The 63,196-nt window shown below is 38.7% G+C and overlaps 1 protein-coding gene across 1 annotated transcript; it reads right to left on the bottom strand.

The window, feature by feature from the left end:
* Positions 1 to 7,383: 7,383 nt before the first annotated feature.
* On the bottom strand, positions 7,384 to 39,376 carry LOC127207673 (uncharacterized). The gene is made up of 16 exons (XM_051167097.1): positions 39,162 to 39,376; positions 31,683 to 31,716; positions 31,244 to 31,370; positions 28,764 to 28,977; positions 27,813 to 27,984; positions 27,285 to 27,355; positions 26,739 to 26,856; positions 25,080 to 25,264; positions 24,168 to 24,387; positions 23,676 to 23,791; positions 20,074 to 20,197; positions 14,936 to 15,029; positions 14,521 to 14,858; positions 12,057 to 12,271; positions 10,585 to 10,810; positions 7,384 to 7,505 (listed from the first exon to the last, which is right to left on the bottom strand). Exons 1-16 carry the CDS (start codon positions 39,374 to 39,376, stop codon positions 7,473 to 7,475), a joined length of 2,502 nt encoding a protein of 833 aa, XP_051023054.1. The 3' UTR covers positions 7,384 to 7,472.
* Positions 39,377 to 63,196: the final 23,820 nt, after the last annotated feature.

Below are 63,196 nucleotides of genomic sequence, written 5' to 3'. Positions count from 1 at the left end.
AGGGTGGGCTCCGTTCTGACAAGATAGCCAGCCTTCCCAGGCAAAGCTTAGTGAATGATTAGCTTCAGGCAGTCTGTTCTGGACCCTCCTGCTGTTCCAAGGACCTATCGTAGAGCAAGGGAATAGACCTAGGTCAATGATTTATCTCTGTGCCTTCAGGAATAGTAAAGGAGACAAGAGCACATGCCATATGCTATTTTTAAAAAATTGACTTAGTGTTGCCTGTACATGTATGTGTGTAGGACAGTCAGCCATAGCCTCTTAGTGTCTCTCTCCAAGCAACTATAAATTGGCAATAGCTCTGATTGTTTCCCTCAAGGTTTATGACCTCTTGAACTATGAAATCAGGCTTACTGAACTAATTATGAACTAATTATGTGAGTGAGTCTTGACACCAATTAGAAACTAGTTGGGTTCCTTCATGCTGATATTATATCAGTGGGCTTGTTATGCCTGGTAAATCAGTACTGTAAGCTGTAAGTAAGGCCCAAGGCTGAATAAGAAGACCACTGATACATTTTCTTTCCAGAGCTGCATAGCACTTTCTGACACTGTGTAGGCTAGCCAGCAGGGAGGAACTCAGTCAGTTACAACTTCATTTCTCCGTACTCTGCAGTCAAAGCGTGTGGTGTCTTCATCCATGGGCCTTCCTATCTAGTTCTGACAGGTAACCATGAGCCTTGGAAATAGCCCATGGTGGTTTGGGCATCTCTGAGTCCACCGGGACCAATAACTCATAAGTATGTATCCCATACCTGGCACTGTGATTTCCACTTAACACGTCTTCTCAAAGAACCATTAACGACCAGTGCAGGCAGGGTATCTCCAGTCAAGTTCCTTTTCATAAAGTTTTTTCATACATTATTAGTTTTGATTAAACTATCGCTGCCCCCTACCATCCCCCATACTCCTCTCTCCCACATTATGTATCACATGCTTACCCTTTAAGTACCAGTATTCTACACTATTTTATACCTCATATGTTTTACTACTTCCTCCAATTACATTTTAATTGTGCATTTTTCAGTTTTTAATTGCAGGATAGGTTTCTTTACTATTTTTTCATACGTCCTTTATTTTGCCTAGTCTTTCCCTGCCCCAAATGTTCCCCACTACTGCACCCCCTTTCTTGCTTAAACCTAACAAAAATGTCAGGGCCATTTTTCACAGGCATGGAAGACACAGTCTCAGAATTTAAATGGAAGCACACAAGATCAAGAGTAGCCAAATCAACTCTGAAGAAAAAGAATTCTCTGGGAGATTTCACATCCAAATTTGAAATTATACTATAGAGCAATGAATAAGAAAACCAGCATGGAACTGACATGCATCAAACACACATATGAGTGGAGTAGAATAGAGGAGCCAGGTATAAGTCCGTACAGCTTCCTCATTTTTGACAGAGATACCAAAAATATATATTGGAGAAAAAGCAACGCTTGATTTCAGCATGCACAAGAATGAGTCTTGAGGCTTGGCTCTCACCCTGCACAAAACTCAACATTACAAGAATGGAGTTCTAAAACTCTGAAAATGCTGAAGGAAAGCAGAGAGTAAACTTCAATAGGTACAGCAAGGAGCTTTCTGAATAGGACCCTGCTGCAAGTAAGATCGTACAAAATGGCAAAGATTCTATATAGAAAAGGAAACTATCAACCCAGTAAAGGGGCAGTAAAAAGAATGGGGGGGGGGTGAGAATCTTTGCCATCTACACATCTGTCAAAGGCTCAGTGTCTAGAATGTATAAAGAACATACACACAAAATAACACCAAGAAAATTAGTGGCCTAATTAAAAATGCGGCAATGGAACAGAACTGAAAGTCCTCACAAGGACTACAAACAGCCGGTAAACACCTTTAAAAAGCATCCAACACCATTAGCTTTCAAGAAAATGAAGATCAAACTGCTTTAGTGTTCCATCTCACACCACTGAGAATCCCCACTAGCAAAACAAAGGACAACAAATGCCAGCATGGATGTAGGGAAATGAGAGGTCTCATTCACTGTTGGTGGGAATGTAAACTAGTGCAGGCTTTTTGCAAATCAGTCTAGATGTTTCAACCAAAACCAAAAACCAAAACAAAAAACAAAAACAAAAAGATTTCTCCTAGAAATAAAACTACCATATGACCCAGCTACACCACCCCTAGATACATACCCTAAGGACTTTATGCCCTACACAAATACCTGCATGTCTATGTTCATTGCTACTCTGTTCACAAAAACTAGGACATGGAAATTAGCCTAGATGTCCCTTGACAGACTGATGAGTGGATAAGAACGTGTTTATAAACATGGTGGAATTTTATTCAGCTACAAAGAAAAATGAAATAATGGAAATGGAAGGTAAACGCATGAAACAGGAAACTGCTAGTTTTCAAACTTGGGACAAAGGACTAACTGAGGTGCCTATTAACATATCAGAGTGGTCTCTGGCTAGCCAGGGCCAGTCTCCCTCAGTCCCTACCTGTCTCAGGGTCCTCCTTGCTGGCATACCCTGCTCTCTACCCTAAACTTCTCCAGCCCAGAGTCTGCATTGCCCTTCCCCAGCTACTCTTCCCTATATAAAACCAAGCCATTTTGGTCACACACCCCATTTGGGGGCGGGGATTGCCTCTTGCCCTCTTGGCTGCTGCTCCTGCTTCTGCTCTCTCCCTCTTCCTTCCCTTCCCCTCTTCCTCACATGGCCTGGCTCAGTCTGCTGGCCCTGTCCACTGTAGACTCTCCAATGTCCCTGCCTGTGGATGTGCTCGCTCTCATATCTAAAAGAAGTCTCCTCCACTATAGAAGCCCCTCGGAGCAGTCACGTTTTCCATTTATTTATTTATTTATTTATTTATTTATTTATCATTCAGAAACACTCATACCAAACAAGGCAAATGATGCACGCTCTCATATGTGGAGCCCAGCTTTGAATCATTAGTTTCGTCTTAGGCTTGGAGTACATGTGGAAACCAGGTGAGAGGCCTATGGGAGAAGTGCATTAACGGAGGGGGTGGTGTCAGAATGTAAGAAAGGCTTATGTCTATTTTTAAAAGATACTATAGAGCTTTGAACTTTTGTCTCAATGAACTGAGTTTGAAATACTAATTATGAAAAACCTTTAGCGTTAAAGTCTTGGAACAGACACTAACAAGCCAAGCGGTTGTCTTTAAGGCCCGAGACAGGGATCTGGGGAGGCGATGATGATCTTCACATCTATCACACCGCCCCCCCCCCATCCCATCAGGATGATCAGTAAGTAGATGTCGTCACATGGAAAGCTGGTCCTTATTCTTGCACATTTCAGATCACCCCTGACCACCACCATAACGCTCAACTCCTTTTGCCTGAAGTTCATGGCCTGCTCTCTCTGCTCATGCTGCCCTGCTGGTGGCTCCCCGCGGGACTTCTGCATGTCATTCACCAGCGGAAATACCCTCTCTGTGTCAGATTCTTCCCCCGGTACATCCCTCAAAAGCTACTCCTACCCCTTCTCGATGCAGATTTTGCCATTCTGCGAGAATAATGCTGTTCCTCTTCCGAACTCCTCAAACATCGGGTCTCTCCTGCTCAGTCCTGACTTCAGCCCACCCAGCCTGCCTAGAAGCCCCTTGGTGCCCGGAGCATACAGTGTTCTCAAGAATTTGTTCTCTGAGCTTAGAAGACCAGAAATATAAAGTGGACCAGGCACTGAGTGCTGCGGGACAGGCTGAGGATGCAGTTTTGTCCTGGGAGGTCAGTCCTGTGTCACCAAAGGTAGGACTGGCCAACCACAGGCAACAAATGACATGGTAGCAGATCTCTGAAAGAGCAGCAGAGGGCAGCACAAGCATGAATTTGGTCCTGCCTCTCCCACTTGCCTGTGGGAGAACAGGACAACAGGGTGCTTACTAAGACACTGAGCCTCCTCCTAGGCCAGGAGGGACCTCCAGGTGGGTTTGGAATGAGGAAGACAAGGCTTGCTTGTTCTTCATATTCCCCGGAAAGATGCGCTTGCTAGAACTGGGAGGGGTCTTTTGCCGGGAGGCAGTGAGCCTGTTTGTCCTTAGAGCCCTGCAAGCTGCCCTGCTAACCTTTATTTCTGCAATTCTCTGAATGGCAGCATGGGGATCCAGGATAGACTGGCAACTGAGCATCTAGGCCAGCTTCCAGTCCCGTTAATCCTGTGCCCTGGCACTCTAGCCTTTAAATCCTACAGATGTACTCCAGGGCGTCTGTGCTTAGGTTTCCATCTCTGAATCTCATCCAGGGTCTCCCGTGGTTCCAAGGCTCCACAAGAACCTGGGTGCCAGAGGGGCATGCACCTAAGTAGCAGGACACCAGGGACTGCAGATGCCACAGTAACCATCTCTTTCTGGCTCAGGCTGTGCAGTAGCCTGGGTGCTGGGGCGTCTGGGACAGGAAAGCAGTGATGCTGGCATGGAAGGACCCCTGAGGGGCGTAGGTGGACCTGAGCCTTCTTGGGCTTCAGCACCAGGGCTAGGCTGAGCCACACCCTCTGGGAAAACTTCACTGTGGTTGCCATCAGAGCCAAGGGCTCCTTATGGGCTCTCAGGCCTGAATTGGGGCCTGGTGACTATCTCAGGAAGGAGCTTTTAGGGGCAGTGGGCCTTTTTCAATATGTAAACTCATATCCATCTGGAAAAAAAGAAGCTTCTGTGCTCATTTATAGAACATAATACAGAAACGGGTAATTGTGGTCCCTGTATTTACATCTCTACTCACTCAGATCTAAACTTCAAGCCAGTCTAAATCAAATCAAGGTATGAGGGGCTTGGAGAAGCTCTCTAGCAGATTGTGGGGCAATAATGGCAAGACAGAGGGACAGAGCTGTCTCGGACAGACAGTCCTGAGAACAACTGACCCAGGGCAACAGTGGCCAATGGCCTTGAGGATTGAGTATACTTTTATATGTGTAAATGCTAAAGCATGCATGTATATAAAACAAAACTATTGCTTAGCCTTAGCATATCACAATCTTACTACCATCATATCTGGTATTAAGCAGTGGCGGACACCTTGATCTTACTTGAGACTGGCCTATGACATTCTCAGAGGAGACAGTAAAAGCACACTGCTGGAGGAGAAAGGTCATCATCAGTATTATCTAGGTGCGAAACTTCTGGGTCACACTAACAAACGGCATGGCAACTTGTGTCCACTGTTGCAATAGTGGCAAAAGTGTTAAGGGAGCAACCAATCACTTTCTGATTGGACTTAAAGCCCAGCCCATAATATGGACGCCATGCCTGGTACTAGTAACTGAACCAGAACTATGGCTGGTTAGGTCCCAAGCTCCATGGAAGAGATTACTACTTTCATTCTGCTAAATGGGCATAGTAATAAAATGCCCACCCTAACACTTACTTTTAATTAAATTAGTTAATTTCTCAATCTTTATCACAGAAACTTACTTTTTGTAATAGATAGTAACACAGTGATTTATGACTGGTAACAGGCAGAGAATAAGGTATGGTGGTGTCTTCAAATCTAAATGGGACATCTGTATCACGGAGCCTCAGGAATCATTATAGAACAGGACGAAGAAAGATTGTAAGAGCCAGATGTAGTGGGTGATGGTTACGAAACAGTATTTGATGCACACAAATGTACAATTGCATAATGAACCAACAGTGGCTGTGACTACATGCACAAGATGCACAAAAGATCAAGAAAGCCCAAATCCCAGCATGAGTGGCAAGGCTCATGAAGTATCTTGTTAGCCCAAATCCTGTCCGAGGAGGTACTGGTAGCTCATTGCTACTGGGCTAGGAAGAGGAAGCTTTCTCTGGGGATGTAGTCCTTGACAGGCTACCAATGCTTCAGCATGGTCCTACACACTTGCACATACAGGCAACACCAGATGGACTCAGTGGGAATAAATTTGTTTAAAAGGTGAAAGAGCACATCAAGTTGTGGAGGAAGTTGTTTGTTGGGGTGGGGGAGGGGCATCAGGGATAAGGAAAGAATAAGGCTTGGGTTTGATCCAAACGTTGTATGCATGTATGACTTTTAAATACAATATATAGTAAAAAAAAAAAAAAAGATAAAAAATCAGCAGGTCTTTAACACATATGCTATAGTCCTTTATCATCTACATCCTGAACACATGTCACATACACATGAACCCCTCATCACCTCAGAAGACAATATAATAGACATTTCTATTGTGTCATTGTTCTTATGGTATCTCAAATCTAGATTTAACACAGGGATCTATGCTGCTTCAAAACTAGACATCGGAGTGTAACTCCAATAATAAAGTTTACAGCTTGTTTTCTGCTTACAAAGTAGGGGGAAATTGCTAATCCACATAACCATGTAAGAAAACAGCCTTCTTTATTTTGAAAGGACACTAGCTTCCCCCACATCCCCCCACCAAGGAACAGCAGCATTCTTGGAGCAACTCAGAATAAAATTAATTAACTTTATACTGCCCACTGTTCAAATCCAAGCAACAATTTTGTATTTTTTTTTCTATTTCAATTTCCTTTTCTTGGCTATACAAAAACATAAATTAACCTAATCCTTAAAGTCTTCAATTAGAAATGTCTTTAATCCAAATATAATTTCTAATAGAACCTAGCAATAGAACTGCTGTTTCCAAGTGACACTGAATAACTCCTACTGGGTGGGGTTTAATTCTATTTTCCTATTTCATTTACAGAACGTCGGCCCTTTACTCCATAAATGCCAGTTTCACAGGTTAGCAGAGTGCTGTAATTGTCCATAAGAAACCCGAGGGGGCAGGCAGTCATCATCCATCCTGCTCCAGTGTCTCATTTTCTACAGATTTCTCTATCTTCTAAGCCCTCTCAAGAGGCTGCTGGAGGTGCACGGCATACCTGGGGCCCAGGCCAGCCATTGCCCTTGCTCAGTGTGCTTCCTGCATGTTGGCTTTCTGGACAGGGAAGGGACTAGGCAGTCAGAAAGTGGGGGTCCAGGGTGAAGTGCTTGTCTCTCTCCCTCTGGGCCCCCGGGACCCTGCCTGCCCAGTGTTTTTTTAATTCCCTGGCATCTGCAGCAACCAGGAGTGGCCACTGTCTCTGTTGCTAGTCACCCTCAGGTCACATCTCTGTGGAGACTGCAGCATTCCTTTGCCTGCCCAGGAGCCCAGCAGTATGGAGAAACACTGCTCAGGGAGAATGGTGAACAGCTGGCTGCTGTTCTGGGGCTACATGGGTCGGGTTGGGGAAGAGAAGGACAATCTTGGCCTGTTTAGCCCTCCCTTTCTCTTTCTTTTGGCAGCACACCCCCTCACAAGTAATTAACCAAGAGGAGTGCAAAGGAACGCAGACTAGTAAATGAAGAATAATTAGAAACATTCATGTTTTCACATCTTTTATTTTATGTCAGCAGCCAAAATATTTAATGTAGAATTTATTAGTTGAATAAAGGGAACTGAAGCCATTTACTGTTTCTGATCACTTATCTCAGAAGTGACTAGGCTTAATTCATGCATTTCGGAAACACACCTCCTCTGTCTTCTCTAGTGGTGGTCGTTACACAATTCCTGCCATGTCTGCAAAAATTTAAATAATATTTATAAGGCTTCTGTTAAACAAGAAATACTACTACCTGAACGATGCTGAGAAAGTTGCTGTGGGTGGAAGGAAGAGATGGGTGGAAGGATGGAGGAGGCTGTCACAAGAAACACGTTATGCTTGAAAATGCTATATCGAGACCTAATGCTTTGCATGTTAATTAAAAAATACATCAAATTGGAAAAGGAAAATGTGACCTTTGGATAATCCTTTTAGGGACATCTTCTACTTGAAGAATGGTTTGAAAAGTCGTCACCTAAGTCGGATCAGATAAATGTAATTGTGCCTAGAGGAATAGATTATGTGTGTAATGTTAAGGTCACTTTGAGTAAAAGCTGCAATTAACTAACATCTGCCTACTTTTTGTACACCATATTGGGGATGTGGCTTCATTATTTCAGTACAAAGATTAATCAACTCAACTCTTCCTTTACTCCAAATGCATTACTTTATGATTCTTAGCAAAAATATGCCCTTAAAGAAAATATAATCTGATTTTTTTCACTTTAACAAAATTTTACTTTAGAGAGACATCCAATAGTTAATTATTTAACATCTTCTGTGTGGCCAGTTTTCAAAACATTAAACACACAAAAGAAGAAACTATAGTGGCATACAAAACTGTGCTTCTGGGAAAATATTTAACACATTACTCCATCTGTATGATGACTCACAGTTTCAGCAATAAGTTGACTTTGAATAGTAAGAGAAATATAGGCTAGAGTCACAGGTGAAACTAGAATTTTGTTGCTTTGGGACTTCCTCAGACGGGAAACAGTAAATAGTGCTTTAACAGGAACTTTGATATCTTCCCGCTACATTGATTACATTTATTCACTCAGTTACGAAATGTGTGATTTAAACCATGCTTTAAAAGAGAAGAGAAAGAGAAGTGGCCTTTCACACAGCCTTTCCCTACTATCTACTCTCAGTGCCAGATTCAGTAGCCTCAGAGTCCCAGTCTTGGCTAAGGTGGGACACTCTGTGTGGTCTTCCGTTCGCTCCGGCACCACTCTCTTCACAACTGTTGGCCTTTCTGCTTAATTAACAAACACATGCATTTGCTTGGGTCTGGCTTTGTGAGTAACCCTGAGCAGCAAGCCCTGGGCACTGGTTGGCTCCCTCAAGCTGCCCAGCCATCACCAAGTTTCTTTTCCTGGTGCTGCTTCCAAAACAATGGAGGAAAAAAATCAGCTACTTGGGATCTAATTGAAGTGTTAGAAAGTTTGTTTATTTTTCCCTTTTAAGATATTCAGTTGTAAAACTTATTAGGAAATTTTAGACATTTTTCTCCTCATTTTTAAAGATGATAGCTGGGTTGGAGAGAGAGAGTTGAGGCCCTAGTTAATATGTCAATGATATTTTCTGGCATTGAGAAGATCCTGAAAAATAGAGACCACTTTTGCTGATTGAAATGGTCATTTTAATAACAGTATATATAGAATAAAAGACTATTTTTAAAAAATATTTTCTTCTTACAATGAAAAATTGTCCCAATTGTTAGGATTCTATTTCCGTCTGCCTACCTGTGATGTCACTGCTTACCAGCCATGGGGGCGTGGCCCTGCCCTGGACCATATAAAAGACACCCTCCATGTGGCCCGCTCTCTACTCTCTCTCTACCTCTCTACTTCTCTACCTCTCCTCTCTACGTCTCTACTTTTCTACTTTTCTACCTCTCTACTTCCCTCTCCTCTCTACCTCTCCTCTTTCTCTCTCTGGGGTACCCCTTTTCCCCCCTTTCCTTCTCCCCCCATGTCCACTTAATAAACTCTGTATAACATAATATCTGCCTGGTACCTTGTATTCTATCATCTGCATTAATCTTTAATTTTTAATTTCTTATATATAGCACCAGTAGTAGATATTCATCTCGAACTGGCTCAAAACATTGTGTTTTCTTTCACTCTGTAAGTGACATTACTGTGGGATGGCTTCAACCATTTTTGATATACAGATAATGATGGTTACTGAAACTTTAATCAAATACATTCTAACAAATGTTAGATTCTACTAAGATAACTATTTCAATGTCTGCAGCAGTGAATAATTGGAAAAAGGAAATGCGTTAAGTTGTAATCTTTAAAAAAGCTTTCCATATATTTTTATGAAAATATTCTTACGACAACTCCATCGTATGGAGACAGCATGGAGTCACACATGAGACTGTGGCTAGAAGTAGAATGCATGTTTTTAAGGAAGTAGCAAGGGAAAGGTGCCATATACCTTAGTTTAGCTCTCAATCCCTCATGTGAGAGCAAGGTACAGCCGCTTAGTAAAGTGCACTTTGAAACATCATATTTGGATTAAGAAAATACCTTCATGATAATAAAGAATGTACAGCAATAGTCACATTGAACAAAAACTGAAATCAGCATGAGGTAATTAAAACAGAATTTAAAAGAATATTCTTAAATTCCTTTGATTTTGTAGGTATAGACCCTTCATAAAAAGTATTTCTCTCAGATTACATTAAATTTGAAGCATCCACCAGGGCGGTGGTGGTGCAGGCCTTTAATACTGGCACTTAGGAGGCAGAGACAGGTGGATCTCGGAGTTTGAGGCCAGCCTGGTCTGCAGAGTGAGTTTCAAGACAGCTAGGGCTATGCAGTTAAACTCTATCTGGAAAAACTAAACTAAACTAAACTAAACTGAAGGAATGAAGGAATGAACTTGTAGCATCCGCAGAAAAGGAAATGCTTAGATGGTGAGTGTGGGATGGTGGAGAGACACCCTTTAGACTACTCTGAACATGAACTAAAGCAAAGTTCCTTAGGAGCCAAGCCAACCCCTTCTAAGTCTGCCTGTGACCACAGACAAAACACTAGCTTATAAAATTAATTTTGCTATCGCCTTTAAAGAAAGTTTGGCATGTTTTAGAAGTTACACTTATTGACTCAGAGAAGAGGTTATTTGCTGAAAGTGAAAAACTTCAAGGATTTAGACATGTGTAAGATTGGGAGATCAGTTTAAGAAGAGTAAATTCTACCACCAAATTAAAAACAAGACTTATAACAGAGCCCTGAAACCATAATCAAAAAGTATAGGGCAGCTGACCCTGCATAGGTAGCAATCTAGACTCTCCACAAAGCGCCATGGCCTTAAGCTTGGCACCATCACAACTTCTCTCTGAATGAAGTTTCCTCTGGGTCCCAAACTGTTGGAGCTGTGTCCAGCAGCAAAGCCCAGTTCAGGACTTGCTGTGCATTTGCTTGGTACAGGACTATAAGGCTCTAATTTCTCAAAGCTCTTCCTCATGGCTTTGCCTTGCTGGTTCTGAGACCTGTGGAGATCATAAAGGAAAACATAAGCATCTCATTTGCCCATAAAGGACCACCTAAAAATCGCAAAAAAAAAAAAAAAAAAAAAAAGGTAAAGGAATTTCCTACCAAACATCGTCTGAATACTATAAATGTGTCAGATAAGCCATGTATACAGTTATGATTTAAAGTTGAACTGTGACTATTTATATTTCTGGATTAAAAACTAAAGAGGAAGTAACATAATGCAAGAAACAGAAAAAAATGACTTTCACTGATATGTAGCTTAGTGGCTTAAACTTGCTAGAATGCAACTTGCAAGATTCTTGACTGTGTTATTAGAAACACTTGTAGCTGGGTGCCGTGACACACGCCTGTATTCCCAGCACTTGGGAGACAGAAACAGACAGATCTCTGTGAATTCAAGGCCAGCCTGGTCTACAAAGCAAGTCCAAGGCATCCAAGGCTACATAGAGAAACCCTATCTCAGAAACAAAAAAACAAAACAAAAACAAACAAACAAGAAACACTTCTAACTGCCCAAAGAGCTCTGTAGATGATGTCTGGGGTAAGTTCTTTGATTATAATAAGAGCTAAAATGAACTAAAGGAGGCAGCTCATCCATGCTCACCAAGTCATCATGGACAGGGCCAGCCATTCTGTCTCCACACGTCCCTCCCAATGAACATGAAACAGTTTTAACCACTATTAAATTATGCTCTTCTTCACCTTGATGTTAACCTCCTCATGACGTCACACAGCACAGAGAACCTTAGAAAGACCATCTGTCCATGCAAACCCTCTAGTGGTGACACCAATCAACACAGTTGAAAGTCAATTAAAGTGCTGGAACCTGGGTCTGTCCCCCGGCTCCCCTCCCCCCCCCCAATCCCATGTAGCACTTCTACTATACTTGACCCCTAGGCTTAGGTAGTATACTCAAACAATAATTAAACGATTAACTTAAAAAAAATCCATGGGTATTCTGATCTTTACAATAGTGCAGCTATATACAAGATAGAGTATAGGGATATTGTGTATGTGGGGCAGGGGAGGAGTGCCATGCAACCCAAACTTGGAAAATAATAGAAGCTACTTTGGGCAAACATTTTAAAGAGTAGTTGTTTATAAACATTATTTTTCATTATTATATTCTCTAGCTTTATTTCACAGCATTCAATCTCATGAACATCTTTCACTGATAATTATTCTTCAGACACAAATTACTGGCACTAGTTTTCTTTCACTTCATTTATATATATTTCTTACCTTAGTTGTTCATAAGCTAATGAGCTCATCATTTCTACGCTTTCTAGGTAGTCACCCTCAGATTTTTCTGTTTCAGCTTCATATAAGGCTTGATGAGTTGATTCTGCTGGGTGTTTGGACTGCAGGTTTGTATGAGTGGATTCCTGTGGCTTTATGCGTGAGGCATTATGGTTTCCTATTATGTCATCAAAAGTTTCATGACTTTCTTCTCTGACCTAAAAGAGATTTGAAATATACATATTTAAATTTGTGATAACAATACGTGCAAGTGTTTGATTCCTCTATTTTCAAATCAACGATTTTGAGTAATTAGGGTGTGAAAAATATAGCCTTAATATATTTACCAACAATGTTGTCTACATTTGACCTGAATTAAGAACACAGCAAAAATTAATTGAGGCATACGTGTGTATATTTGTGTCTGTGCATGGTGTGGAGTGTGAAAACATGTCACATGTCACACATATAGACTCATGTGTCACTCTCATGTTATTGCTAGGGAATCAGATATTTTTGAAAAACATACAGAATAAATAAAAAACATGGAGTGAGAATAATTTAAATTAAAATTATTTTCAGAGTATGGTACTCTTTGGACCTAGAATGTAAAATCGCAAGTGCTTCAGAAAGGCTGACACGAAGGTAATAAAGGCCAATGGGGAAAAATAACACAAAAGCCTTAGGAAAGGGAACTGTTGTTACACAGAGGTACAAGAAAACCAGCAGAGGAAGGACTGAGAAAAATCACTTCTGGGACAACTGTTAACTGAGCCGTGATCAAAATGACCGGAAACATTTCCTTAGGGAGTGAGCTCCTTCCATCCTCACCAGGTCCCCACAGGTGTGATCTGCCCTCTGTGTCCCCCACACAGCCCTCCCTGTGAACAAGGAAGAGTCTTTGAATTTGTAAATTAAAATTGGCTTCATCCATAGTGACCAATTACTTGATAGGTGTTGAGTGAAATGAGAATAAACTTGTTATTTAAAATATTCCTTCCACAAATTGTGGCATATCGGAAAACCTTGAACTTGCTTCGAGTGAACAGAGTGTGGCAAAAGTGATGCCTTTTGACTTCCAACAGTAATTCAGAAAATGTTGCATATGACTCATCACCATGAAGTGAGTATATTAGTCTATATGTCAAGCTTACATGTTCCCACACCAAAATGAAGTTTCTGCCAGCATCTAGTAGCAACACTTAAAGCAATCAGACTTGTGAGGGATAACACTCCAGAGGATTCCGGCCTCCCATCCTTCCAACCAGTCCTAACCAAGTTTCAACAGGGAAGAAAGGATCTGTCTTTGTCAAGATTTTCTCCAACTGTAAATTACGAGAAAAATGTTTTTTTTTTAATTCACTAAACTTTGGATAATTGGAAAGTAAATAAATGATGGATGTGAAACAAGCCAGTGTAGAAAGCCTTCACAAAGTTAGAGTTTTAAAGGCCATAATAACCAAGAGTAGCTTATTAACGACAATGCTAGTGAGAAGCCGCAGACAACTACCACTCACAAGAGCTCTTGAGGAAAATTACTTCTTGACAAGAGTTTTCATAAATGGAGTCTTAGTAAGACTTTAATCAAAGTTCTTACAAGTGCTAAGTCCCCATGAATAAATATATCAGTTTTGCTTGTCACAATGAATATTGGAAAATGACACAAATAACTATTAATAAAAATGAATTGTGGTCCTAAAAGATTATGATTAGGTGGCAAGATTTGTCTTGGAATTCTAGAGGATGGGAGGAAACAGAATTCTTCTTCTCATGATAGTTATGATTTGAAGACTTTTTATGTTACCGCAATCTGAGCCATCATCCCTTCAGGTAAAAAGTTAGGAGAAAGACAAAAGTTACTCCATTTTGAAAATTGAAATATTTGATTGAGGAAATCAAGTTTATTGTAAGACTAATGTTAGACATCAGTAATCACGTTTGAACAAAAATTGAAGCTAACATGTGGTAAATAAAACAATAATTAAGGCCATTTTTATAATTTTATTGGTGTAGCAAGTATACAGACTTCAAAAAAATTATTCCTTTCAGATTCACTTAACTCTAGGCATCCGCATGAGATACAAAGTGACTGTCAAACCTGTGATGCTGGAGGAAGACTACTCCACCTGGAGACAAACCAAAATTGCTTAGAAGATGAGCTAACCCCTTGCCAAGTTTACCAACAACAGCAATGCTAGTTTTCCAAAATTTAGTTTCTGTACAGCCTGGAATGAAAATTAAATGCATTTGAGTAGCTGTATCTATTGGCTCGAATTAAGGAAAAGCTATCTGCTGAAAACGTAATCTGTAAGAGTTTCTAAAGGGGGTTTCCTTTCTCTATTAACATGCAATTGTGAGATATATTTGGAGCAAATTGGTTAAATAAACAACTGAATCAGCCACCAGTTTAAAAACTGGAATGATAGCAGCCATCTGAAACTAAGGCAACCTGTGTAGCACAACTTACCCTGTTTTGGAAGTTCTCCACACACTCAGCTAAGGGCTGAGGCCTCAAGCTTGGGACCAAGGGTTCTCTTTGCGCGTTGTGTCCCCCGTTGTCATAGAGACTCTCAGGAGCAGTGATGCCTGCAGCAGGGCTCACGGTGTGCATGTTGGGTGCGGACCTGTTTGCCTCCACTTTCTCAAAAGGCCCCCTCCTGGCCTCATCTTGCCTCTCCTTAGACCTGTGACGATCACAAAGGCAAGTACTAGGCACCTTGTTTTCCCATGAAGGATTCCTAAGTGACTGACCTCTAAATCTGGCAGTGAAGTAGATGAAGCCCCCCACCAAGCAACCTCTGAACGCTATAAATAAGCCAGACAAGCACTGAGTCATGCTTCAAAAGCGAGCAAGGAAATAATTGTCTTTCTAGATTCCGAACCCAAGTGAAGATCAAACAATGCAGGGAGCGGAGAAACGGCTGTCACTGATGTGTGGCTCAGCAGGTTCAACTGCTGCCCACCGAAATGGTTCTGCTGAAAGATTTTTGATTGTGTTATTAGAAACACTTTTATTTGCCAAGGAGCCGTGTGAGTTCCGCCCATCACATTTTCCTCAATGTAGTGGGAACCAAGACACACAAAGGCAGCGTCCAAACTTTAGAAGGACTGTCAGGGCTACTCCCCAAACCCACAGGCCCATCATGCATCACTCCAATCTCTCTAATAAAGAGGAAGTCCATAGAGAAGGAGAGAATGTTTCTCTGAGACTTATCAGATAGAGGATTATTATCTTGAACGTCAAAAACAAATGACCCATTCAAAAAAATGGGCCTGGGATCTGAATAGAGAATTCTGAAAAGAAAGAAAGAAAGAAAAACAAACAAACAAATAAACAAACAAACCAGGGCTAAACATATCTCAAGAAATATTCATGGTCCCTAACGATTAGGGAAATGCAGATCAAAACAACTTTAAGATTTCTTCCTACCGGAGTCAGAAAAGCAAAGATCAGCAAAACCGACAGCAAACGTTGGAGAGGATGCACAGAAAAGAGACCCCTCATTTACTCTTGGTAGGACTGCAAATGGGTACAGTCACTCTTTAAATCAGTATGATGAACCCTTGAACAAGCTATAAGGGAATCTATCACATGACCCAGCTAAACCCCTCATTGGTGCATGCCCAATGGGATGGACAGCTTACTCCATGCATACCCAGCTTCGTAATGCTCATTGCCATTCTAATCACAGCAGCTAGGGAAGGGAAACAACCTACAGATAAATGGACAGAGAAATGGTGGGACATACACAACCAAATACCATTCACATGTAAAGAGTAGTGAAATCTGCAGGCAAGGGGATGGAACTGGAAGATAGAGTGAGTGAGGTCACATGACATAAATTCTCTTTTTCCTCACCCTTCCTTGGCTTCACATTTTTCAGATGTGATTATATAATGTGAGCAAGAACAGACAACAAGAGAGTGAAAAAGGACCATGGGAGTGTAACAGTGGATGGGGGGATAGCAGGGTACATGAGATATGAATGAGGAAACGGGAAAGATGAAGGTATTTTTAGTTAGGGGGGAGAGGAGTTTTGTCAATACAGAAAAGTACAAACAGTAAGCCATAAGAAATCGTATTATCTGTTTTCCTAAAATTAGATACAATACATACAAAGCAGTGTATATCCATATAGCTTAAATGAAATTCTCCCACCTGTACTAACAAAGATCCCCTAAGTTTCATAGGCTGCTTAACAAAACCCCTAATGCCGGATATAAGAAGGCCCCTTTTGAATTATTGGTCAGGGCTGTCCAAGAGATTCTCAGAAGATTATAGGCTAATTGCTGTTGCCCTTGGTTGCCTCCCAAAGGTAAGTCAGTGTTTCTGGAGACACCACGCATTCTGGATACAGAATCTAGAGTTTCAGGACTGGGTCTGGCCTGAAACTTTCTTCCACGAGAGTTTATGAGTTTTCATAGTACTTGAAGGTGTCATGCAAAATTTCAAGGGAGGGAAACAACCAGTAGTGCCCCCAAGCTATGAAGCCTATTAACTTCAACAATTGTCCCCCAGAGGCTGAAGGTAAGTCTCTATTACAGAAGACACCAATAGTCCCTTAATTAAACCTAAAGTCCAAAGACAGGAATCCTGCCTCGTACTGGAAACCTAGCTAACTACCCTGAGTTAGGGATGTCATGTATCTTGGAGAAAAACCTACTGTCACATTACTAAAGCAACATAATTTCTAACTGCATCCTAAGTTTAGCTCAACCCCTTCATCAAAGTAACTTCTCCTTGTAACTGATGGGAACAATTGAAAGAAGCCACGTCTGGTCAGGCGGTACAACTAACAAACAAGTTCTGCAGTGAAGGCTAGGGGAACATCACAGAAGAGGGGACGGGAAAGACTGTGTGTGTGTGTGTGTGTGTGTGTGTGTGTGTGAGGGGGGGGGGAGGGAGGGAGGGAGGGAGGGAGGGAGAGAGGGAGGGAGGGAGAGAGAGAGAGAGAGAGAGAGAGAGAGAGAGAGAGAGAGAGAGAGAGAGAGAGAGAGAGAAAGAGAAAGTTTGCTGTGAGACTACATCTAGAAATGTCAGAGAAGTTACACATATAAGGTCTCCTCAAAATGGCTGCCAAAGACCTGAGAGAGGGTGACACTAACAGACATGATAACATGGAAGGCGGAAATACCACAAAGCCTCAGGCTATACCTGAACAGTGAGAGACTAAGGAAGGTTGAGAGCAGGAAAAACAGTCCTTCCTAAGGAAGAGTCCTCCAACGGGTTATCCAAAACCAAATAAATGATCATCCTGAAATCATATACATACATATCAGAAACATTATATGGACTGAAACGCACAAATTATATACCAGTAACTAAAGGAAACGAGGCCACAGCCATGAAATTGAGAGAGATCAAGGAATTCACATGTGAGGTGTTGGAGGTAGGGAGGGGAAGGCAGAAATGATATCTACATTTTTAAAGCAACTTTAACAAATTTTAGAGGACATTTCCCCCCATATAAACCCTCTAGTAATTACACCAGAAAACAAAGATGAAACCCAATTTCTAAAGTGTTAGGATGTGGTCCAGGTATAGCATTAATACGATTTGACCTGTCAGTTTACAGTATCGTATCCGAACAATGAGGAAAAGGAAGAGGAAGATGATGTAATTAGTTCAAAATTCATAAGAATTTTGATCTGTAATTCTATATAGAATATTTATCTGAAAAGGTACAACATTAGGATTTTGTGTGTATGGGTGGGGAGAATGCAGTGAGAACTAAAATGTGGGGGAAATATCAAAATTTTTTGGGTTAATGTAGTAAGAGAAAGTATTTTCCAGAATTATATTCTCTATGTCAATTTCCCACCATGCAACCCCATGAATGTCTTTAGTAGCAATTATTCTTCTGAGACAACTTACTAACATTTTCTCATGATATTTTTTACTTACTTTAGCTGTTTATGAGATGAGGAATTTGTCTTTTCTACTCTTTTTAGGCAGAGATCCTCATATTGACTTGGTTCACCTTTATATGACTCTTGATATGCTGTTTCTTCTGGCTGTGTAGTTTGCAAATTTCTGAATGAGAATTCCCATGTACTTATGTATGAGGCATTTTGGTTTCCTGGTGTGTTATCAAAAGTTTCTCCATTTTCTGTTCTTAACTTGAAAAAAAATTAAAGGATATTTTAAACATTTCTGATCATCACAGGTATTGCTTATTTGACTCCTTTAGTTGTGAGTCAATGAGTCTGAAAGCTGAAGTGTGTGAAAGGGGTAGTCTTAAAACATTCATCAACAGTATTGTGTGTATTTTTTTTTTCTGAATTCTAAAGGCCTGAAGCAGGCTTATGTGTATCTTTGTATTTGTATGTGCTGTTGAGTGTCATAGTAGGTTCTGGATAGTGGAGGTAATTCCTCGCTTACTGAACTACATACCCAGTCCTGAATCATCCTCATGTTAGGATCCAAGCAATTAGATAGATACTTTGGGGGAAAAATCAGAGTATCTTATAAGTATTGATGACAAATATTTAAATCACTTTCATAGTATGTTATACTCTGGACTGAGAATGTTAAGTCATAAGTGCATCAGAAAGGCTCCTAGCAGACAACTGGTGGCTGTTCAGGCACTGACCTACAGAAATCAAGGCCACTGAAAAGCTGACACAAAACCTGAGAGCTGTGTGGTTGTTATTACAGCACCTTCCCAGGAACAAGGAAGCATCTTTCAATTTGTGAATTAAAGTTGGCTTCCTCCATAATGACCAATTATTTGATAGGGTTGAGTGCAACAGAGCATAATTTTCAAATGGGAGAATAATATGTTTTGACCAAAGGACATAATGTAATAATTTGAGAACCTGTTACTCTTCAATATTTTTCCACAAATGATGGGATATGGAAAAAATCAAATTTGCTTCTAATGAACAGAATGTGGTAAGATTCATGCCCTGTGACTTCCAACAGTAGTTTGGAAAATGCTTTGTATCGATCTCATCACCATGTTGTGAGGACACTTGCCTACAAGGAAAGCCTAGGTGTTCCGCATGAGCGCTTCATCACCCTACTGCAAACAAAGCTCCTGCCAGCATCTGATGCCAGTATCCAAAGCAAGCAGACACATTAGGGAACAAGACTCTGGAAGACTCCAGCCTCCCTCCCTTTTAATGTGTCCCAAATAAACGTCATGGAAGAAAAAAGATCTGTCCTTCGCAAGATTTTCTCAATCTGTAGAGCTCGTAACAAAACGAATACCATTTAACCCACTAAGCTTTGGATAAGTGAAAAATAAATTGTCAAGTGATAACTATGAAATGAGCCAGACCTTCACTGAATTTAGTCTCCTTTTAAAAAGGCCATACTATTGAGGAGAGAAGTTTCCTGTCATGTCCTTTCAATTCAAGCTCTTTTAACTCTGTAAATGTTTCTAATTTTTAAAAAAAGAAAATTAGCAACTATAGGATATGGGAAACTGAGATAAATACAATTAGTTGAGAAATAACTGTATTTGGAGTTAGCTATCCACCACCTCCAATATCATCTCTTTCTGTCCAGTATTCACAAATGATCCCTAAGCAGCCTTTGGAGAAAGGGGTGAAGTGTATCTGTTCTATTTGGGGCTTCTTATTATTTTATTACTTTTTTATTATTTATAATAATAATAATAATAATAATAATAATAATAATAATAATAATAATAATAATAATAATAGTTGTTGTTGTTACTATAAGAGGCTATCGTCAGTATGGAATGTGGCTAGAAAGTATAATCACCATACATTTTATTTAGAAATGGTAAAATAACAGATATGGGAACTCTACTCTCTCACATTTACATATGGTAATTTTTACTCACTTAAATCATACCCTGAAATTAACTTCATATTTGTGATATGGAAACAGTCATACAATATTTGCCTGGTCTTTGAATAGAAAATTGACACCTTTTTCACTTGATATCAAGTTGGTAGCATTTTAAAAAGCATCTCACTTATCGTTAAAGCATTGAGAGGTTTAGTCAGCACACTGACTTTTTGGGTCTCCTAACTCATGGAAAAGTACCTCATGTTGTGCTTCAGTTGGAATAGCCATTTCAAATTGTGCGGTGTCCAAAACTTCAGAGAAACTGTGCTGTCCATTATCACTCACAGTTGATGGTTTTGTCAGTTTAAAACATTTTTTACTTCTACAAGAATGTAAAGACTAAATTAGTGACAACCTCAAAAGAGTAAACACAAAGCACATGCTATGTGTAAATACACAAATATCAATAAATTATGATTCTCACTTGTTTCTAACTAACTTTATTGGAAAGCATTTAAAATTGTAACTTCAAGTAAATAATATGAAGGAAACTATTAAGACAAACAGTATATAAATAGATCACATGAATCAGCAGATACAGGACTTTTTACATAAGTTTCATAACCTTATTTCAATCCCCAGAATCCACAAAGAGGGGAATATCAGAACTGGCATCATAACATTGTTTCCTGACCTTCACACACATCCACACATCTGCATGGTTATTACAAATACTTTTATACAATTCTATCTATCTATCTATCTATCTATCTATCTATCTATCTATCTATCTATCCACCTATCTACAGATCTATCATGTATCTATATCTCTCTCTATATTTATTTCTATCTTATCTCTATCTATACCTATATACTGTCAGCCTTCCTTATCTATAGATTTATATCCAAGGAATCAACCAAATCTCCTTGGAAATATTGGACCATATTGAATATGTACTGAGAAAGATCTTATTTCTACTCTTTATTCACTAAACAGTATGGCACAATGAGTTCTACTTAAAAGTTGAATTATATATGGCACTAAAACAAGGCTGTCTCACCAAACTGACAGAATGATTTCATCGCTGAAGTTAATACCCACCCAACGTGTTAAACATGGAGAGCTTGAGCCGATGCTTACATAGCAACGTCACCCCTGTGTTCTAGTGTTTTTGGTATGGAAGGTACTCTGCAGACTACCAAAAGAGACACCAACCCAGTCACAAAATCTTGGATCTACAATGCAGTGCTGCCCACTACATGTGCTAGAGCAATGGTGGCACAAAGTTTGTGATAGTAACTAGTCATATCTGATTTGACTTAAGGTTGGCTTCATGAGATGGGACCCATATCCAACAATACCAAGAGCCAGAAATTAGATAGCCCAGAGACCCAGGGTAAATCCAAATACTGTTGGTATTTTTAAAAATAGTAATAAAATGACTCTGTTGCAACAGATGAGAACAGATGCAGAGACCCACACCAAGACATTACACAAACAAAAGGGTGGGGGAGAGAAAGAGTGGGGAGAAAGGAGGGCATAGAAAAACACATACACACATGAAGAAGGAGATAGAGGTAGAGATAGGGATATGGATGGAGATAGAGATGAGAGAACTTAGAACACAGAGCTCTAAATGGGGTGTCTTTATCAAATACCTCCTCTCAGAGCTTAGGGAACCCTGTGGAAGAGGCGGCAGAAAGTATGTAATCCAGAGGGAGTGAAAGACAGCTAAAGAACAAGGCCCTGTAAATTAATTGAGCAAGGCTCATATGACCTCACATAGGCTGAGGAAACAAGCAGAGGGCCTGCACACAGGTCTGAACCAGGACCTCTGTGTATACGTTATAGCTTCCAGTTTAGTGTCTTTATGGGACTCCTGAGTGTGTGGACAAGTGGATCTCTGATTCTTGTACTTGCTCTTGGGATTCTTTCATTCTGTTGGTTTTCCTTGTCCAATTCGATATGATGGTTTTTGCTTTATCTTATTATGTTTTATTTTGCTGTTATCTCTTAGAAACCTGTTTTTTTTTTTCTAATGAGAGACAGAAATGGAGTGGATCCAGATGAGAGGGGATGGGGCGGGGCGGGGGGGGGGGAACTAAGTGGAGCAGAAGAAGGGGAAACTGTGATCAGGATATACATGTGAGAGAAGAATCTATTTTCAATTTTAAAGAGGAAGAAAAAAACCCAAAAAATATAATACTGAAAAGAAACTTTGTGAGGAACAAAAATTAACTTACAGATAATAAAGTTATTGGTAATTATGACCGTGCTATATGTAAGTAGTATGCTGTTTTGTATAAGGGACTTGGACATAGTGTTGTAGTTTGGAAGGTGATACCTGCCAGTAGATTTGAGAGTGAAGGCTTGATCCGTATCTGGTACTTCTGATTAAAGAGACTGTAGTCCATGTGAACATGGTGTTCAGCATGACATGTAAGTTCTTGGGGGATGTGTGACATGTGTGATATGGGTGATGCCTCTTTTGGGTCTTTCTGCTTCCTGGTCTGTAGAGACGTGAACAACACGGGCAAGCAAGCTAATGTTGCCACGGAAGGCACTACCCTCTACCATGACCTCTCCACCAAGGTCGGCACTACTCTTTCAGGTTACACTGTAGAATAAAATCTTCTTCCCTTGAGTTGCTTTTATCAGGCGTTTCAATGGGGACATGACAAAAAGTACAGTAGATGGGCTTGGGTTTCTCAACTCAGTCCCCTCCCCACATCAAGACATGAGTAAGCCCGAGTGGACATGAAAATTATTCCATATCTACCACAGTTGTTTTCTTCTGGGCAAAGTACACTTTTAAAATCAAGTGAGACTAACACAGAAAATTTAGTATTTGTAAAGTTAGGAGAGTTGTAAGGCCTTTGGTACTTCACTTCAGCCATGACTTCAAGGTGAAGGCAGAGACAGCCACAATGAAATCTGCATTTATGTCCCCAAACGAATGTGTCATAGAACAGTCGTGACCTTCTTTAACTTAGGCAGGTTAAGGTCTCTGGGATGTCCCAGAGCTGCTGCCTGCTTCCTTTGTACCCTGTGTGCTTGAGCCCCATTGGGGAAGATATTTGAATTGCTTCCATTTCTTCGTGAAGAGCTCTGAACAGCCTCCTACACGTTCTTCAAGGATAGCCAAATACTGTCTTATATCTCCAGGGAATTCTACGTGCAAAGTGGTTTTATGACTCCACCACGGTGCCATTTTTTTTTGTTCAGACAAAGAAAAAGCAGCACAGACTACAACTCCTTTATAACAATTGTATTTCACTTCACTGAGGAGAAAGATCCAGTACACACTAAAAGCCTTAGCTCACACCCCCGCCCTCAGGCAAACAAATTAACACAAACCTATGCAGACAAGCAGACAGAAAGACAGACAGACATGTGCACACTAGGTGCATATGGAAACACCTGGAAAATTGAATGTATCTGATTGGTTTATGCTGTTTTTCTTTTCTTTTCTTTTTTTTAAATCAGAGCAAGGAGATAAGAAAATCAAGGTACTTTGTGTGCCGAGTAGATATTTTCCATTAAAGTATTAGCTGGAGTGCTGAAGGGAAGGGTGAGACTAAAAGAAGAAAACATCTTCAGATCAAAAATGCAGGCCTGACGAAGAGCGTGGCTGAATATCCAGGACGTGACTATGCCGTTTCGACACCACTGAAGAGCAATGTGAGCAATGCACAACTGGTTTGTGGTTTTTGTTTTGCATTTCTGAGGTTAATTTTAAACTACCATAGCTTAGGTAAGAACATGCAAATACAGAGAGAGTTCTTACTTTGATTTTCATACAAATACCGTGAGAACAAAGAATGAATGCTTAAACAGATTTGAAATCGTAAAGTCTTACGGAGTTTTCTCTTTAACCAATTCCGTGTATTTCTTCTTTGTTTGATCCAGCTCAGACTGTGGAGACAGAACTAACTCGGTGAGGGCTTTATTGAAATCTTCATCGTTACCTGCAGCCTTTGAAAAGGGCGGATGTTAGTTTCTAAAGGACAGAACTTGTTCTTTCTGGGACCTGTTATTTCTCACAGGTTTGCACGAAGCGAACGAGGCCGATTCTCTTAAGTTGCATGCTGCCGAGTCCACTAGTAAAAGCGGAGGGCTTTTCCTAAAACAGCTCAGTTCTAAGCCTTAGGGTACATATGTTTAAAATGGACAATGGAGCTCCCCAAGTTGTCCTCTGGCTGCTACATGCTCGCTGTTCAACCCCCCCCCAAAAAAAACCCTAAATAATTTAAATTTTAAAATATTTTTAAAAACTAAACAATTCAGTTATTTGCACATCAAAATCTCAAATCCTTACTCAGAGGGGGAGAAAAGGAGTAACACCACTAACCACACCCAGGCTGGTTGCTATGCAGTGATTTGGAGATTGTGGGCCTGAAGTGGGAGTTGCCAGGTTTTCTTGGGTAAAGAGGCTTCCCGAAGTCCTGTGAATATTTGCGGAGCAGGGGCACGCAGAGCCAAGGACAGAACGCAGCATATTCAGTAATGACGCGCTGTGCTGAATCAGCATGACGTACAGGGCGGTGACCTCCTTCAGCTTAGCTTCAGTCCTGTGAAGAGCGGGAAGAGAAGCGTTAGTTACCTCATTTTCTGCTTATGGGTGCGCTAGACACAGAACTTGGGTTATCTGTTACCCATGGAGCATCGCATACCCAAGAAGGAATTATCTGAAAGCATCGTGAGAAATACTGCCTATTTCAGGCTGTGTTGATATTTGCCTATGTCGTGTGTGCACCTTTATGGAGACTACCAATGTCCAGAAGAGCTGTTTGTGCCTAGGCTTTCTCCACCGAACATGCGCAGGATCAGACTCCAGGCAAGATGTCTAGCGGAAAACTTGTATCCAGAGAAGAAGGCCCTGTTGTCCTTGACACTGTGAGTTTATGTTACAATATTCTAGAAAATATTCAAGGGGTCAAGATGTGTATGTCTGGAAATGTTGATAAGCAGATTTGTAGCAATATACAATATATTCTAATCAATATATTAGCAAATTTATTGAAAAAATCTAAGAAGCCAAGATAAATAGAATACTAAGACAGAACACAGTGTATATATATACCAACCAAAGCAAAATGCCTCTTTCTGGGCATCTTACAGTTCGTTTGTCACTATTGCTTTCCAAGACCATATTTCCTAGTTAGCTTTTAGATGAGTAATTTTATTTTGTTAAAATGCACTTTTGTGGTAGATGGCTAAGGAGATAAATTAATATCCTATATGATTCTTGGACTTGACTTACTCCCTCAGTTTATGTGATTGATGAAGTTTGATGTAGTTTTCCAGCACCATTGCATCATTACATGTTTGAATCTTCATTTCAGAGATTTTGCTTTCTAGATGCTGAATTCTGAGTTCCATCTGACTCATTACTGAAGTAATATAATTTTCTCTGAAATTATTAAAAAATTCCTGGCCTGCTTGTGTCTGAAAAAAAATTAAAAGGATTGAGAAGGTATACTTTCAAACAATCATAATATAAATAACAGTGCATTACATTTTTGTAGTTTTAGCCAGTAATTTAGCTGGAAATTAAAATGTGTGAAAAATGATGGACTGTAAAGCATTTACCATCCTTGTTTACTGATTTAATTTAAATTATTAAATAAATAGTTCATTATTGTTCGTATGCATGCGTCTAATATCAGTTGCTTAAGTCTGAAAGATATTTGAATATTCATTAATCAGTATATAATTACATATTCTCCTTTTCTTGGCAAGTAAATAAAATAGGAAGGTGAAATGATTTTCAGTACTGTTGGGATTGAACCAGAAGCCTGAGCAACTTGATACAACTCCCCTTTCTTTGTCTTACAACTTGGTTGCATAGGGAAAGCAGCCTGTCAAACCACAATGCTTTTACATACTACACAAGTTTCAGGTAAGATCCGGTGACTGTGTTCTAGTTAATGGAGCTTCTGCAGCCACCAGAAAGCTCAGTCAATGAAGGCCATACCTCAGCAGAGAGGAGACTGTTTAACAGCTGCAGGAACCCAGCTGGCGCCATGTAAGGGAGCCAACTCCTGGATGCAAAGACCCCACCCACCTCAGCTGCATGACCTTTTCACAATAGACTATTGTGCTGTGCACTCCCACAAATGCATGAATGGCTGAATCCTGCTCCTTTTCATAAATAGTTGTGTACCATTCATTAGCTGTTTATAAATTAGGATCCAAGATTTATATACATTAGTCCTTGGCAAGGTTGGACTCTAAAGCCCTTGAAAATATAGTAAATAAAAGTGAATTTAAACAAACAAAAAACGTTTTCTGAGCCTGTAACACTAGGAGAACCTGTTTTCTACTGTAGTACTACTTGACCTAACAGCCATTTCTCTGTTTTATCAGCTATTGATTCTGTTTTTAAGATTCCAAAGAGAAAAACACATTTCTTGAGGACAGTGGTGGATAATGGTTACTATCATTAAGTCTCCAAAGTTGTTACAGTTCTGCAGACTCACTGACAGCTTCAGATTCCAAGATAAACTCAGAAACGCACAGAATGTCAAATTTCTTGGAAGATTAAAAGACTTGTAAAATATAAAATAGTATTCAAACAGGTTTCGGTACACCAATTTCCAGGACAATTTTTGTCAGAATGGGAAAATGTAAAAATTAAAGTGCTTACTATTGAATGAACAGAGTGAATCATTGCATATTTAAATTTTCACTTTAAAACAACTGGGATCTTATCCATTAAATTTTACTGTCTACACAGTTAATTGTATGGATTTGGTCAATTTCTTTATAATCAAGAAGACAGGCTCCGATGATAACAATATGAACACAGCAAATATCTTTGTCTATCAGAATTCTATTATTGCCTACAATATTCCTATATCCAATGGCTACAGAAGGAACCCTTCCACTTCTGCTTGGTAGAAATTAATAAAAAGCTTACCAGATTGCCAGTTTTTGCCAGATTTTTATCTTCACTTGGTAATTTTTTCTCAAGCTGTTCTATAGTCTCTGTTTGTTTTCCGATGGCTTCTATTAAATTAAAAACGTCGTGTTCAACCCTAAGAGGTATGTTTCAATCAATCACTCTGAGATTAATTATCAAATTAGCAAAAACGCGAGAAACATCTGAGTCTGAATCTCATTGTATGCCTTTCTGATGGAATGTCTGAGAGGTTAGGTGGTTTGGTAAACGCATCTTATTTCCACCTGGGTTTTGTAGCTCGTGTGAAGAATGGAGAAGTATTTGAGCAGTTAGACATCTGTTCTTTCTTTGTTTTGCTTGACATTTAACCCCAGGCTGTCAAGGTCATGCCATTCACATCCTTCTAACTCTGAGCTGCTTCCAGGACCCTAAATGTATATTGCAAATAATGCACGGAAGACTTTTCTAGACTCTAAACAGACACACGTATCATGAAGGCTGTTTTTCCAGCATTACTTATATTGCGAACATTCAAGCACTTTTAAGTGCTACTTTAAATCATACTTTTGCAGGTGTTCCCTCGTCATCCTGTCACTGTCTTCAGTCTCTGCCTCTCGATGCCGTGCTTCTTGCAGCTAACAGAAAGAGAAGAAAACAGGGCATATTAATCTGCTCATCAACTGTCCGTGTGCAGAAATTCTACACGAAGGCACGTGGGTCTCACCATATCATTTGTACTACCATTATGCTCGTCCTCCAGGCTGAGGGAATCATTTGTTGCAACAGGGCTTCAGGGCTCACAAAGTTAGTCTCTCAAGCAAAAGTTTATTGATCCTGATCTTGGACTGAGACACATTATCCTTGCCATTCAATGTGAAATATTTTTTATTTTTCTGAGATAGTATCTCAGTACATAGTCAAAGCTGACCTTAAGGTCACAATTCTCCCTGTGCACCACCACTCTCTGGTCACCTATCATGTTCGTATCCTTAACCAAAACAGGACTCCATGCACTAAACTGAGTAAAGATTGTAAGTCACAGATTTTATACAAATTTAGGAGCAGGATTTTTTTTTTTACCAGTACATTTACCTTATTCATATCATCTCTGAGATGCCGCAATTCCGTATCTTGTGCTATAAGGTGCATTTCAAGTTGTTGTTTTTCTTTTTCATATTTTTCTTCTTTTTCAGTTAGCTGTTTCTTAATTTTTTCATAGAAATAATGAGAATTTCTTTGTTGTGCTTCTTGTTTTCCAGCTGACCTGAAAATTGAACAGGGTGCCATTAAAAATTCATTTTGGTAAAAGTAAGTTGATTTTATTATCCTACACTATTACGTATTTTTCCTTTGCAATGTCATCTCTACTTTCACAATTCAATCTCTCTAAAGGACATATAGACTGGAAAGATTATAATCAAATATTATTCAGAAAATTGGCCAGTGTCTTTTTACTAGCAATTCTGTGACTGTAGAAATGGATCTTTTACATTATTCAGTATCATGAAAAGTTGATGCTAAATTATTGCTTTTCTTAAATACTAATAATGAGCTATTAGAATCAACATAAAAATAAAGCTTCTCATTGCTGCTTAGGAAAAAATCAGCATGGATAAATAATCCAATTGTTTCTTCAAAGGCACCATGCACTATACAAATTAAAATCTCTCTCTCCTCTCTCTCTCTCTCTCTCTCTCTCTCTCTCTCTCTCTCTCTCTCACACACACACACACACACACACACACACACACACACACACACACACAGAGCAGTAAGACAAGGTAAGTTAAAGGGTTGAAAATAGGAAAGGAGGATGTCAAAATAACCATTTGCAAATGTTTATTAGTGATCCTATACTCCAACATGATTCTAAAATTAAATACTAACCTTGAAATCATTCAACCAACAAATGGGCCAATGAGCTTAATAGACATTTCTCAAAATGAGAACCGTAAAGAAGCCCATAAGCTAATGCAACACTGAAATTCTCCCCTGGGAACCAGTAGGCTGCCCGAGCTGTTCACACTTCCTAGACAGGCATACCCTGCATCGAGGAGATCCACTTGCGGCTCTTCAGTTTTGCATCTGAGCTGCGATTTCACTTTTCTTCTCTCTTGCGGCTTCTTTAGCACTTTACTAGCTTGGTTTTTCATATCCTTACTTTGCTCTACAGGTGACTCTGAGTGTCTTTGGTTATGTTCCAGTATCATTTTATACGAAGGAACTGCATCCTGGATTTCCAACAGTCTTCCAGAATCTACACCAGGAAAGAGTGGGTAAGAAGTAAATGCGTGAACACTTTCTGTATACAATGGTTGGTATATTTCCATACGCTGTAAGTCATGACAAACACATGTGGACTGGGTGGCTACAGTCTGGAATACATTATACTAAGAATCTCAAATAACATGGAGAAGTCAAGCTAATCCTGGCCTGGAATACTAATCCCTATAGTCTAGCTTTCACTGTGCTGGAAGATACCACACATGCTTCTAGAGTAGAAAAGCAATCATGAGCCTTACCCAGCTCTGTACCCCTAGAGCTACAAATAACCCTTGGATTAGTAAGATATACCCAGTGCTGCTAGTGGCACAAACACCAGGGGAGTAACCAGTAACTCTGGCCTTAAGCATGACTCCACAAGATGAAGCCCATATCGGTTACCATTTATGGGCTAAGAACCTGTAGCTGGAAAGTTCACAGTCCTTAGGGGAGAACGTACTAGTATTTTGCTAACTAGACTTCAAAGAACTTATCATTACAACTATAGATTAATATCTTTTCCAACTCTCCCTGTTTTGGACAGAATTATGATAATGGGTAGAAAGAGGACAGAAATATGGTGAAAAATGTGTTATCTGGTTTAAAGTTGCATATATTGTGGCTGTAGACAAATCAGCTACAGATAAACTGCAGCAATTTTCTTTTAAATTTAATTTTGGTTTTGTTTATTTGTTTGTTTCAAGACAGGGCTTCTCTTTGTAGCCCTGGCTGTCCTGGAACTCACTTTGTACACCAGGCTGGCCTCAAATTCAGAAACCTGCCTGCCTCTGCTTCCTGAGTGCCGGGATTAAAGGCATATGCTGCCACCACCTGTCAAAATGTGGCAATTACTTTTAAGGAATTAATTTTCTCATTGAAAAGATAGAAATTGAAGATATCAGAAGACAAAGGAAATGCTCATACTCACAAAATATTTGAATTAATATTACAAGAAAAATATATTTCTGAAAATGACTTAGAGTAGTCCAGTGTTTTCCAAAATCCCAATGAAAAAATTTCACATGATGAGAATAAAAAGACAGAATTCAGAAAGAACACAAGTATCCAAGGTAATGTGGAGGAGCAGCGTTAATGCTTCCTTCAGTTATGCTACAGAACTATAGTAACAAAAGCAGCACAATAGAAACACACAATAGAAACAATAGAAAATGGTCCCAGAAATGTCCCCAACCGGATATAGACTCCCTACTTCTGATGCAGTTTCCCAAAACATGACTTAGTGAACAGACAACATCTTCAAAAGTGTGCAGGAGAAGCACACAACAAGAAATTTTGCTCAACCATGTTCATAGCAGCCTTATTCATAATAGCCAAATCATGGAAACAGCCTAAGTGTCCCTCAGTAGAAGAATGGATAAAGAAACTGTGGTACATATACACTATGGAATACTACTCAGCTATTAAAAACAAGGAATTCCTGAAATTTGTGGACAAATGGATTGAGCTAGAAATGATCATAATGAGTGAGTTAACCCAGAAGCAGAAAGAATCAAATGGTATATACTCACTTATATCTGCATACTAGCCCAAGGGGCATGTCCCATGAAAGCCTTCACTTACCAGGAAACTGGGACAGAGGGGAGGACATCCTATTGGGACTCTAAATGAGAGAAGCATGGGAGAATAGCAAAGTAGAAGGATCCAGAGGGCCCTAGAAACCTACAAGTAGAACATTATGATAGGCAGACTTGGGCCCAGGAGCCCTCCTCAAACTATGGCACCAGCCAAGGACAATACAGGCCATAAACTTCAAACCCCTACCCAGATCTAGCCAATGGTCAGAACATTCTCCACAGTTGAGTGGAGAGTGGGGTATGACTTTCACATGTACTCTGGTGCCTCACATTTGACCATATCCCCTGGAGGGGGAGACCTGGTGGCACTCAGAGGAAGGATAGCAGGTTACCAAGAAGAGACTTGATACCCTATGAGCATATAAAAGGGGAGGAAGTCCCCCTCGGTCACAGTCATAGGGGAGGGGAGTAAGGGGAAAATGGGAGGGAGGGAAAAATGGGAGGATACAAGGGATGGGATAACCATTGAGATGTAGCAAGAATAAATTAATAAAAAATAAACTAAAAAAAGTGTGCAGGAGAAACAGTTTGTTAATCTGCTTCCCTCTATCTCATACTACACCCAAAATCCAAAGAGATAAATGTCCTCAATGGATAACCAAATTCTGAATTTGAAGATTGCCTCAGCACTATACTAAAAGCCTTAAGTTTATGCAGTGGTCCTACCTTTATAGTTCATTTGAAGTTGGTCAACTATCATCAATATATTGTCATAATCAGACAACTCATAATCCTCGGAGAGTGATTCAGATAACTGGGGATCATCCACAGCATCTGTGTGTTCTACAGGCGCCTGTACAACAAACAATACAATATTAGAAAGTCCTCAAATACTTACACTGTATAGTAAATGTGGCAATGAATTAGCTATCCATCATTTTTATGGTTAGAAATTCTTGAAGATATGAAAGGAACAGATTTTTCAGAGATTATTAATGGCAAGTCTTTGTCACCCACTGTTTCAAAGAAATTGTGCCAGAGAACAAAAAATTTTAAACCTTTTCACTTTAGTTTATATCTTGTATTTCACACATATTTTGTAATATATAACTTCCTTTGTAAATTATTTTGAGTAAGAAATTGTTTTACATCTAATTTACTGTACCTTATATTTTTCATCAGATGTTTTCTTATTCAACCTACAAAGAAGAGAAAAGTTTCTTTTTAACATTTAAATATGAAAAACAAGATAATATTTAAAACCATTATATTTATAGAAAACACATGCATTTATTTCTCTTACTACTAAAATTTATAAATTATTTCAAATATGATAAGCCTCTACAAGTGAGATTCAGTCAACATAGAAAGTCACATTAAGAAACAAAACATATTATTTTGGTTGTGAGCCTAGCCTTAAACAGCTGAGACCTCTCCAGCTCAAGAAACAAAATATGCTATTACTAAAACTATATAGATAATTAAATTTGAGCAAACTTTATGACACCAAATACACAAGCAAAGAAATATGATATTATTAGTTTTATTTTATGAAAAGGAATATGTTGACTTCTGTTATTGTCATTTTTTATACAAATCAATCTTTATGAATGCTCACCAGAATTGAAAAATAACATGTAAGTCTTCAGGGAAGGGCAATACTCCTGTAGTGAAGAGTTAGCTTATTTGGGATCTTCACTGTAATATAAATTCAGTTTAATTCTCACAACAATTATGTTAGGTAAATGACAGTATTTTATAAATGAGAGGTCTAGGCTAAGAAAAGACCAAGAAACTTGACTAAGCACCTATAAAAAGTTAGAGGCAGGTTGAATTCAAACCCAAGAATGTTGGCTACACATGATTCTTATTAGTCTGTGAACATTGTATCTGTCTTCAAACATTTTAGTTGAATTAATGATAGGTAAATTTATATTATTATTGTATTCTGACAATATGAGTAATTTTTCAACTTCCAAGTATTTAAAACATTTAAAAGACTAAATATATAAGCAGTTTTGGAAATCTACATTCAATAAACAAAGGCTTTATTTTTCTAAAGACATTTCTCAACAAGTGCATTAATCTATTCAACTATTTATGCTTGCATTAAACAAATACTTACAGAGTCTATAATGTATGCCAATAAAACTGTTTATAAAAGGAAATAAGGCTTTTATACTTTAGAACCTCATAATCCAAAAATCCAAAAGCAATAACCCATCCTGCATTACTTTTGTATTAAACAATTACAAGTACTTAATCTTTTCTTCAGAAAACAAACAGCTATTAGATTGATGTATCCAATATTTTACAATATCCTATAAGACAGTAGAAATGTAGCTATGATAATCCTGGCAAAGGAACAAATAAATTATTAGGATGTATTTACTATGACTCATGAATCTGCATGTTTTTATTACATAAAACTTTAAAATGTACTGCATGATAGTTTTAATTTTAGATAATCATTTTAATGTACAGTTGTATTAGATTGTTGCATTTATGAGCCAGTTCAGAATGTATAAGTAATTGCATACAATATAGAATAAACAGCATTTTAAAGGATACTTTGTCTGCTATAACTTCTCAAAGATAGCATATAAAATCTTCTAATCTTTGGATATGAAGATCCAATTAAACTCAATAAAAACACTGTCTCACATGGAAACATGCTCTAAAATTTTTCATTATACAACTTTAGAGGTGGGAAAGAAACCATGGAGGATGGATGGAGGGTTCATCAGTTAAGAGCACATAACCCTTTCAGAGGATCTGATTTGGTTCTCAACATCCATATCAGGAGGCTTACAGATGGCTGTAACTCCCTCTCCACGCGGGCTGATACTTATGGCCTCCTCCAGTACCTGCTCTCACAATGCACGCCCAAAAGAGATGCACACACTAAAGTAGAGTAATAACCCCTATTAAAATAGCTCAGTGGATAAAAGGAAGTACAAAGGTGCTGAATTCAATTCTCAGCACCCACATAAGGCAGCACACCACTGCCTGTGGTGCCCCACTGACATCCTTCTTACACACACACACACACACACACACACACACACACACACATACACTATAATAATTAAAACTTAAAAGACATGTAAGAAACTATTAAGTTACAGTTTATGTAGTTTCCCCCACCCCCTTTTTTTCTTTTTACTATTACCTTTAACAGTAAAAATTCTCTGAGAAGTTGAAAACACCTACACATACATTGAGAATTTCATAACATGTTGCTTTCTCATGGCTGTTGCAAAATTCTTGCAGAAAACAATTTTAGAAAAGAAAGGTTTATTGTGGTCATTGTTGAGCTAGGGTCTAGCATGGAAGGGAAAGCGCGAGGCAGGAATGTGAAGTCACATGACATCCACATTCAGATTTTTCCCTAAAAATTTTCTTAATATTTCATTATTTTTAATTATATCTGTGGTTCTGTGTATGTGACTGAGAATACCTAAGCCTTTATGCACTGATTCATTCATAAAAATACAATGCAACTGGACAAAATTACAAACTGTCTTCATTTTTATTTGTCTTTAAATTTAAACTAAAATGCAGCAGATGCTAGCCTGACACAAGGAAAGATAAATTGTCACCTAGCTTAAAGCATAAATGACAATGCTATTGCAAATCAAGATGACATCTGAGTATACATATGAAAGTGATGTCTGAGCACAAGGAAGTCCAGAAGGGCAGCATAAAAAAAGAGGAGCTATCCAAAAACAAAACAAAGTGCACAAATAAGCAAAATGCCAAGAAAATGGTTTTACTCTGAGAACAAAATGGAAGCAAAACTGTATGCCACCTACATGTTCCCTAGGAACTTGGAGTTGAAAATGGAGAACACTCAGAAACAAGAGGAGACTAGTACTACACTAGGGCTGAATGCTGCACTATAATACCAGTGTTTATTGCTAATGGGAAACGGCAATAAGAAAATTGGATTAATAATTCAATCTGTGATAACAATTTTTGTTTTGGAATATAGTAATACTGGACTTAGAAGAAAGATTTAAAATCACGGAAAACGTGTACCATGACAGAAGAAGACAGAGAAATATCTTGGGAACAGTCTTCTTTTATAAGGACTGTCAGGAGCCATAGGACCTTGCCTGACCTGCCCCAGTGGCTGAGAGGCCCTGCTGGCTGAAAGCCACAGCTGTCTGCATACTTGAGATAATTATTCTGCCTGGCAACCACAAAGATCTCACAAAGACTGTGAGAAAGAGAACATTCGGTGTATCGCGACTTCTGAATAATCACCCCACTCCACACCTGCTGTCCTTGGGCCTGGCCCAGAAGATTTTGTAACTTTCCACTGCATTCCTTCCCACCCCCCGCCCTTTCAGAAGCTTACTTTAAATTTGGATACCCCCTTACAATAAACGGCCCTCGATAAGCAACGTTTTCCTGGGCCCGTGTCTCTGTTCTCGTCCATTCTTTATTCACAGGTCGCGACCCTCCTCGCCACTCCATGAATAATTGAACCCGCGGGTCGGGGACAAAGGACTATTTGTTGTTATGTACAGTTGAAGATAACCATATTATTTAGTTATCTGTTCACCTCACTTTCATAATTATCTCTGGACTCGGGAAAATGGGGTATAATCCTTAATAATTAATAATAATAATGATGATGATGATGACGATGATGATGATGGATAGCAAGAGGAGGCTGCTTTGATGATAACTGAGGAATACACTAATCTACAGATATAATAAGTCATTAGTCAGTGTTAGTGTAATAGTGTGTCCTTTTGACGGATTAAGAGTGGTAGGCTCTCCTCTAGGGCTTCTAACCAGTTCATCCACAGGTTCTTGATCCCAGTAATGGTGCCAAATATGGGTCCTATCTTATGTAGTAGTCCTGAGGTCTAAGTGGTATGTATTTGGTTACTTCCATAACATTTGTGCCACTATTACCAATGGGCATATCTTGCCATGATAGCCACTACTGTCATAGCTCACACAGCTTGAAGCTGGATTAAAAGTAATGATTATCTTTCCATTTTGGTAGCCTGCATAGAGCCTTCCAGTATTATGAAAAGTAGCCAGTAGAGTTGAAGCTTGCAGGTCAGCATTAGCTTGATGTCTCCATGTTTCATGACTCAAGTGTATAGTGTCTTCAGCAAGACATTGATAATGGTGTAATGGCGGAACTTTTAAGTTGAGGTTTACTAACAACTGTCTAGTTGGATCTAGGATGTGCTCAATAGGAAGCAATTTGTGCCTGGTATATTATAAACTTAGTCAACTGTTCCCAACCAGCAAGTGTTAGACCCTAGAGGAGAACTTACTACTGTTATTGTTCAGAATTAACATAATTTCTAAGTGTGTTCTAAACGCTATCACTACAAAAAAGTATAGCCATGATCCCTCATTAAAGAATCTCCTTTTTCTACAACCACTTTGGAAATCTATCAGGTGCTTTCTCAGAAAAATGGGAATAGGGCTTCCTCAAGACCCAGCTATTCCACTCCTTGGAATATACCCAGAAAATGCTCCACCACACAACAGGGACATATGCTCAACCATGTTCATAGCAGCCTTATTCATAATAGCCAGAACATGGACACAACCTAAGTGTCCCTCAGTAGACGAATGGATAAAGAAACTGTGGTACATATACACTATGGAATACTACTCAGCTATTAAAAACAAGGAGTTCCTGAAATTTGTGGACAAATGGATTGAACTAGAAATGATCATAATGAGTGAGTTAACCCAGAAGCAGAAAGACTCAAATGGTATATACTCACTTATATCTGGACACTAGCCCAAGGGGCATGTCCCATCAAAGTCTTCATGTACCAGGAAAGTGGGACAGAGGGGAGGACATCCTATTGGACTTTAGGTGAGAGAATCATGGGAGAATGGGGAAATAGAAGGATTCAGAGGGTACTAGAAACCTACAAGAAGAACATTATGACAGGCAGATCTGGGCCCAGGGGTCCTGCTCAAACTATGGCACCAGCCAAGGACAATACGGGCAGTAAACTTCGAACTCCGAACCAGATCTACCCAATGGACAGGATATTCACTACAGTTGAGTGGAGAGTCGGGTCTGACTATCACACGAACCCTGGTGCCCCATTTTTGACCATGTCCCCTTGATGGGGAGGCCTGTTGGCACCCAGAGGAGGGATAGCAGGCTATCAAGAAGAGACCTGATACTCTATGAGCATATACAGGGGGTGGAGGTCCCCCTCAGTCACAGTCATAGGGGAGGGAGTAGGGGGAAAGCGGGAGAGAGGGAGGAATGGGAGGATACAAGGGATGGACTAACAATTGAGATGTAATATGAATAAATTAATAAAACATTTTTTAAAAAGGAAAAAATAAGAATCTCCTTTTTCATTAGACACAGATTACTACAGAGATCTACAACTAGTTAAGACGTGGAAAGTAAGAAACCGTAGGGTGCTGTGGTCTGTTTTAATGTCAACTTGCCACAAATTAGATTCAGCTGAGTAGGGAGCCTCACCCGGGGAGGTGTCCTGATTGCCTTGACTTTGTGTGGGAAGGCCCACCCTAATTGTGGTCAGCGTATTTATAAGAGCCCAGATAACCAAGGGGTACTTCCCAAGGAAGTTTATTCTAGCTTTTTGCTTGCTTGGCCTTCCCTCTTGCCACTGAATTGATTCGCCCTGTCGTTGGTGCTACTGGCACTGCCTTCATTGACAGTTGAACCAGTGGGTTTCCAAGCTTTTACTGTAAAGCATGGAACACTGGCTCCTCAGAAACAGTACCAAATCAGGACTGTACTGAGTGACTGCCTGTCATTGTTCCCCAGTGAGGAGCAGACACTCTGAGAGTACTCCGACTGCTAAGGCACACAGCCTCACAGCACCAGGGTTTCAGTATCTCAGGTGTGATTTAGCTATCGTTATTAGAAAACTCAATAAATTCTGACATGCATCAGAATATATATCAGGAAGTGTAAAATATGTCTTGGAAGTTGCAATCAGTTCAAATGAGACCTGCAAAATGAGGACTGAAGTCAATGATCCAATGTGAAGGGGGTGGGTATTTCACAAGGCACTATGCCTGACTGAAGAGCTATAGGCAATCAATCATGGTTTCAAGAGGTAAAATCCATTTTCCCCAGAAAAAAGCTCCCTGAGAGTTATCCAGCCCCAAGCAGTCAACTTTAAACAAATGTACATATGAACAACACTAGGTGGACTCAGATATATATAGGGCTAGGATTAACCAAGGATTCATAGCAGCCTATGTACATATATATGTAACATTATATGTGTGTATTATATATGTAGCAATAATTATGAAGACATCATGAATTCAAGGAATTGAAAGACCTTGGAGAAGTTGGAGTAGGAAAAGGGTGGGTGGAAGTAATGTAAATATAATAGTCTTGTATAAAAGTCTCAAAAAAAGTAAAAAGTTAAAAAAAAAAAAGCATCTAATTCTAGGGCACTTCCCAAGCAACTATAAGTATACAAACTAGTTATTTCTACTAAAATATGAATTCTATAGTAAGAATAAAAATGCTTAACAGGCTAAATTTGTAAACTGAGCTTATTTTACATGTATGTGGGGGCACTATAGAAATATGTGCTTCATAACAAAATATTAACAAAGGGAGTTACATTGAACAGAAAATTCCCTGCATTAGCAGTAGCTTGTACCTAGCCAAAATGTCACTGAATTAGTCCTTGTGGGCAGAATTCAGTGATTTATTTGCCTGCAGTTTTTCTCTGTCAACTATTTCGTGTGGTGCTAGGTATTTGAACCAAGGGCAGTCCCATACGGCCCAAGCACTTTAGCACTGAACTAACACCTAAAAATATGGTGATTTTAAAAAGAATGCATTATTCAATTGTTATCTATAGCTAATTTTGAACCACAGGAAGAAAGAATTAATGCCATCAAAGGCTGAAATATTTACTATCTGGATGTTTACAAGAAAAGCACTCCCTTGTGGTTTCTTTAGTACATCATGTATTTCCTTGCTTATTGTCACGATAAAGCACCTAACAGAGCGAGGTCTCTTAGGGAAGAAAGGGTTAGGATTAACCAAGGGTTCATAGCAGCCTCTGCTCTCCCCTTTATTCAGTCTAGAACTCCAGCCTACTGAACTATGTGGTCCACAGTAATGGCGGCTTTCTCCGCCTCAGGTAACCCTATCTACATAACTGTTCATAGACAGGCCCATAGGTGGTGTCTCTTTGCTATTACATACCCTGTCCAGTTGACAATATAACTATAAGCAACCCACCCCTTGTCAACTTGACACCCAAGCACGTGCCCTTTAAATTAAAGTCTTTGTTCCTATGTGCCCACCAAAGATCTGATTGTGGAAGTTAAGCTGAGGGGATATAAAACATATTGTAAAGGAAACAGGGAAACCTGCTACAAATTTTTCTTCAAATAGTACTTGTCAACTTCAGTTAGCAACACTGCACCAGGCATTACAGCCCTGCCATTATCTTTCTAGTTAAACAGTTTTCAGTATAATGGGAAACAATGGCATCTCATTATATTCTTTTGATGTCAGTGCAAGGCTGAACATCCCTGGTAAAAGCATAAGATTTATTAAGCATGGACACTGGGCCAAATTAGAATTAGTTTCCTTGGAGAATGACAATGATATAATACTAAATAGTGCCACACTTACCCAATGTGCTTTCTTGGTGGAACAGGAAATTGCTGCTTATGAGCCTTCCTACAATGTGTTTGTAGGATGGATCCCTTTCTAACACGAGGATCAGCAATAGCAACAGCACCAGCACCAGTGTCACCACCGACACCAGTGTCACCACCGACACCAGTGACACCACCAGCAGCGGCAGCAGCAGTATTGCCATAAGATGGCTTTTCTGCTGTGTCCATCTTGTTGCTGAGTCTCATCTTCCTTTTTCGTTTAAGCTGCAACAAAAGTTAGCTACTAAGAATACTGACAGGTTTCAATAAAGACAACTGCATTTTCAGCAACTTTGTCACTTTACCCAGTTCCAGTCTCATAATTTAAATTAACAAGACCTGTTTCTGTGTATGGTTCAGTATGGCCACTACAGTATTTTTGACCTCATAGTTTTCTTTTGAATCATTGTTTGCTATGTAAAATGTTCACTGTCTCTTAAGAGTCATCTGTGTCAAAAGACATGTGTCGCCTTTTTTGTTCTCACTAGCAGATGTCACATTGAAGAGTCAATTTAGAGAATGTGATGTGTAGATCTAGTAGCAAGTGATTGTTTTAGCATAAATTAAAATCAAATCTATAATATGCTTCTTGGGAGACAAAGAGAAAGCCTGAAGATGATCCAGCATAAAGCGTATGTGGACTTTTGTGCAAATTCCCCTCCAGTGGACCCGTATAATCAGTTGTGTAATAGTTTCTATTTTAACTGTGTTTGTTTGACCAACAGTTCCTTAGCTACATTTGAGATGGAGCTGGACGTACAGACATCCTGTTTGTCTCAATTCTTACTCAGTTCTTGTTCTTGAAAAAATTTTTTGAAGATGGAATTATGAATATTAATTTGATTTGATTCTTAAATGCATTGTTAGAGTAAGTTAAAAATGTACAATTAATTTGATTTAAAACAAAATAAATTTATCCTTGAAGTAATCATGGAGATGGAAAAAGACAAACTAGGAAACTAATTGAAATTTACCTTCCAAGCTTCATGCTGTATTTTATCTACCCCCCCCCCAGACACCAACAAGCTCTTTGAAATAAAAGAAATTTGCTATAGCCTAACTCAGATTTAAAACATGAGTGGCAAAATGTGAATTTTTTACAGTTTTGGAATGAACTTAATTCTCTGTGTGGAATTTGCCAAAAATCAAACTAAATGGCTTTAATACTATATGACAGCTTCTCTAATAGAAAATTACACACACTATCTTAAGTAGTCAGCATGTTCAGTGAATTTAAGTCATTTATCCAAAGTCCTATAAGTAAAGAGCAGGCAATTTTTAAACTATTTAGGTACCAAAGTCAACTCAGCCTCAAAGAAAATCAAACTCCTACATTGTAATTCAGATAATACACTATGACAGTGTTTGTACCAATATGAGCTATCTGCATGAGTCCAATATAATATATTCTTCTATCTACTCTGCTTAGCAGACACAGACATTGGAATGAAACACATTAGAAAACTCTTCTTTATAGACACAAACATCAACTGTTCCTTTCTGGAACATGTCATTTCCTTAACCTAGAAAACAGAATTGACCTTATGACACCACTTTCCTATAGTGTAAATATTATCAGAGACTTACAGGAAGGAAAAGCTACACTTTTGACAGTGCAGATACTGAATGTCAACAGGAACCAATAAAATTTGTCCTGATAGGAATTATTACCCAAACTATGAACACACCTCAGTCACTATTACTTTATTATGTAAGGAGGCATACACGTGGGACACAAAGATTCAAAAAAAAAAATTCCCCTCGCTTTAAAGGAAAAACTTCATAAAATTTTTATGAGTATTCTAATATATATATATTTTTCAGAAATTTTCAAGTTAAATATTAAACATTATCTATAGACTCTGCCATGCACTATGAAATAGTATTCTCCTGGGTCTATGCTGCATTATTAACCAGATACATTAAGTGAGACTTTTAAATTAAAAAAAGTACACACCAATGGCTGATTGTTGTCGTTGCCAGTGTCTTTGTTCTGTTTCTCTCTGGATGTCACAAGTAAGTTTGGTTCTTCTGAAAACCCAAACATTTAAAACAAAGTACAAACAAAAGTTCAATAAAGTGACAGTCTTTATAGCAACAGAGAAGTGCAAGTTGGCTTAGTAGGTAAAGGCACTCGCTGCCAATACTGACAACCTTGGTTTGATACCCAGGACCAACACCGTGGAAAGACAGAGCTGACTCCCACAAGTGTCACTCATGTGCCCATGTCACCCCCAAAAAGCATATACAGTAAATGAAGGGACATATAAAACATTTTTAAAAATCAAAATTTTATTTTCAAAAGGAGTAAGATTAATCACCACTTGGCTATCACTCTCCTTTCTTGGAGATATATTTATTAATAGATAATTGGAAATTACCAAACATATCAGTGTTTTATTTGGGCAGACACTGCATTGTATCATGTTTAGAAACAATGGTACCAATGAACAAACCCTCAGAGATATCATTTTTAAATACCACAGAAACATTCAAACTCACCACATACACCATTTTCTATCTCAGCACTGATGCTTCAACAACCTTCATTTTAATCAAAATACTCCTCTGCTCCCTCCTTCATCTCTGACTGTGACATTCCTCCCATCTGAGAACACTTTGTCCATGTCTCTATCAAACTTCTTTCCTTCCCTTAAGACTCATCCATCATGGAAAGTCATTACCGAGTGTGGCAATTTTATTCTATTAGAACAAACATCTCTTTTGAGTTCTTTAAATTTTGTGAAAAAAAATTTTTATTGTCACTCCAGTACATGAAACCTTAACTAGTGTCACATGCCTACTTCTTTCATTTCTGGATTGGGGGAAGAGGAAGCTTTTAGTATTATTTTCACACACAGGACCATGAATTTCTGTTTCATTTTTCTAGTACTCATATTTCATGTATTTCCTATTAATTTTCCTATTTTTACTGCTCTTCATTATAGCCCAATAGTTCTCAGATCCCTGAATATTTTGAATTTGACTTAAAGTGGCATTTCTGTTAAACCTATGCTAAATTTGGTACCAAACTTACAGCTGTTTGAGTCCTATTTGCACTCTCTGTATATATGTAATAAATAATTTCCAATGGCTTATGACATACACCAGGGGCTCCTGACCCCAGTAATTACACCACCAAATTGCTTTCACCTAAATATAATTCTGACCTTTCATTTGTCCATTTGCCACCTTTTCTCCTCTCTGATTTGGGATCTTAGGTAAATAGACACCGTCCTTCTGTGAAATAGGCTCAGAGATGATCTGTTGAAATCAGAGCCAAGAAAGATTTTAACAAAGAACTCCCATTCATTACTGAAAAGACAGCTAAGCTTTTTATTTCAAAGCAAAACACTGGAAATCAAGGATGATTATGTTGTAGTGCAAACTATTAAGTAGAGTACTCTACAAGGCTGTCTAAATCAAGACCAACATTTTTTTTTTATGTAGGCTGTAGATTACCACATAGGCCAAGCATGAAAGAATGCAGGAAATGTACTCCGAGAAACAGCATATGTCAAAACCAAGAAGTTTTGAGTATAAAGTTATACATTGTTTTCTGAAGAAAATATTGTGTGTGTGTTAAAATCTTTAAAATTTTTTAATCATTTGACAGTTTGGTGTATTAGTGAACAAGTGCCTTTTTTAACCCCTCCTTTCCCCCCCCCCCACTCCCTGCCTTTTCTACTGAAACTCTTATTCCCACCAAGCTGTCTTGCTGCTCTCCTTTCTTCTTTTGTGTGACCCACTGGCTTTCATTAGAGTTACTTGCCTGAGTGCATGTGGGTAGTTACTTGTTGAGGCAAGGACTCAGCTATATAAATAAATATATCCTGAGCTACACCACTGAAGCAAATGACACCCCACTCCTGAACAATTGTTAACTGCCAATAATGTCTTGTCTGTCATGGAGGTAGCCAATCACATTTTGGTTGGAATTTGGCTCACTCTACAGGAAGATTCTCCTGTCTGACCTGTAAGCCTGGTCAAGAGTCCATGGCTAGAGAGTTAACACGTGTTAGAGAGAAAGCTACTACCACTGATTTAGCTAAATGGCCATATTTTAAATCTGCATTATGTTTATATCCACACAGTAGATTTCACTGTTGAAACTTTTACTTCAGTGGATAATAGTTAATACAAAAACCCATGACAGACAAAAATTTCAATAATGGTAGAGTGGAGGGCCCTAAATGATACACCTGCATAACCTCTTCAAGGTTCAAGGAACATTGTACAAGAGGGGGCAGGAAGAATATAAGATGAAGAAAATGGAGGGTGATCCAAGATGGCAGCGAGCAGTGTGGACCATGTTTGGGGGCTCCATGAACAATTTAGGGAATTGCACAGATTTCTGAGCCAGGTCTCCACACCATGGCAGCGGGAGTGTTCCACGGTTCGGAGGGACCAGGGTGCAGAGGACCTGCATGCCCCTGCACATGGGAGGAGCGCGGATTTTCTCAGATCGGAGCAGCAGCATCAGAGGCAGCAGCAGCAGTGGCACCAGCGGCACCACCGTCAGCAGCGGCAGTGGCTGAGGTTTGCAGCTCATAGCCTTCCTGTGGAGGTGATTGGTGTGGTGGCCGGTAGGAGTTGCTGTGGGAGAGGGGACTCTGGGCAGGATTTGGGTCACGTGGTGCCTTGGGACCCAGACTGGACTCAGTGGACAATTCGGCCCCAGAGTCCCCAGTTCTGGCCCAGCCCAGCAAGCAATTCTGCCCACGGCACTAACTCAGCGCAGCCACAGCTCCCCTGCTGTGGTGCAGGCTGGGTGGAGCGCTCAATTCCACCCTAGGCACTACCTCAGCTCAGCAGCGGCTCCCCTGCAGTGACGCAGTCTGGGCGGAGCGCTTGGTTCCACCAGTGGCGCTGGCTCAGCGCAGCTGCAGTTCTCCTGCTGTGACGCAGGCTGGGCGGAGCGCTCAGTTCCACCAGCTCTAAGACTCTGGTTGGACACAGTGTGCAGTTTGAATCCAGAATTCCTGGCTGAGCTTGGCAGACAGTTCGGGCCCTGAGTCACTAACTGACCACAGCACACACTTTGGGCCAAAAGCCCCTAGCTGAGCTTGGTGCACAGTCCCAGCCCAAAAATTCTGACTGGACTCTGTGTGCATTTTGGGCCTAGAATCCTTAGCTGAGCTCGGCAGATGGTTCAGGCCCTGAGAATCTAGCTGAGTTCAGCCTGTGGTTTGGGCCCAGTGTTCCTGGCTGGACTTGGCAGGGGACACAGAAGGCTGTGGATACCTTGGCCTGACTCAACACTCATTCGGAGACCCAGAACGATTGCAGGACCCACAGCACAGGGGAGCTGAAGATCACTGTCTGTGAGAGTCCAAAACAACAGGGCAAACCTCCTAACATCCACACCAGTGAAGCATTAGAGCTTCCAGCCTAGGGAAATCATGAGAAAACAAGTGAATCTATCATCAGACTTCCTCCATCCAACTCTGGAAGGTACCCAACAAAAACAAAGACAGCAAGATGTCTAAAGGACAGCAAAAAAGCATATGCAAAATCCCCAAAACAACATGGCATCTCCAGTTTCCAGCTATCCCAAAGAAAACAACCCAGAGAACTCAAATACAACGGAAATACAAGAAAATGACCTCAAATCCTTAGTAATGAGGATGATAATGGAGGAAACAAATAAAATTCATAATCAAATGCAGGAAGACACAGCCAAACAGGTGAGAGACATAAAAGAAGCATATAGAGTGGAACTGGAAAAATTGTAGGAAAATGCAAACAACCAGATGAAAGAAATAAATAAAACGGTTCAAGTTCTGAAGACCTATAAAGAGGCAATGGAAGAAACTAAGGAATATACAAACAATCAGATGAAAGAAATCAAAAAATCAGTTTAAGATCTGAAAATGAAAATGGATTCAATGATAAACACACAGACAGAAGAAAAACAAGAACGTGAGACCTCAGAGAAGAAGGCAAGCAACACAGAGGTGAGCTTTTCTAACAGAATCCAAGAGATGGAAGAACGAATCTCAGGTCTAGAAGATACAATCACAAATATTGAAGCAACCATTAAAGAAAATGCCAAATTTGGAAAACTCCTGACACAAAACATCCAAGAGATTAAGGACACCATGAAAAGAAGAAATCTGAGGATAATAGGCATTGAAGAAAGAGAAGATATCAGACTCCAAGGCCCAGAAACTATTCTCAACAAAATCATAGAAGAAAATTTCCCCAATCTAAAGAAAGAGATGCCTATAAACATGCAAGAGGCCTACAGAACACCAAATAGAATTGACCAGAAAAGAAAAACTGCCCATCACATAATAATCAAAACACAAAACATACAGAACAAAGAAAAAATATTAAAAGCTGCAAGGGAAAAGGGCCAAATAACATTTAATGGTAAACCTATCAGAATTACACCTGACTTCTCAGCAGAGACCATAAAAGCCAGAAGGGCCTGGACAGAGATCCTGCAAACCCTAAGAGACCACAGATGCCAGGCCAGACTACTTTACCCAGCAAAATTATCAATAACCATTGATGGAGAAAACAAAATATTCCATGACAAAAACAAATTCAAACAGTACCTATCCACAAATCCAGCTTTACAGAAAGCACTAGAAGGAAAACTCCATCCCAAAGGGTCAAGCTACAACCAAAACTACCCAGGAAATAGATAACTATACCATGGCAAAAACACAACTACACAAACGCTCGACTGGAAACAACATCAAAATTAAGACTCTTAACAGTCACTGGTCATTAATATCTCTCAACATCAATGGTCTCAATTCTCCAATAAAAAGACACAGACTAACTGAATGGGTACATAAACAAGATCCAACATTCTTCTGCATTCAAGAAACGCATCTCACCCATAATGATAGGCATTACCTCAGGGTAAAAGGTTGGAAAAATTATTCCAAGCAAATGGTCACAAGAAGCAAGCAGGCATAGCCATTTTACTATTGAACAAAATAGACTTTCAACCAAAATTAATCAAAAGGGATGAGGAAGAACACTTCATACTCATCAAAGGTAAAGTCAACCAAGATGACATCACAATTCTGAACATCTATGCTCCCAATACAAGGGCACCCACATTTGTAAAAGATCTGCTAAAAAAGCTTAAACCACATAATGATCCCCACACAATAATAATGAGGGACTTCAACACCCCACTCTCACTGAAGAATAAGTCATTGAAACAGAAACTAAGCCGAGAAACAACATCATTAACCAATGCCATGGGTTGAATGGATCTAACAGATATCTATAGAACCTTTCACCCAAACAAGAAAGAATATACCTTCTTCTCTGCCCCCATGGAACCTTCTCCAAAATTGATCATATCATAGGTCACAAAGCAAGTCTCATAGATACAAGAGGATTGAAATAAAACCTTGTAGCCTATCAGATCACCATGCTCTTAGGCTGCAATTCAACAACAACAGAAGTAACAAAAAGCCTACATGTACGTGGAAACTAAACAACTCTCTGCTAAATGACACCTGGGTCAGGGAGAAATAAAGAAATCAAGGAGTTTCTGAAATTCAATGAAAATGAAGGAACAATGTACCCAAATTTGTGGGATACACTGAAAGCAGGGCGAAGAGGAAAATTCATAGCACTAAGTGCCTTTAAAAAGAAATTGGAAACATTGCACATAAGCATCTTAATGACACAACTGGAAGCCCTAGAAAAAAAAGAAGCAGAAACACCCAAAAGGAGTAGACGCCTGGAAATAATCAAACTCAGGGCTGAAATTAACAAATTAGAAACTAAGAAAACAGTCCAAAGAATCAACAAAACCAAGAGCTGGTTCTTTGAGAAAATCAACAAGATAGACAGACCGTTAGCCAAACTAACTAAAGGCAGAGAGACAGTATTGAAATCAAGAAAATCAGAAATGAAAAGGGAGACATAACAACAGACACTGAAGAAATACAAAGAATCATAAGATCCTACTTTGAAGGCATATACACCACAAAATTTGAAAATCTAAGGGAAATGGACAATTTTCGTGATCAAGTTCACTTGCCAAAGTTGAGTGAAGAACAGATAAACAAGCTAAATAGTCTCATTTCCCCTACAGAAATAGAAGCAATCATCGATAGTCTCCCAACCAAAAAAAGCCCAGGGCCAGATGGTTTCAGTGCAGAATTCTACCAGACCTTCAAGCTACTCCAAAAGATAGAAAGGGATGGAACATTACCAAATTCATTCTATGAGGCCATAGTCTCATTGATACCTAACCTCACAAAGACTCAACAAAGAAAGAGAATTTCAGACCAATTTCTCTTAGGAATATCAATTCAAAAATACTAAATAAAATACTTGCAAAACGAATACAAGAATACATCAAAGATATCATTCATCATGACCAAGTAGGCTTCATTCCAGGCATGCAGGGATGGTTTAATATATGGAAATCCATCAATGTAATCCACCATATAAACAAACTGAAAATAAAAAGCACATGATCATCTCTTTAGATGCAGAGAAAGCATTTGATAAAATCCAACACCCATTCATGTTTAAAGTTTACAGAGCTCGGGGATACAGGCACTTTCCTCAACATAATAAGGCTATATACAGCAAGCCAATAGCCAAAATCAAAGTAAATGGTGAGATACTCAAGGAAATTCCTCTAAAATTGGGAACAAGGCAAGGCTGCCCACTCTCTCCATATCTCTTCAATATAGTACTCGAAGTTCTAGCCAGGGCAATAAGACAACAAAAGGAGATCAAGGGGATCCAAATGGGAAAGGAGGAAGTCAAATTATCACTATTTGCAGACGATATGATAGTGTACATAAGTGACCCTCAAAATTCCACCAGAGAACTCCTACAGCTGATAAACACCTTCAGCAAATTAGCTGGATACAAATTAACTCAAAAAAGTCTGTAGCCTTCCTATACACAAATGTCAAGCTTGCAGAGAAAGAAATTAGGAAAACCACACCCTTCACATAGGCCACAAGCAATATAAAATATTTAGGAGTTACTCTAACTAAGCAAGTGAACCACTTGTTTGAAAAAATTTCAAAACTCTGAAGAAAGAGATTGAAGATGACATGAGAAGATGGAATGATCTTCCTTGCTCATGGATCGGGAGAATTAACATAGCAAAAATGGCCATCCTACCAAAAGCAATCTACAGATTCAATGCAATCCCTATCAAAATACCTACACAATTTTTTAAAGACATTGAAAGTTCAATTCTGAACTTCATATGGAAAAACAAAAAACCCAGAATCTTGTACAATAAAAGGTGCTCCGGAGGAATCTCCATACCTGATCTCAAACTGTACTATAAAGCAATAGTAATTAAAACAGCATGGTACTGGCACAGAAACAAGCTGGTTGATCAGTGGAATCGAATCAAAGACCCAGATATGAATCCACACACATATAGTCACTTGATTTTTGACAAAGAAGCCAGATCCATTCAATGGAAAAGGATAGCATCTTCAACAAATGGTGCTGGTCTAACTGGAGGTCTATGTGTAAAAAAATGCAACTGGACCCATATTTGTCACCTTGCACAAAACTCAAATCTAAGTGGATTAAAGACCTCAACATAAAAACAGAGACACTAAGTCAATTAGAAGAAAAAGTGGGGAAGAGCCTGGAACATATTGGCACAGGAGACAACTTCCTGAACAGAACACCAACAGCCCAGGCCTACAGACTGGAAAAGATCTTAACCAACCCTACATCTGACAAAGGTCTAATATCCAAAATATATAAAGAACTCAAGAAGCTCAAGACCACCAAACCAAATAACCCAATTGGGAAATGGGGCTTGGAACTAAACAGAGAATTCTCAACAGAGGAATATCAAATGGCTGAGAAACACTTAAAGAAATGCTCAACCTGATTAGTCATCAGGGAAATGCAAATCAAAACAACTCTGAGATTCCATCTTACACCCATCAGAATGGCTAAGATCAAAAATTCAAGCAACACCACATGCTGGCGAGGATGTGGAGAGAGAGGAACACTCCTTTATTGCTGGTGGGAATGCAAACTAGTACAGCCACTTTGGAAATCTATCTGGTGCTATCTCAGAAAACTGGGAATAGGGCTTCCTCAAGACCCAGCTATTCCACTCCTTGGAATATACCCAGAAGAATAAATTAATAAAAAAAGTTATTAAAAAAAGACGAAGAAAATGTACCAAGAATTCATTTTTAAACAGTAGCTTATAAAGTAAGTTCTTTTTATTTATTTATTTTTATTTTTTTTATTAATTTATTCTTGTTACATCTCAATGTTTATCCCATCCCTTGTATCCTCCCATTCCTCCCCCCCCCCCCATTTTCCCATTATTCCCCTCCCCTATGACTGTTCCTGAGGGGGATTACCTCCCCCTGTATATTCTCATAGGGTATCAAGTCTCTTCTTGGCTACCTGCTGTCCTTCCTCTGAGTGCCACCAGGTCTCCCCCTCCAGGGGACATGGTCAAATGTGAGGCACCAGAGTACGTGAGAAAGTCATATCACACTCTCCACTCAACTGTGGAGAATATTCTGACCATTGGCTAGACCTGGGAATGGGTTTAAAGTTTACCTCCTGTATTGTCCTTGGCTGGTGCCTTAGATTGAGTGGGACCCCTGGGCCCAAATCTGCCTATCATATTGTTCTACTTGTAGATTTCTAGGACCCTCTGGATCCTTTTATTTTGCTATTCTCCCATGCGTCTCTCATTTAGAGTCCCAATAGTATGCCTTCCCCTCTGTCCCAGTTTCCTGGTAGGTGAAGGCTTTCGTGGGACATGCCCCTTGGGCTAGTATGCAGATATAAGTGAGTATATACCATTTGATTCTTTCTGCTTCTGGGTTAACTCACTCATTATGATCATTTCTAGCTCAATCCATTTATCCACAAATTTCGGGAATTCCTTATTTTTAATAGCTGAGTAGTATTCCATAGTGTATATGTACCACAGTTTCTTTATCCACTCTTCTACTGAGGGACACTTAGGCTGTTTCCATGTTCTGGCTATTATGAATAAGGCTGCTATGAACATGGTTGTTGAGCAAATTTTCTTGTTGTGTGCTGGTAAGTTCTTATATGTAAGAAGTTATGTAAGTTCTTATGTAGTGTGGTACAGTAATAGTCACTTTTAGGAATTTCAATGAGTGTAGTTGTTTTAAGTGAAAACGAGATCTATTTCGCAAAAAATAATATGCCACATTGACAATAAAGAAAAGGTGGCATTGGCCTTTTTTCTGGTGGATAAAATGGGGATACATTCGTGAAGTGTTTAGGAAGATGGCTTGGTGGAGAGACTTTTTTCTGTGTGAACATAAGCTCTTGATCTCGAAATGTCAGCAACCTGTAAAAACCCAGTGTGGTCATGCCTGCCTGTGGGGTCAGTATAAATCCACTGCTGTGTGAAGCAGGGACAGGAGGCTGTACGGACCCAGGTGCATTCAGTGGACACACACACACAAACAAATATCACCACATGCATACATCTCTCTTCACACACACACACTGCCATTCATGTAAACTCTAAATATTGACAGGTAAAAAATTATAAGATATTATTTGAATAAAGTGAACAAGTGTTAAAGTAGATATGTATTTAGGTTTTATTAAAATGACAGCAAGAAAATATTAAATGTAGTATGGAACTTGCCATGGTTTGCTGCTTTTGGAAGCTCTTCTTCAACAGCATAGGCATGTTCATTTATTTCTTTTTGTTAAGCGTTGTAATGATTCAGGCCTTAATTTGACATTTTCTCATGCATTGTTTACATGTATAAAGTTGCTTGTGACAAGATTTTTTTTCTACTCTTTGCTTCCTGGTTCATCTGGGGTGCAAAAGGCCAAATAGTGTTCCTCTGAGATGAGTGTGCCACCGTCTTAGATACTGGTGTGGCTATTGTGTTCTGATTCATTAATGTAAAGCTGAAATCTCCGATCACAGAATTATTCTTCTGCTTACAAACAAGAGGAGCTGCAAACTACATTGATAATTCTTTTTTCTAATACCTTGTGCTTTCTTCATATTAAGCAGGTATTGTGAAAAATGAGGGTTCTCAGCTGACTGGCTTTTCTATCTTGTCGCCATGTCAAAGACTCTTACCTGGAATGCTTAGTGTGTAATTTTTGTTACAGAATGGATATGCAATAGAAGAACTATATTCAATATCAAAATATTTACATCACTCTCAGGAACACTACAAGCAGAGTTAGAATGTGGCATTATAAAGCATATACTACTAGGTGTTTTTCTTTAAAAATGAGAACTCGGTATACCAAATACATCAACATGAGCTACCTGTAATGGTGATGAAAATCAATGCACAAAACATTAATATTTGCCAATTTACACCATTGAAATAAAGATAAGTTAGAAAGTTCTATTTTATATGTTCACCACAAAATGTCCCAAGATGCAATTTCCCCTATATGCTAATAACCACCACAGTAGATAAATGCACCTACATTCTCCTGCTCCCTCTATGGACACACGAAACACAGCAGGAGATCATAAAGAAAGGACTGAATGTTTACATTTTGTAAATACCGACTGGTGATCTAGAAATAGAAATGTTGACTGACTGGGAATGATCACCCCTTAACAACAATAAAATTGTAAGGGTGTCACATATATCTTCTTTACAACTTTAAGTGCTAGTGGCTGTGATGATATTTATGTTGGCAAAGTGTCTATAGTAGAAAAATGAGGGCTTGAGTCAGCACTCACACAAACAAGAGAAGCATAGCACTATGTTTCCACTTTTGAGTCCCAGGAGCATTCTAAGAAATTGATGAGATTAAGTTCAGTGAGAGACCTAGTCTCAGTAAACACAGAGTAATAGACCCAGAGACTGGCCTTTAACTCCTACGTCTGTTTGTATGTGCACCAGCCACACTTTTGTATTTTCTCTCCTTCTCCCTATCTCTGTCTCTTTTTCTCTCTCCACACACAGACTCCTCCAAGTAAAACATTAATATTTAAAATAGGTGTTTATATCTAAACTATTGTTCGTGTTATTGAATTATATACTAGGGACTCAAGCAATTTTCAGAAAGAAATTTGACAAGAAACAGAAAGTTGACGTTTAGCCCTAAACTCATGCAGACTCTAAAAATATTTTAAGAATAACAAGCTAAAATATTTAGAAACTAAATATTAAAATATGATCAATTGTCCTACAATATAATTTTAGTTGCATATTTTGTTTATGATATTAGTAAAACCTGCCATTTAAATCATTGCATACCCATGGTTGAACACTTTCACGCGTATCATACTTTCTTTCATCTTCCGTTGCTGTCTCTTTTTCGCATGGATCTGTCGGTAAATGTACATATTTAAGTAAAAGAAACTACAACTAAATAGAAGATAAGATGAATGTATTTCATTAAAGTGGAAATAATTAACCTAGTTATAAGTACTGTATTTTATTTTTACATAGTTCAATTACATTTAATCTGTAGTTTAAGGTGTAGTGTTTTACATGATTTGCCCTTAGCTTTCAGAAGCATTAGATTGGAATGACATGCAACAAGCACTGATATAGTTATAACAGGATAAATTACATGGATAGGATGTGGAAGAACTTTCTGGAAGGTAGAAAAATAATAAAATTTAGTTATGGTGTTATAGTACTTGTTTTTATTTATTTTCTTTTCCAACTTTAAAAGGGTTTCATTTTTAAATTCATGCAAGTGATCTGTAAAATTGTATTTTTATTTATGTATGTGTGTGTCCGTCTGTGATCATGGACAGTGAGGCTAGGCATGGAGGCAATGCCAATCCTCCTATGACTTACTACAAGAAAACATCATTGTCTACGGACATGTATTGGTTTTCATGATTTGCACAAGTATTACTTCAATGAGTATTTATAAAATACATCTCTTGCCTTTCGTTTCTCTGGTATTCTTATTTTGTCTTCTTTGATCTGTCGTCACAGCTAAATTACTCACGTCATGCTTCTTTGCAGGATGCTCACAGAAAATCTGTTAAGTTTAATATAAAAATAAATGGTAATAAATATCCTTCTAAGATTTGGGCCCAGGGGTCCCGCTCAAACTAAGGCACCAGCCAAGGACAATACAGGAGGTAAACTTTAAACCTCTTCCCATATCTAGCCAATGGTCAGAATATTCTCCACAGTTGAGTGGAGAGTGTGATACGACTTTCTCACGTACTCTGGTGCCTCACATTTGACCATGTCCCCTGGAGGGGGAGACCTGGTGGCACTCAGAGGAAGGACAGCAGGTAGCCAAGAAGAGACTTGATACCCTATGAGAATATACAGGGGGAGGTAATCCCCCTCAGGAACAGTCATAGGGGAGGGGAATAATGGGAAGATGGGGGGGGGGAGGAATGGGAGGATACAAGGGATGGGATAAACATTGAGATGTAACAGGAATAAATTAAAAAATAAATAAATAAATAAATATCCTTCTAAGTTCTAAGAATATTTGAATTCTTCATTTCAAAAGTAGCAAACTTGGTTCATAAAAGAATTAAGGAATCCTATGGTATTTAGAGAAAACATAATATGTATTATCAAAATAAAGTCTAACTTTTGTCTTCATATGTCTGCTTATTTTTAAAAAGTAGAAAATCAGAAGAAATATTTTCATAGAACAGTGGTTGCCAACACATTTCAACTAGTAAAGAAACATTAAAGATTATTTATGTTGATAACTTAAAAATGAAAACATTACACACACACAATAGACACACAAAACACAAATAATTAGTCACAATTTAGTATTTAAATAAAAATATTTTAGTTCCTTACAATCTTTAGGATATTCTTAGAGTCTTCCTGTATTTAAAACTGAATAATCGCATGGCTATTCTGTGACCAAATAGCTTCCTAAATTTTGCCTAAACCTCAGTATATACAAACTCTATAACATGCCAACGAGTTCAAATCAGAATAGACATATCTGAGTATGTTTAGCGAGACAAAATGGCATACAATGAGAGCCCATGACTAAAATATCTAACATACCAGTGGCTGGACTTTTCCTTGGCCACCATGCTCTCTCTGCTCCACTCTTGCTGTCACCACTCTCCCCGGTTCTGTTGACAAATGGATGCATTCAAGTAAATTAACTGAAACACTGTGATAGGGTTGCCATGTTCCAGTGGAAAGCCACATAGAATGACTGGGCAGCATAAATTGGTCTGGATAGGTTTAAAGAAAATACAAAGGTGAGTGAATTGGGGGAAAGGTTGGCCCTGGGAAGTGTGGGTGAGGAGGATGAAAATGATCAAAACAGTTTGCTTCTCAGAGAGGTAATAAAGTAGGTCCCTAGAGATTAATGTATTAAAAATTGTCCATGATTATACACAATAGACATGATGTATGGTGTAAGAAGAAACATAGCAGGATATGCACAACTGTTAAAGAATGAATTAATTTATGACAACAGTTAAAAACAAGATACCGGCTTGAATTAAAGATTGCTTACAGAGATATTCAGGCCTGAAAACTGTCAATTTCCCATTTAGCACAAACTGAATTGCTGCTAAATAAGTAAATGTATGCGATGCTGGACCCACAAAGGACACTTCCAATCATTACTCACAAAATTACATGGAATGAAATAAGAAATTAAATAGTAATATATACAACTTCATTTCCTGACAACGTTACATATTGGAAGGTCGATTATCTTCTTTATTTCCCGAAGAACCACTATTTTAATTGAATCAAAACCCACACTTCTTCCCTGTTTTCCTTTTTCCCTGATGCTTGGTAATGCTTCTCATCCTTCGCTCCTCTGCTTTCCCTATACTTTGTGATGCCTTACTGCTGCTCCAGTACCACTGCCTTGAGCAACTTCACTGCTTTAGTGGAAGAGTCCATTTCACATGTGCAGAACATGGATTAGATGTTGTTCTTGTATAGCCACTTAATCTACTGCATGACAGAAATGCACAGCTATCTTTATCCACTAGTGTTGTCTTGATTTATGTAGCTATTTTTTCAAAAGGCTACATATAAAATAAAGATTTTACCATTCATTTCTAGACTTGTATTATGTTTTCTTCTCTGATCCACTGTGTCAGGTAAATGACTTAGATTCTCTTTTGTTGAAGAAAGTGCAGAGAAAATCTGTGAAAAATTAATATTATAATAGGGTTGAACATCCTTCTATATTCTGGCAAAACCCAAAGTTTCACATTGCAAAGCAATGAGATGACCAAATAAGGGAAACACTTATCAGAATTCCACATTTTTAAAGAGAAAACCTTAGACATGCTACCTAATTACAGTCTAACTTTTGTCTTCATATGGCCATTTACAATGACAGTCAACATAAAGGCCACCCTAAATATAAGAGTCACTGTCAAAAAGGTTACATTTAAATTATCATTAGTAGTATAAAATTTAAACACTGTAAATACACAACACACAAACAATACCTCCACCTATGCCAAAATTTATTTGTAGCTTATCAAATTAAAATCACATCATCATATCTGTTAAACTCTCATCTACAGCCAAGTAACTCACAATTTAATGTAGCATAAACACATTATCTTACTAACCATGTAGGAAGACTCAGAAGTCATGGCTACAAAAATTAGTAAAACTGTGTTTCTCACTTTGTAGGCTGATGGTCAGAGATCAACAATACCTTACTGCTGTCACAGAAATGTTAATTTAATATACAATGTGATATTAAATCTCCAAATGGAAAATAACCCCTAATCAACACAACAGATACAATAGAGTATTAGCCAATTACAAATGTGAAAACATTTTCAAAATTAAATAATTGTGACTAATTATTGTTATAAGAAAAGTGTATCAGTAATTTTATTTTCTTATGATTTCTAGTTTCAAAATAGAACAATTTTAGATGAACATCTTAAATTTAAATTTAACATACCAAAGTTGGAGCTTTTTCATTCTTATTTTTCCACCCAGCATTCTCTGCTAATGTTACTCGGTTTTTTGTAGCTGATAATAAACAAAGACATTTTAACCAATTTTAACTGTGACACAATGAATCATACTGTCAAAAATATTACGTAGAGATAAGTACAAAAGATTAGATACAGCTAAATTAAAATTTTAAGCTCCAGCTTCCTAAAGAATATCTTCAATAGTCTAACCATTTAGTTGATGTTTTATTTAGCTTTTCATGAGGTACTTGTGATCACGTAAGACTTAAACATATCCCATGGGACAGACATAAAAATGCACCAGGTTCAGAGAACTGAAGCATTTCGTGTATTCACCTAAGAATTAACAAACTCAACACAAAAGAAGCACTCAGACACATTTAAAAAAAACACCACTGAAGTATTCACATTGACAGTGTTCAAGCTCATGACTACTGTTACTTTTGCCTATCATATGTGAACACAAAATTATCCAAAAATATTTTGTTCACTTCTTTTTTCTTGTTTTCCTTGGGAAGACTGACGGCTATAGGGAGTCTCCATTGTTCGCTATGTTTTCCTAGGAGTTTAGGCATCCCTATTTGGAGTTCTTTACTGGTCTCCTTTCTGAACATTAATATTTCAACTAATTCTTTCATAGTGTAGCTAATTGATAAATGCAGAAGCTCTTAAGCCATTTTAGTATTCAGAAAGTCAAGCGTCACCTGGCAATTATTTATTGCAGTCCCACTAAGCGCTAGAGATTGGGTTTATGTCCAGTCGATAGGAGGATTTGGGGACAGATTTCCATCAGGGAAGTCTGGAGCGAGACCCATCATTTAGTTTTCGTGTATAAGAGGGTGAAAATGGGAAGACAAAACAAAACAAAACAAAACAGACATAGATGGAATTATAGGGGAGAGTCAATACCAGGCTGGTATTAAAAAAATAAACAAACAAACAAAAAGAAAGATGAACAATTAAAATGTAAGAGTGAGGACAAGTTCAAGTTGCTAAAGGGTTATAAACAACTTATAAACACTTGGAGATTAATAGTTTAATGTGCTTTGCAGCCATACTGTAATCAATGTGGTAGAAGAGAAATATTAGAAGAATATACGTATATGTTAGAGAGTAAAATTTGAGACAATGACCGAAAGTAAGATGATACAAGCTTGAATTTAGAGAATGTTTCAAGAAATAGTCAGCAATCAAGTTTCCAGTGTAAAATGAAGTATTACTCAGTGCATCGGTGTATAAAAATCCTGCAACCCTGAAATACTCCACATTGCTCACTAGCTGGAAAAGTATGTGAAATTAGGCAACACACATCAATAAGTGCATACTTACACAGTGTGCTACACCTCACTGAATATGCTTAATTTTCTGTCTCAGGGGATTCTGTTTTATGTAACCCACTTAGGTGATTTCTTTAGGATGTCCCTTTTCTCTAGTGGGAGGAGTTATTGGAGAATTACATGGCAGTTCATTAAACACAGACACTGCGTGTTCTTGATCCCAATGCTGAAACTAAAGCAATAGCTTGTAGAGAAGAGCAGAGAGAACAACAGTACACATATCTGGAAACAAGGGTATGCTAGATGGCATCTGCCTTTCCAACAACTATCTATAAACTTTGGGAAAGCCACGCCCTTTAATAACTAGCCCTCAGAATCCTTAAGAGGCACAGAATTCCCAAGTGTGTGCTGTAGAGTGCAGAGACATACATGCAAAACTCACAAAGAGAAAGGTAAAATTTTACATGCTATTTTTTAGTCGTTTGTAAACCATGTCTTTCAAATAACTTTTTGCCAGCAGGACATTTGAGTTATTAATGCCAAAGTCTTGCCTCAGATTTCAGGAATCAAGGACTGAGGAACAAGTACATGGTAAATATTTTATGTATCTTAAACTACTTGTTTCCTTGGTGATGGTTACTCCATATTACTTGGCTGTCATGTTCTTCCAGCTGTCTTTGCTAATGCTTGATTTAGATGTCAATATTCTATTTTAATAATGGGCAGTCAGGTTATTGACAACAATGTAATGATCCATCTTTATTTCATATGTCATAGAGTTAATCATAGAAGCAATAATCTAAAAAATGGTGCATTGACCTGAGTATGAAATTCCTTTTGTAATAAAAAAAAAATAACCCCACAAACAAAAAAAGTTATATATAAAGAAACAAAGTAAACCAGAAATTGACAACTATTTACTAGGGAGTTGAATCCTGGTGGCTAACTTAGTAAATAATAAACTGCTTAGATTTGGGTCACCGCATGTGTGTGTGTGCTTGGCACTTTCAGTGTTCTTGGGCTATGAAAACAAAATGACAGAAGTACTAGTAAGAAAATACAGGGAAAAGTCTTATCTAAACTTTTAGGAATGGTTTTCAGAATCAGATGATGATTCTATTAAACATGAGCAAAGGCTAGACCACTTAAAACATGCTGAGTGGTGCAAAGAAACATGCCCCTGAGCAGAGGACACAACCGACAGCCTGTGAGTTTACTGCTTCTGTGCAAGCCAGTGGAAATCAACTGAAGGCATATATTTACGCAAACACTACAGTGACTTCATCCTATTAGACCATGAATATTTTGATGTTGTTGTCCTTGTCCTGTAGTTTAATAAGCACAAAGAAGTGATGGGAATGACATCACAGGAAATATACGATGCTCTGTCACCAAAGACACTTCTCAGAATATTATTTGTCCAGCAGGAGTATATTTCACCCAAAGGACAAACCTAAAATTGCAGAACTGTTGATCTCCAGTCTGGATTCTGTCATTGTCCCCAAAGAGAGGCTCATCAAAGTGAGAATCTATTGTCACTCTATTCCCTTCTGAGCCTAATCCCCTGGCCCCATCTCTCAGGTTCACAACATCAAAACTTCAGAAGGAATTACTCATTGAATTGTTCGCTCTGTGCTTGATGACTCCACAGCCCGTCAACTTACCTTTGCTTCTCTCTTCACTGCAGTTCTCTAATTTTGTCCCATATGACATTATCTTCAGAAGCGGCCTGTTTTGAGTCATTGATTCCTATTCATGTATGACCGAACACCTATATTTCTACGTAAGTCAGATGTAGTTCTGTGTGATGGAGTACTAAAATGCTTTGTGCCTCTCCAAACATAAGACGGAGAAGATGAATGACCACACTTGTTTGTAAAGTTATTTAAAAAAAAAACCCAGGGTGTCCTAGAACTCATGGAGCTCAGGTTGATGGTGAACTCACAAAGATTCTTCCATCTCTGCCTTCTGAGTACTGGAATTAAAGACATGCACCTGTACGGCCATGGCATTTGTGTTTTCTTTAAATAGTAAAACACTAGATTTTTCATTTCCTGACAGCTCTTTGCCTGTACTTCACTTTCTAAAGACTTTTAAGGTTCTTCAGTCTCTTGTACATTATATTTTCATATGGATTTCCCATTCTATCTGAGTGCTGTGACAAAAATATATAAGAGGAAACAATTTAGTGAAGAAAGGTTACTTCTGAATTGCAGGTTGAAGGCACACATTCTGTCATACTTCAGATGAGTCGGAGAAGGAGCAAGATGTTGACCCTGGATCCTCAGGTAATAAGTAGAGAATAAGCAACAAGCATGTCTATGACATATAAACATCAACGTCTGCCATTACCAACAAGCTGTCTGCCAACGGGAAGGATGACAGCTTTCCCAAGTAGGCCACCTGAGAGAACAGTTCACAGAAGCCTACAGAGTGCATTTTACCTTCAAACGAGATTATGATCTAGCCCCCATAGGACATATCAAGGTGCAAAATGCATTCATTTCAATTCCTGAACTCTTCCCTGTCATTTTCAAAAGTCCTAAGTTTCTTCTGAGACTCAATAAAATCATTTACGTGAGCCACTCTACAATCAAGAATACAACTGACATAATTCCAACACATAAAAGACACAGAGTAAACAGCTTCTTACTCAATTGGAGGGCTAGAGCGTACAAGGAATGTTTAAACTAAAGCATGGATAAAATCCAGAAAAAAAATAAATCTTGCACCCCTGCGTTTGGTATATAGGGCTCAGGATAGAATCATCTGGGCTCCTCAGGGCTTAGATAAGATCTGGTGCTCACAGTACACACTGATCTCACTTTAGCTGGCTTAACTCCATGCATGTACTCAGATTGCCTCACCAAATGCCTCACTGTTCTGACATCTCCAATATTCCCAAATCTGAATTGAAAGTTGAGTTTCACCATCATTTCACACAACGGATATTCATGTTCACTTTGCAAGGACTCCTTACTTTTCGTAAATGCCTCAGTGGATTTCTGGATCCATGATGCAAGACTGTTGCCCCCTCTCTTCATAGTACATATTCCATACATGTGGAATCTGTATTATATAAATGAGTAAACTATGCTGCCAAGCTTTTTCCTATTTATTTATTAATTATAACTTATTCATCTTACATCCTGATTGTTATCCACTCACTTGTATCTTCCTGTTCCCACCCTCCCTCCCTCTTCTGCCCTATTCCCCTCGCCTGGACCTCTGACAGGGGGCCCTCCTCCCCTGCCATGTGACCACAGCCTATCAGCTCTCATGTGGATAGTCTGCATCTCCTTCCTCTGTTTGCCTGCAGGACCTCCCCACCTAGGGGAAGCAATGAAATTGTGGGCAACAGAGTTCATGTCAGAAGCAGTCCTCCACTCTCTCCACAATCTTGAAGAATGAGCTGTCCATTCCCTATATCTGAAGAAGGGTTCTAGGTTCTCTGTATGCATTTTCTTTGGCTTGTGCATCAGCTTGTGCATACTCCCCCCCCCCCCCGCCGGGTCTAGATCCACTCGCCATTTGGAATGCCTTTCCTCAACAAGATACACATCTAAACAATCCCACCCCAATCTGTTGCTCATCTTTCACCATAGACTTTGATAAGTTTGGTTACAATGATGTCACAAGATGACTTTTTTTATTCTGCTTTGCAACTTCCCCTGCTAAATACATTCATCTATTACTGCTAAATTCAGAATCACTGGAGTGTCAAGGGCATGGGCAGAAATCAATCAGTCAGAACCTTTGCGAGAATAAAATCCATATAGCTTATAGCCCAGATCTCTATATAATCCTTTCTCACTCTTGAAACATCATAAGCTGGGGGCATACAGGGTCTTCATTTCCCAGGAAAGTGGTTCTCAATCTATGAGTCATGATCCATTGAGGGGTTGCATATCAAATATCTTGCATATCATATATTTACATTTATGATTCCTAACAGTAGCAAAATTATAGTTATGAAATAGCAACGAAGTAATTTTCTGTTTGGCATCACCACAACATGAGGAACTGTATTAAAGGGCTGCAGCATTAGGAGGGTTGAGAACCACTTCTCTAGACAAAATATCCATCACCACCCAATATCCAACCATAAAGCCTCTGTAAGATTTCTAGTTCAAAGTCTCAAAGGTTTCCACATTCCTCCTGTAAACCCTTTCCAAATGCCAAAGAACTGCATGGTAAGATTCATCACAGCAAATGCCCCCATTTCTATGGACCACTTTTGTGTATGTATTAATTTTTCCATAGCTGAAATGAAAAAAAAAAATAGGGTAACAATCAACTGAAGGAAAAAGAAATGTTCATTCTAGCTCACGGTTTGAGGGATATATTCCATCGTGCCAAGGAAGCATGACTGCTCAAGTTATATTCCACAGTTTCTCTACAGTGATGAACAGATCATACACTTAAGCTTGCTTGTTCAGGGTATCACACACTAAACCACAGCACACCATTCCCTGGTGTCTGATATTCCCTGCACTATCAACAACATTCTGACCATTGACTTCCATGTCTCTATGAGGTCACTATGCAGAGGTTACACCACTGAATGATTTACTTAATAGTTCAGCCAATTCAGTGGCACACTCAATTGGTTAGATAACTGAATTAGGTTTTGTTATTACCCTACTTTTCCTTTAAGTTATGATATAAGAAATAGTTAAGTAGTTTTGTCTACTAGAATATATTCAAAGCCATCCTTCTTTAAATAAACGTTCTATCAAAGGCTACCATTAAACTTTAGCTCGTACCTTCCTTTTCGCCATCTGTCACATTTTTCTTTCTTTGATGCTCACTTGCAGCTAAGTGATCCACATTGTGCCTCTGTGGAGGAGATTCAGAAATAGCCTGGAAAAGTAATTTTGAAAGTGGGTTGCACAAAATCACCTTTTACTTCAAGGAGATTAGAATGTCCCATTGTAAAGTAATGAGGTGAGATATCAAAGGAAGCATTTACTGGATTATACATCATTTGAATAAAGAACCTATTATTAATTACCTAAATCAATTCTATGTGTGGCCTTCATATGGCCAAAAGAAAACTTGGACTAGGGTAATAAAACTTGGAAGACCAGCAGGAATGTTTTTTATGGAATAGTAGGTGTCAAGGATATGTTAACAAAGAAAGAAAATTTTAAAAATATCTTAAAAGCAGATAATTTATGTTAATGTTTGGAAATATAAAGCCAATGCACATACAAATAAAGCCTTCACCCATGGAAATTAACCCAAAGTTCATTTGTAATGTTTTCAAATTTATATCAACACAGCAGATATATAGAACTCCAGCCTTTAATGGAGACACAAATAAATACAAAGAGTGAGGAAGCATTTGACTACCAAGTATGAAAACTCAAACTTATGAGAATCTAGTATTCCTGCCATGGATGCAAACAGAAAATGGGTATATATTGCTTCCTAGGTTGATGGTAAACTGGCATCCCCATCTTAGTTTTAGAACAAAAACAATATCAAAGATTAAAACATAATGTAATGTCATGAAACTTCCATGGTTAAACTTTGAAACAAAACGATTCCTTAATTTATAGAAGATGAAACTAGTGTTAATGAAGATGAAATGGAATAGAGATATCAATGTGCGTGTGTTTCATAACGTAGGCACTTCTAAGCAATGATCCAGCATCTTTGCTGTTTGTTTAATGATATTAGCTAAACACCACAGACTACAACAAGCTAACAAGCCTTTGATGTTCATAATCACTGTGGGCATTTACTTAGTAACTCGTTTAGTAATGGTAACAGTAAATGAATGGACCATATTAAAGAAAATAAATGAAAATTGGCTCCAAGGAACATAATTTGTGAAAGCACATTCTA

The sequence above is a fragment of the Acomys russatus genome, chromosome 24 (assembly GCF_903995435.1).
Source record: "Acomys russatus chromosome 24, mAcoRus1.1, whole genome shotgun sequence".
In the NCBI taxonomy this organism is placed as follows: Eukaryota; Metazoa; Chordata; class Mammalia; order Rodentia; family Muridae; genus Acomys; species Acomys russatus.
Note: the sequence above shows the minus strand (reverse complement) of the source record. Positions and strands in the feature narration are given on the sequence as shown.

Coding starts and splice junctions, on each gene's coding strand:
- LOC127207673 (XM_051167097.1), bottom strand. CDS start 39,376: ATGGACACAGCAGAAAAGCCATCTTATGGCAATACTGCTGCTGCCGCT. Junction 15,030..20,073: donor CAACTGAAGCACAACATGAG/GTACTTTTCCAT, acceptor AAAATCTTTCAG/CAGAACCATTTCGGTGGGCA. Junction 7,506..10,584: donor TAGATTGCTACCTATGCAGG/GTCAGCTGCCCT, acceptor AAATTTTTGCAG/ACATGGCAGGAATTGTGTAA.